The sequence below is a fragment of the Euprymna scolopes genome, chromosome 11 (assembly GCF_053919585.1).
Source record: "Euprymna scolopes isolate OS-2025 chromosome 11, ASM5391958v1, whole genome shotgun sequence".
Classification (NCBI taxonomy): domain Eukaryota; kingdom Metazoa; phylum Mollusca; class Cephalopoda; order Sepiida; family Sepiolidae; genus Euprymna; species Euprymna scolopes.
In genome coordinates, this window is record NC_136492.1 from 116,591,871 (window position 1) to 116,663,959 (window position 72,089).

Sequence of the window (72,089 nt, forward strand, 5' to 3'; positions counted from 1 at the left end):
TAGAGCACACACAAAGGAGCAGGTCAACCAGAGGTCAAATAGGCATTTGCCCGATAACTGCATATTCCTTGGCTAATAGGAAGGGCGCGGTGGATACTAGAAAGCTGATTGGCTAACTTATATCTCAATAGAAGGTGCGTATATAAAACCGACAGACAACCACAAAATTTGCGCATAAGCCTGAAGAGTCCTGGAGTGGATGAAAAGTGGAATATTCAGTGTAGCTTAACCGCCATATACATTTTATAACTTACTATATATATATATATATATATATATATATATATATATATATATATATATCCTAACAGTCCGCCCGACGTTGTCCGGTCGTGAAATACAACATAAATATATACAAACACTAAAGTATGTGCATGAGAATATATTTCATTTATTTTATTCAAAACGGAATAATCCAGCTTAGAACGAAACAAATTCCTAAAGATAGTAAGTAAAGAAAAATAATTATTACGCGAGCGTGACACGATTGTTTAAGAGTGTGTTCAACCCTTATCACTCCCGTACACAAAGAATAAATTATATAAAAAAACAGCATGCGCATTGGTGAAATAGATACAAATAACATTAAAATGTTAAACCCCACACGTATTAATTTTTCAAAATGGTGACCGCTAAACTAGCGTTATTTGTAGGAAAAAACGATTAAAACGGTTTCCATATGTGAAAATTACCTATATCTTTAATATCTTGTATGTTGGCTTAAATTTTGTTCAGTATATGGGTTGAGAATTGTCCTAACACACAAATACATTCTCATTTGTTTCCATATATAATATTTTTATTTTAACAATTAGTAATTATAATAAAATCTAAGCAACATCCTAAAAAGTGTAATCATTATAAGAGGAAGTATTTCCCAATTTCTCTCTAAATGTTAAGTCCCCCTACCACCCTCAGTCATCATAAGGAGATAGTATGTACTTTCGGCATATATGGGGTTTCACTTTTCGTAAGTGGATCATAACAAATCGACAATTCTTTCCCTTTTCCGATTAACATAAAGGCCCTCTAATAGGCTGAACTCTAACCATTCACGTATTCCAGATTAATGGTAAACAAACGCTAATATACCATTAACAATGGCACCTACTTTTGTCCTTCGAGTAAATTGTTGCTTTCATTTCCTTAAAGTTTACAGGGTATGTTTGCATTTCCTTTTTCTTACTCTCTCGCCGTTCCTGTCCTATATCTCTCAGTGTATAGTATTTTAAACTCTCTGTCGCTCTGGCTCTCTCCCGCTCGCTTTACACATTTTTATGCCTAAGAAAAAATTTCAAGGCAATTATTTGTTTTCTCTTCTCTCGCTCGCGCACATTGTGCATTTATTTCACTTATTATATCTTTTCAAACATATTTACGTCATTTTATTTGTACTTAATTTCAACCTGCGCAATATTTTACAAATGTCGTAAATAAAATAAAATGTTTCAGGAATTGCAACTACTTGTTCTCGACATTGCACACACGTACATTTTGTATATAAGGTGTTGTAAATTTGTACATTTCGTCAAACTCTACAATTTCCTTTGGAAAGCCCAATTCATATGTTTTCAACAATAAAATCTATGAAGTCTTCGACTAGGATTATGAATTCTGCGGAGACACGTACTTATAGAGATGTAAATACATGTATTGCGCACTGTACTTCAATGGCTGCCAAGTTTTTACACACGCGCGATAAACATATGGTCTATAATACTGAAACTAACAGCTTCAACTTTTTTAGCATTTCCGTATGGGTATATCGAGAACTTTTATCACGATTTAATTTTACTGAAATAATTTGCACACCATAAAAAGAAAACAAAACAAAGGTGTCTACTCAAAAAGTCATACTTTATATGGAGAGTTTTGGGTGTCTATCCAGAAGTTTAGGATTGAAAAGTTGGCGGTGTCTATTCCAAAAGCCGATTTAAACATGAAAATTTGAGAAGCATTTTGCAAAAGCCGTTCACAACATGACATCACTCAAAGAAGTGAAGTGAATTAAAACATATCAAGATTGAAGGCTGGAACAACAAAGGGAAACAGCTAATGTAAGGGTTGCGTAAGTCGGTGCCATTTTCGTTCCCATTGCTGTACCTGCGTAAGTCGGTGCCATTTTCGTTCCCATTGCTGTACCTTCGTAAGTCGGTGCCATTTTCGTTCCCATTGCTGTACCTGCGTAAGTCGGTGCCATTTTCGTTCCCATTGCTGTACCTGCGTAAGTCGGTGCCATTTTCGTTCCCATTGCTGTACCTGCGTAAGTCGGTGCCATTTTCGTTCCCATTGCTGTACCTGCGTAAGTCGGTGCCATTTTCGTTCCCATTGCTGTACCTGCGTAAGTCGGTGCCATTTTCGTTCCTATTGCTGTACCTGCGTAAGTCGGTGCCATTTTCGTTCCCATTGCTGTACCTGCGTAAGTCGGTGCAATTTTCGTTCCCATTGATGTACTGCGTAAGTCGGTGCCATTTTCGTTCCCATTGCTGTACCTGCGTAAGTCGGTGCCATTTTCGTTCCCATTGCTGTACCTGCGTAAGTCGGTGCCATTTTCGTTCCTATTGATGTACCTGCGTAAGTAAGTGCCATTTTCGTTCCCATTGCTGTACCTGCGTAAGTCGGTGCCATTTTCGTTCCTATTGCTGTACCTGCGTAAGTCGCTGCCATTTTCGTTCCCATTGCTGTACCTGCGTAAGTCGCTGCCATTTTCGTTCCTATTGCTGTACCTGCGTAAGTCGGTGCCATTTTCGTTCCCATTGCTGTACCTGCGTAAGTCGGTGCCATTTTCGTTCCCATTGCTGTACCTGCGTAAGTCGGTGCCATTTTCGTTCCTATTGCTGTACCTGCGTAAGTCGCTGCCATTTTCGTTCCTATTGCTGTACCTGCGTAAGTCGGTGCCATTTTCGTTCCCATTGCTGTACCTGCGTAAGTCGGTGCCATTTTCGTTCCCATTGCTGTACCTGCGTAAGTCGGTGCCATTTTCGTTCCTATTGATGTACCTGCGTAAGTCGGTGCCATTTTCGTTCCCATTGCTGTACCTGCGTAAGTCGCGGCCATTTACGATCCTATTGCTGTACCTGCGTAAGTCGCGGCCATTTTCGTTCCTATTGCTGTACCTGCGTAAGTCGGTGCCATTTTCGTTCCCATTGCTGTACCTGCGTAAGTCGGTGCCATTTTCGTTCCCATTGCTGTACCTGCGTAAGTCGGTGCCATTTTCGTTCCCATTGCTGTACCTGCGTAAGTCGGTGCCATTTTCGTTCCCATTGCTGTACCTGCGTAAGTCGGTGCCATTTTCGTTCCTATTGCTGTACCTGCGTAAGTCGGTGCCATTTTCGTTCCCATTGCTGTACCTGCGTAAGTCGGTGCCATTTTCGTTCCTATTGCTGTACTGCGTAAGTCGGTGCCATTTTCGTTCCCATTGCTGTACCTGCGTAAGTCGGTGCCATTTTCGTTCCCATTGCTGTACCTGCGTAAGTAAGTGCCATTTTCGTTCCCTTGCTGTACCTGCGTAAGTCGGTGCCATTTTCGTTCCCATTGCTGTACCTGCGTAAGTCGGTGCCATTTTCGTTCCTATTGCTGTACTGCGTAAGTCGGTGCCATTTTCGTTCCCATTGCTGTACCTGCGTAAGTCGGTGCCATTTTCGTTCCCATTGCTGTACCTGCGTAAGTAAGTGCCATTTTCGTTCCCCTTGCTGTACCTGCGTAAGTCGGTGCCATTTTCGTTCCCATTGCTGTACCTGCGTAAGTCGGTGCCATTTTCGTTCCTATTGCTGTACCTGCGTAAGTCGCTGCCATTTTCGTTCCCATTGCTGTACCTGCGTAAGTCGCTGCCATTTTCGTTCCTATTGCTGTACCTGCGTAAGTCGGTGCCATTTTCGTTCCCATTGCTGTACCTGCGTAAGTCGGTGCCATTTTCGTTCCCATTGCTGTACCTGCGTAAGTCGGTGCCATTTTCGTTCCCATTGCTGTACCTGCGTAAGTCGGTGCCATTTTCGTTCCTATTGCTGTACCTGCGTAAGTCGGTGCCATTGTCGTTCCCATTGATGTACCTGCGTAAGTCGGTGCCATTTTCGTTCCTATTGCTGTACCTGCGTAAGTCGGTGCCATTTTCGTTCCAATTGCTGTACCTGCGTAAGTCGGTGCCATTTTCGTTCCTATTGCTGTACCTGCGTAAGTCGGTGCCATTTTCGTTCCTATTGCTGTACCTGCGTAAGTCGGTGCCATGTTCGTTCCCAATGCTGTACCTGCGTAAGTCGGTGCCATTTTCGTTCCCATTGCTGTACCTGCGTAAGTCGGTGCCATTTTCGTTCCCATTGCTGTACCTGCGTAAGTCGGTGCCATTTTCGTTCCCATTGCTGTTTCTGCGTAAGTCGGTGCCATTTTCGTTCCTATTGCTGTACCTGCGAAAGTCGGTGCCATTTTCGTTCCTATTGCTGTACCTGCGTAAGTCGGTGCCATTTTCGTTCCTATTGCTGTACCTGCGTTAGTCGGTGCCATTTTCGTTCCCAGTGCTGTACCTGCGTAAGTCGGTGCCATTTTCGTTCCTATTGCTGTACCTGCGTAAGTCGGTGCCATTTTCGTTCCTATTGCTGTACCTGCGTAAGTCGGTGCCATTTTCTTTCCCATTGCTGTACCTGCGTAAGTCGGTTCCATTTTCGTTCCCATTGCTGTACCTGCGTAAGTCGGTGCCATTTTCGTTCCTATTGCTGTACCTGCGTTAGTCGGTGCCATTTCCGTTCCCATTGCTGTAGCTGCGTAAGTCGGTGCCATTTTCGTTCCTATTGCTGTACCTGCGTAAGTCGGTTCCATTTTCGTTCCCATTGCTGTACCTGCGTAAGTCGGTGCCATTTTCGTTCCCATTGCTGTACCTGCGTAAGTCGGTGCCATTTTCGTTCCTATTGCTGTGCCTGCGTAAGTCGGTGCCATTTTCGTTCCTATTGCTGTACCTGCGTAAGTCGGTGCCATTGTCGTTCCCATTGCTGTACCTGCGTAAGTCGGTGCCATTTTCGTTCCTATGGCTGTACCTGCGTAAGTCGCTGCCATTTTCGTTCCTGTTGCTGTACCTGCGTAAGTCGGTGCCATTTTCGTTCCCATTGCTGTACCTGCGTAAGTCGGTGCCATTTTCGTTCCCATTGCTGTAAGTCGGTGCCATTTTCGGTCCTATTGCTGTACCTGCGTAAGTCGGTGCCATTTTCGTTCCTATTGCTGTACCTGCGTAAGTCGGTGCCATTTTCGTTCCTATTGCTGTACCTGCGTAAGTCGGTGCCATTTTCGTTCCCATTGCTGTACCTTCGTAAGTCGGTGCCATTTTCGTTCCCATTGCTGTACCTGCGTAAGTCGGTGCCATTATCGTTCCTATTGCTGTACTGCGTAAGTCGGTGCCATTTTCGTTCCCATTGCTGTACCTGCGTAAGTCGGTGCCATTTTCGTTCCCATTGCTGTACCTGCGTAAGTAAGTGCCATTTTCGTTCCCCTTGCTGTACCTGCGTAAGTCGGTGCCATTTTCGTTCCCATTGCTGTACCTGCGTAAGTCGGTGCCATTTTCGTTCCTATTGCTGTACCTGCGTAAGTCGCTGCCATTTTCGTTCCCATTGCTGTACCTGCGTTAGTCGCTGCCATTTTCGTTCCTATTGCTGTACCTGCGTAAGTCGGTGCCATTTTCGTTCCCATTGCTGTACCTGCGTAAGTCGGTGCCATTTTCGTTCCCATTGATGTACCTGCGTAAGTCGGTGCCATTTTCGTTCCTATTGCTGTACCTGCGTAAGTCGGTGCCATTTTCGTTCCCATTGCTGTACCTGCGTAAGTCGGTGCCATTTTCGTTCCTATTGCTGTACCTGCGTAAGTCGGTGCCATTTTCGTTCCTATTGCTGTACCTGCGTAAGTCGGTGCCATGTTCGTTCCCAATGCTGTACCTGCGTGAGTCGGTGCCATTTTCGTTCCCATTGCTGTACTGCGTAAGTCGGTGCCATTTTCGTTCCTATTGCTGTACCTGCGTAAGTCGGTGCCATTTTCGTTCCCAGTGCTGTACCTGCGTAAGTCGCTGCCATTTTCGTTCCTATTGCTGTACCTGCGAAAGTCGCTGCCATTTTCGTTCCTATTGCTGTACCTGCGTAAGTCGGTGCCATTTTCGTTCCCATTGCTGTACCTGCGTAAGTCGGTGCCATTTTCGTTCCCATTGCTGTACCTGCGTAAGTCGGTGCCATTTTCGTTCCTATTGATGTACCTGCGTAAGTTGGTGCCATTTTCGTTCCCATTGCTGTACCTGCGTAAGTCGGTGCCATTTTCGTTCCTATTGCTGTACCTGCGTAAGTCGCGGTCATTTTCGTTCCTATTGCTGTACCTGCGTAAGTCGGTGCCATTTTCGTTCCCATTGCTGTACCTGCGTAAGTCGGTGCCATTTTCGTTCCCATTGCTGTACCTGCGTAAGTCGGTGCCATTTTCGTTCCCATTGCTGTACCTGCGTAAGTCGGTGCCATTGTCGTTCCTATTGCTGTACCTGCGTAAGTCGGTGCCATTGTCGTTCCTATTGCTGTACCTGCGTAAGTCGGTGCCATTTTCGTTCCTATTGCTGTACCTGCGTAAGTCGGTGCCATTTTCGTTCCCATTGCTGTACCTGCGTAAGTCGGTGCCATTTTCGTTCCTATTGCCGTACCTGCGTAAGTCGGTGCAATTTTCGTTCCTATTGCTGTACCTGCGTAAGTCGGTGCCATTTTCGTTCCCATTGCTGTACCTGCGTAAGTCGGTGCCATTTTGTTCCTATTGCTGTACCTGCGTAAGTCGGTGCCATTTTCGTTCCTATTGCTGTACCTGCGTAAGTCGGTGCCATTTACTTTCCCATTGCTGTACCTGCGTAAGTCGGTTCCATTTTCGTTCCCATTGCTGTACCTGCGTAAGTCGGTGCCATTTTCGTTCCTATTGCTGTACCTGCGTTAGTCGGTGCAATTTCCGTTCCCATTGCTGTAGCTGCGTAAGTCGGTGCCATTTTCGTTCCTATTGCTGTACCTGCGTAAGTCGGTGCAATTTTCGTTCCCATTGCTGTACCTGCGTAAGTCGGTGCCATTTTCGTTCCTATTTCTGTGCCTGCGTAAGTCGGTGCCATTTTCGTTCCTATTGCTGTACCTGCGTAAGTCGGTGCCATTGTCGTTCCCATTGCTGTACCTGCGTAAGTCGGTGCCATTTTCGTTCCTATGGCTGTACCTGCGTAAGTCGCTGCCATTTTCGTTCCTGTTGCTGTACCTGCGTAAGTCGGTGCCATTTTCGTTCCCATTGCTGTACCTGCGTAAGTCGGTGCCATTTTCGTTCCCATTGCTGTACCTGCGTAAGTCGGTGCCATTTTCGGTCCTATTGCTGTACCTGCGTAAGTCGGTGCCATTTTCGTTCCTATTGCTGTACCTGCGTAAGTCGGTGCCATTTTCGTTCCTATTGCTGTACCTGCGTAAGTCGGTGCCATTTTCGTTCCCATTGCTGTACCTGCGTAAGTCGGTGCCATTTTCGTTCCTATTGCTGTACCTGCGTAAGTCGGTGCCATTTTCGTTCCCATTGATGTACCTGCGTAAGTCGGTGCCATTTTCGTTCCTATTGCTGTGCCTGCGTAAGTCGGTTCCATTTTCGTTCCCATTGCTGTACCTGCGTAAGTCGGTGCAATTTTCGTTCCCATTGATGTACTGCGTAAGTCGGTGCCATTTTCGTTCCCATTGCTGTACCTGCGTAAGTCGGTGCCATTTTCGTTCCCATTGCTGTACCTTTCGTAAGTAAGTGCCATTTTCGTTCCCATTGCTGTACCTGCGTACGTCGGTGCCATTTTCGTTCCCATTGCTGTACCTGCGTAAGTCGGTGCCATTTTCGTTCCTATTGCTGTACCTGCGTAAGTCGCTGCCATTTTCGTTCCCATTGCTGTACCTGCGTAAGTCGCTGCCATTTTCGTTCCTATTGCTGTACCTGCGTAAGTCGGTGCCATTTTCGTTCCCATTGCTGTACCTGCGTAAGTCGGTGCCATTTTCGTTCCCATTGCTGTACCTGCGTAAGTCGGTGCCATTTTCGTTCCTATTGCTGTACCTGCGTAAGTCGCTGCCATTTTCGTTCCTATTGCTGTACCTGCGTAAGTCGGTGCCATTTTCGTTCCCATTGCTGTACCTGCGTAAGTCGGTGCAATTTTCGTTCCCATTGCTGTACCTGCGTAAGTCGGTGCCATTTTCGTTCCTATTGATGTACCTGCGTAAGTCGGTGCCATTTTCGTTCCCATTGCTGTACCCGCGTAAGTCGGTGCCATTTTCGTTCCTATTGCTGTACCTGCGTAAGTCGCGGCCATTTTCGTTCCTATTGCTGTACCTGCGTAAGTCGGTGCCATTTTCGTTCCCATTGCTGTACCTGCGTAAGTCGGTGCCATTTTCGTTCCCATTGCTGTACCTGCGTAAGTCGGTGCCATTTTCGTTCCCATTGCTGTACCTGCGTAAGTCGGTGCCATTTTCGTTCCCATTGCTGTACCTGCGTAAGTCGGTGCCATTTTCGTTCCTATTGCTGTACCTGCGTAAGTCGGTGCCATTTTCGTTCCTATTGCTGTACCTGCGTAAGTCGGTGCCATTTTCGTTCCCATTGCTGTACCTGCGTAAGTCGGTGCCATTTTCGTTCCTATTGCTGTACTGCGTAAGTCGGTGCCATTTTCGTTCCCATTGCTGTACCTGCGTAAGTCGGTGCCATTTTCGTTCCCATTGCTGTACCTGCGTAAGTAAGTGCCATTTTCGTTCCCATTGCTGTACCTGCGTAAGTCGGTGCCATTTTCGTTCCCATTGCTGTACCTGCGTAAGTCGGTGCCATTTTCGTTCCTATTGCTGTACCTGCGTAAGTCGCTGCCATTTTCGTTCCCATTGCTGTACCTGCGTAAGTCGCTGCCATTTTCGTTCCTATTGCTGTACCTGCGTAAGTCGGTGCCATTTTCGTTCCCATTGCTGTACCTGCGTTAGTCGGTGCCATTTTCGTTCCCATTGCTGTACCTGCGTAAGTCGGTGCCATTTTCCTTCCTATTGCTGTACCTGCGTAAGTCGGTGCCATTTTCGTTCCTATTGCTGTACCTGCGTAAGTCGGTGCCATTTTCGTTCCCATTGATGTACCTGCGTAAGTCGGTGCCATTTTCGTTCCTATTGCTGTACCTGCGTAAGTCGGTGCCATTTCCGTTCCAATTGCTGTACCTGCGTAAGTCGGTGCCATTTTCGTTCCTATTGCTGTACCTGCGTAAGTCGGTGCCATTTTCGTTCCTATTGCTGTACCTGCGTAAGTCGGTGCCATTTTCGTTCCCAATGCTGTACCTGCGTAAGTCGGTGCCATTTTCGTTCCCATTGCTGTACCTGCGTAAGTCGGTGCCATTTTCGTTCCCATTGCTGTACCTGCGTAAGTCGGTGCCATTTTCGTTCCTATTGCTGTACCTGCGTAAGTCGGTGCCATTTTCGTTCCTATTGCTGTACCTGCGTAAGTCGGTGCCATTTTCGTTCCTATTGCTGTACCTGCGTAAGTCGGTGCCATTTTCGTTCCTATTGCTGTACCTGCGTAAGTCGGTGCCATTTTCGTTCCTATTGCTGTACCTGCGTAAGTCGGTGCCATTTTCGTTCCTATTGCTGTACCTGCGTAAGTCGGTGCCATTTTCGTTCCCAGTGCTGTACCTGCGTAAGTCGCTGCCATTTTCGTTCCTATTGCTGTACCTGCGTAAGTCGCTGCCATTTTCGTTCCTATTGCTGTACCTGCGTAAGTCGGTGCCATTTTCGTTCCCATTGCTGTACCTGCGTAAGTCGGTGCCATTTTCGTTCCCATTGCTGTACCTGCGTAAGTCGCGGTCATTTTCGTTCCTATTGCTGTACCTGCGTAAGTCGGTGCCATTTTCGTTCCCATTGCTGTACCTGCGTAAGTCGGTGCTATTTTCGTTCCCATTGCTGTACCTGCGTAAGTCGGTGCCATTTTCGTTCCCATTGCTGTACCTGCGTAAGTCGGTGCCATTGTCGTTCCTATTGCTGTACCTGCGTAAGTCGGTGCCATTTTCGTTCCTATTGCTGTACCTGCGTAAGTCGGTGCCATTTTCGTTCCCATTGCTGTACCTGCGTAAGTCGGTGCCATTTTCGTTCCTATTGCCGTACCTGCGTAAGTCGGTGCCATTTTCGTTCCTATTGCTGTACCTGCGTAAGTCGGTGCCATTTTCGTCCCATTGCTGTACCTGCGTAAGTCGGTGCCATTTTGTTCCTATTGCTGTACCTGCGTAAGTCGGTGCCATTTTCGTTCCCATTGCTGTACCTGCGTAAGTAAGTGCCATTTTCGTTCCCATTGCTGTACCTGCGTAAGTCGGTGTCATTTTCGTTCCTATTGCTGTACCTGCGTTAGTCGGTGCCATTTCCGTTCCCATTGCTGTAGCTGCGTAAGTCGGTGCCATTTTCGTTCCTATTGCTGTACCTGCGTAAGTCGGTGCCATTTTCGTTCCCATTGCTGTACCTGCGTAAGTCGGTGCCATTTTCGTTCCCATTGCTGTACCTGCGTAAGTCTGTGCCATTTTCGTTCCTATTGCTGTGCCTGCGTAAGTCGGTGCCATTTTCGTTCCTATTGCTGTACCTGCGTAAGTCGGTGCCATTGTCGTTCCCATTGCTGTTCCTGCGTAAGTCGCTGCCATTTTCGTTCCTATTGCTGTACCTGCGTAAGTCGCTGCCATTTTCGTTCCTGTTGCTGTACCTGCGTAAGTCGGTGCCATTTTCGTTCCCATTGCTGTACCTGCGTAAGTCGGTGCCATTTTCGTTCCCATTGCTGTACCTGCGTAAGTCGGTGCCATTTTCGGTCCTATTGCTGTACCTGCGTAAGTCGGTGCCATTTTTGTTCCTATTGCTGTATCTGCGTAAGTCGGTGCCATTTTCGTCCCCCTATCTCTACCTGCGTAAGTCGGTGCCATTTTCGTTCCCATTGCTGTACCTGCGTCAGTCGGTGCCATTTTCGTTCCTATTGCTGTACCTGCGTAAGTCGGTGCCATTTTCGTGCCCATTGCTGTACCTGCGTAAGTCGGTGCCATTTTCGTTCCCATTGCTGTACCGGCGTAAGTCGGTGCCATTTTCGTTCCCATTGCTGTACCTGCGTAAGTCGGTGCCATTTTCGTTCCCATTGCTGTACCGGCGTAAGTCGGTGCCATTTTCGTTCCCATTGCTGTACCTGCGTAAGTCGGTGCCATTTTCGTTCCCATTGCTGTACCGGCGTAAGTCGGTGCCATTTTCGTTCCCATTGCTGTACCTGCGTCAGTCGGTGCCATTTTCGTTCCCATTGCTGTACCTGCGTCAGTCGGTTCCATTTTCGTTCCCATTGCTGTACCTGCGTCAGTCGGTGCCATTTTCGTTCCTATTGCTGTACCTGCGTAAGTCGGTGCCATTTTCGTTCCCATTGCTGTACCAGAAACGAAAATGGCACCGACTTACGCAACCCTTTCATTAGCCTTATATAAAAAGATAGAACAAAAATTTGGCCACAGCACTAAAAAACTGTTTGTAGAATCATGGAAAAGGTTCTTAGATGACTGCTTCATCCTATGGAAATCCACACGGAGGACATCACAGACTTACACACCATATTCCATAACCTACACCCCAAAATTAAATTCACCATAGAACAAAGCTCTACGGAATTACCTTTCCTAGATATACTGATAAAGATTAAAGACAATAACATTATCACAGACATGTACCGCACACCTACAGACACCCAACAATACATACACTTTAAAAGTCACCACCCTAAAAGCTGCATAAAAGCAATTCCCTACACCCTAGCACGTAGAATCTGCACCATAATCACGGACAATAGCCTTCGGAAAATCCGTCTCAAGGAACTACGAATAAATTTAAGAAAAAGAAAATACCCATCACAACTTATAGACAAAGGGATCTAACTTGCGACAAATATACCAGTAGAAGATTTGAGAACCCCTAAAGAACGAAACAAGGAACAAATCCTAGCATACGTCTCCACACACAACACAAACAACCCAGAGCTTTTCACAGAGATAACGAAAAACCTCGTCCTACTTAACCAAAACAGCAAACTAAACAACTTCCTTAAAACAACAAAAATAATAAAAAGCAAACGCCAACCCAAAAACCTAAAACGCATTCTTACCTCATCAAAACTCAATCAAGACGCAACAAAAGGAGTCACAAAATGCAACAAACAACGATGTGGAGTCTGCAACATAATATTAGAGGGAAACACATACACATTTACGAACCCCATACAAACATTCAAAATTAAAAAAAAACCTACATTGCACCTCAAAGAACGTGATCTATGTAATAAAATATCCAGCATGCGATAAATTCTACATAGGCGCTACAAAAAACCTTAGTAATAGAGTAGCCCTACACCGATCCAACATCAAAATCGCGGAAAATAGACACCTGCATGTATCACAACATATACACACATGCAGTGGAGGCAGATTCGAGATAATGCCCATCTTCCAAACTGACAACTACTTCTACTTGCTAACACAAGAAAAAAAAACTTCATAGCAAAGTTTAACCCCGCCTTAAACATCTCTCCATAAGTTTACACATAAATAGACAAAACACAAAATACACTTACACGCATGCACACTGGGGTAAATGTGAACCCTCAAACACGAAACAAAAAAAGCACAACAAAGCACACGCACACTTTCACGGGTGCGCGCGTCCATACCCAGTACAGTACCATTTCTCTTAACTAAACAAACAATTAGATATTATACGTATGTATGTGTATGTGCGCGTGTGTGCGTGTGTATATGTGTGTGTGTGGGTGTGCACATATGATTGTGTATGCGTGTGTGCATATATATATATCATCTGTTATCTATGCTACATCTTGTTTGTGTGTATACGTGCACCTATGTTTTGGTGACCGAATCCATGTATGCATATGTGCTTGGATTAGAAAGGAAACTTCAACCAATATATACATAAGGTGGAATGTATGAATATGTATGTGTATGTGTGATTGTGAGTTCATGTGCCCATATATATATATGGGTGGATGAATGTATACACATCCGTATGTATGTGTATATATATATATATATATATATATATATAGATATATACATATATATATACATATGTATGCACATGTATGAGTGGGTAAATGTGTTCGTGTGGATATTGATATACGCGTATGTGTGAGCCCCTGCATATGTCTGTGTGTGTGCATGTGTGTGTATGTCTATGTGCCTACATAGTATGTGGATGTTTGTGAGTGTATATGCACATACATATATGTGTGTGCATATATGGGTGTATGTGCGTGTATGTGTGTATATATATATATATCTTCTCCTACCTATTCTCCATCTTACTTGTGTGTGTGTGTGTGGGTGCGTGTACGTATGTCTGAATGATTAAGCGCATATATACATGCGTGTTTTGGTTGGGGAAAAAAGTATATATATATAAATTAAAAAAATAAAAATAATTGTTAGCGATGGATGTGTGCGAGTACGTGTGTGAGTGTGTAGGTGGGTATGTATATATGTATGCTCCTACATATATTTCTATGTATGTGCGTGTGGGTATGTGTGTGCCTGCGTGCGTGTGCGTGTGCATGTGTACATGTACATGAATGTATATGTATGCGTGTGTGATTGTGTGTAGTGTGTGCTATACATGGGGGAAGAAAGTCTTTAAAAAGAACCCTAAAACCCCATAAAAACCTTCACCAAATGGACCAAAAGCCACTCTTTGAAAATTACTTTGACCGGCCACTTTGAACACTTACAGTTGGAGTCAGAATGTCTGAGACCACACATTACTCTGAAAAACATATTTAATATCAGCGGAGGTAACTCTACAAACTCCCATTTTAAAGAATTTTTTTTTTACGAAAATATCTGAAGAGAGCACACCCTAAGCTCGAAACGTGTTATAAAAATATTTTTAAATAAAAATATGATGAAAACCTTAAAAAAAAACACAATTGTTGATGGCTACACTCTTTTAAATATATATATATATATATATATATATATATATATATATATATATATATATATGTATATATATATATATGGGGGGTTAGTGCATGGGTTTGTGGGTATGTATAATTAGTTAGGTATTTATTTAAAGTTTAATTTAGATTAGTGTATATTAAAAATACCCGTCATTGACCTGGAATGAATGACGGTCAAACCATTTTTCGCTCAATTATTATTTTATCCTCCTCTTAGAAGTGAAACCATCCATATTCAATCATATATTTGATTGCCTGCACTGTTAGGGACAATTATTTTTAAATATAACGGCTGGAAGTAAAGTTCAAATTGAAAAAGCCCAGTGCTTGTGCGACGATAGCATCTTGAATTTAAGTTTTAAATAAAATGGCATGTCATGTATCATGGTGAAATTTATCTTAAAAAAAAAACATTCATTTGGCACGTGCTTTTGCCATATCAAAAGACGTCCTGTTGATTTAATCTGCTGAGCCGGTCTGTTTGTGTGTTAATAACAATTCTTAAATCCAATTGTCATGTAGAACTGTTTAAGGTATAAAATTTTGTATGAATTCCCTGTTTCTTTCTTTCAGCTGCTATCTTATATTATTTATTATCGATACTTATCGAAGGGATCCATATTTGATCCCTATGTAGAACACAGCTCAATATGTGAAATACATTTCTGTATAATGTCATAAAAAATATGGGCCAGCTTTTTTGGAGTCTCTACAGAACAAACTCATTTTTATGCATACACAGACAAAGTTCCTCATATAATAGTAGATGGATAGATAGATAGATAGAAAGATAGAAAGATAGATATATTGATATCTGTGAATTTATATTTATCGGATTAATCTGTAAAATAAAGAATAGTTGATCAAGAAATTTAAGCGACTTGAAAGTTAGTATTTTTTGTAAATGGAATATATATATTCATTTTAATGTAGAGCGCGAAAAATGGAGGGGTGCTATTTGGTCAGAATTGTAGCCTCCGACTAAATAATTAACACGAAATTTAAAAGTTTACCGTCACGGATCTAATGATATTATAAAATATTTCTAAATTCAAGATCACAACGTCACTACATTAAATTAAAGTTTTCGACGACATAAATAATTTTATATAAATATTAACGCGTTTTACAAATAGAACACGCTTGATATTAGACTTAAATTTGAGATTAAATTGCAATTTTCGTGTAACGATAACTAAGATAACCGGAAAAGCATCGTATTATTTTAACTTTCAACGAGACAGATTTTGCCTTTATGTCATTATGTAAAGTTTTTAGGAATACCAATGCCTGCTTAGTTATCCAACCTTACCTAAATTATTCGGGTGTTTAAAAACCTAGAGACCTATACTGGAAGTGTCTACGTTTTAATTCTATCTCTCGACAAACAAACAGTCACAGTTTCAAATATATTCCCAATTTTCTGCTCTAAATTCTCCTTTGTTACATCGTATTTTACTGTCTGTTATACTAGAACAACTCCGAACAATACCCATTCAATTTAACTCGTAATGTATTAGTGTCCCATATATATATGCACACACACCTACACACACACACACACACATACGCATACACACACACGCACACACCCATATATATATGTGTGTGTGTGGAATCTTTAATTCTTTATGTTTGAAAGCGTTTCCTCTGTCTTCGAATTTCCGATTCAATGAATTGTAATTACGCAGTGGCAAAATGTATCTTCATTTTACGTTACACTTGAAATATCTCCACACACTAATTATTCAGACGCGGTGTTTGTCGATTATTCATGTCTATGAAAGTAAAAAAAAGCAGAACCGTGATATCGTCGTACATCTACATAGTTTATATATTTCGTCACCGCTTTCATAAATTTAAGTTAAAGAGTATTACGAATGTCTCGCCCGTAACTATCAGATTACCTGGTGTAGTTAAACGACAGAAATGCCTTATTTAAGGAAGATATCAGATTTGTTATTTTCTAAATCTCATAGCACTGACAAATATACTTCTTTTAAAACAGGAACAGGAGACTTGCAACATTACATGAATAGCGATAAAAGGAAATTAAAACCAATATTCTCTAAGCTCGGTATACTCAAGTATGTATATTTTTACTTAGCACATAAGACAAAAATAGCAGAATATATGTGTGCGGAAATCATGAGGATAAGAGCGAGATAAGCATTTGAAGTCACCACCGGGATTGGAAGTTTAAATTTGATCTACTCAGGTGAATCATTGTACATCTATTAGAATACATCAGCTTGCCCACTCTCTTGCTTAGCTTTGGCGCGAATGTTATGCCTACCGGAACTCAATCATGCAAATATAGAACCCCTTTTTGGTTTTGCTTGCTGGGTATCAATGATTTTCGTCATATCTTTAATACGTTTCATTCTCAAGTCATATCTTTAATACGATTCATTCTCAAGTCTTCTATACATATAATCCTCATATTTACTCTTTCGGGGATACTTTCAATCAGTGGCAAAAACTAGCCGTGTATAATTTGTGTCGTCAGAGATTTAAAATAGCCGCTGCGCTCACTTTCCCACTTTTCTCTATCGCTGTCTGCCTATATATATATATATATATATATATATATATATGTATATATACACATATATATATATTTACACACACACACACACACACATATATATATATATATATATATATATATATATATATATATATATATATATATATATATATATATAGGGACAGAGCGAGAAACAGAGAGAGAAAGACAGAGAGAGAGCGAGGCAGAGTGCAGGAGAGAGAAACAAAGTAAATTTGAAAGAAAAAGGGATTTTTGGAGTAAAGAGGCCAACATGTCTTAATATATGAAGCTCAACATGATTAAGTGACCAATTTATTTAAAAAATAAAACAAAGTTTCATTTTAACTATTTTAATTTACTTTGGTCAAGGCCTTTTTATTCTTATTTTGATCTGTATCTTTGGTTATTCTAATATTTTTCTTTTGTAATCCTATGTTTTTTTCGTAAATTTCGGTTACATTGACATTTATGTTTTAAACATGGAAGAAATTATATATATTACACTAATCTTAATATATTTACACGTGGTATCGGATAATCTAGTCGTTGTTTATTATGAAAATTACAATACACTTACAAAGAAAATCGCAAACTTAAATTTAAATCAAATCGTATACATAAAAATTGGACGAGCAAAACAAAATAACCTACTTTTTTTTATTTATAAATTAAAAAAAAAATCTTTCAGAAATTACTCGGTCTTATCTGGAACAAAAAATGTGTGGCAACTGTTATTGTCATAGGCAGCTAAATAAGTATTCCTATCCCGTCGCCGTCAACAACCTGGCAAACGCCAGAGAAATAGTTGGTTAAACGTCGTTAAAACTATGAAAGATGAGGATAATATCCGCAAATAAATGAAGTGAATATACAAATCTCTACTCTAAAAAGACTTCCAATAATACATATGTGTTGCTCAGTTCTTTGCTACATGGTAACATATATATGTGTGTATGTGTGCGTTGATTATTTAATGCGCACATAGCTTTATACGTGTACCTCTTTAAATTATCATATATTAATTCGTGTGCATATATATATATATATATATATATAATATCGGTCTAGTGCAATTATATTTTATTTCTTAAAATATACATGTTTTAAAAATGTCAACCTGTTTCGGATATGATATAGATCAATGTAGTTGATACGGACCCAAGTTTAACTGGTAACAAGTGGGTATTGGTTGTATATTTATCTATATACCTATAAAAGTGAAAGTATCTGTGTGTGTATCTGTGTGCCTGTTTGTCTGTGTGTGTACATTTCCATACTCAATAACTCAGTTTTAAGTCTGCAGACATCCAATTTGTATATACAGGGTACTGAAATTTGAGAAAATCTATGTGATCGGTTTTTGGCCAATGCTAGAGACAGAAAAGATAAACATCGTTTGAAATTTACCTTCTTGGAAGCCAAATTTTTTGGCAAAAAAATAAGATTTAAAAGCTTACCCTATGTCTGAATAAATTTAAATAATAATCTAAATGTTTAGACAAAAAGTGGCTGAGTAATTTTGTAGAGACCGCAGTAGTCATTTTTTTTAAATATGACATCTATTTTGACCTTTTAACATTTATTTTTTGGGTTCACATAAAAGGAAAAATTTGAATTCTTGTCCAAGTAACCCACATAAAAAATTTCAAGTGTGTATACCCAACATTTGCGGAGGAGTTTGGTAGAGTTTTCAAAGGTTAAATCGTTGATCTACGATTCCTTGACAGCCGAGATTCTGGCCAAACACCGATTTTTTTTCTTGAATCCCAATACCCGTCATGCAAAATCTCGAGTGTGTGGACTGGAATTTGAGAGAGTTGTTTGGTAGGGAAAGGTATACACACAGACACACACACAATGACAGATACTTTCACTTTTTTAGATATATAGATCATTAGCTATCTTATGTTTAGCTTACATGAATTGTTATGTTTGTTTTTTTAAAACCTAGTATGTACTATACCGTATTGTTTTTTTCTTGTTTTAGTTCATTTTATATAGTAGACGTATGGTTATTTTTATTAGTTTTATTATTGTCATGGTATGGTGTTACAAAAATGTTTTTCTGGAAGCTAATTTATTTTTTATTTGAATAGAACTTAGTAAGAATAGTAAAATTTAAGCACCATATATTAAATACAATTCTACGGAGTCTGTAATAAACGATTGTTTACTATCTATTGTTATTTTCTAATTAGCTGTTGAGAATCTTCTTAATCTTATTAAGTAAGTTCAAACGTGTCTGATACACATTCTTACTTCATATTTAACGTATATTTTACTTAGATTTTTATCGTAAGCAAACACCATATTGCCTCTGAATATATATATATATATATATATATAATTATAAAACTCAGATGACCTTGTAATGAGTGATGTGACCCACTTTCCGGCATTCGGTTTCGCATGCGCGCATAAACCCATAACAACGTAAACAAATAAACAGAAATCGCTTCTTTTGTTGAATTAGATCTGCGCACTGAAATATTAACGTTATTATTAAGAAATTATTATTTAACATGGGAAGGTTGGAAATGGTTTGGAACTATTCTGTATTACAAGTATACTGTCGCAATTCTCTTACAAATTAATCAACTTTGACCCGTAGATAACGTATTGTTTTACTGTGTACGTTTACAGCATCCCAATTTGTTTCACGTTTAACTCATCCAAATAAACAATTGTTAATACTTTCTGCATTTTTTACAGCGTTCATTTTTGTATTACGTTTAAGTTATTTTAATGCAGTTTTTTTACAAATAATCTACTTTACCACGTAGACAACCATAAAGAGCATTTTACAACGCATTGTTTTACTCTCCACTTATCCAACGTCCCAGTTGTCTTTTTTTTCGCGTTTAAATTAAACGATATATCAACATTTGAATTTAACTTTAAATAATACGGTATCTGTTCAGTGCACAATTACCTATAAGTATGTCAAATCACTTATAATTCAATGGGTGTAATTTTTCTTTTTCATAAATAAACAATTATAAACAGGACAGAGCAACTCATAAAAATCTAAGTATATTTTTTTTCTTTTGAATATACTTTCATAGAAATGTTTCTGTTATGTCAGGGTTTTATTCTAAAGCATATATTATGTCAACATTTTTATATTTAATAAATATTTCTTGAAATGTTTTTTTTTAATATGTATATTACTAAAGCTTCTTGATTCGAAAATTCACAAGGAAAAAAAACAAATCAAACAAATCCTAGAACAAAATATGTACTATTATATAAAAGGAACTGTATGTTTGTGTTTTAGTTCGTTCTCTGTGAATTCGAAATTTCCCGCGAAGGTAATACATATGTGAGGCAGTGTTCTTAGATAGGATTTGTATTGGAATATATTCGATACGTATCGAAAATCGGTAATACAAATACTTCGATGAAAGAGGGAACCGACAAGTGTTACTAAATGTTAAACATTACCGAGCCTTATATCACAACTGAAATTAAAATTTGTATTATTACAGAGGTAAAATGCCCGCCATCGAAAACCAACAGTAGGTTTTCTGATATTACAGGAGCGAAATGTTTCTGTCTGGACCAAAATTGAAGCGTTGCACCATATTTTTGCATTTTACACTTTAATCTAAGCCATTATATATATATATATATATATATATATATATATATATATATATATATATATATATATATATATGTATATATATATATATATATATAATTTTTATATTAAATCAACAGAAGGTCCACTAAATTGCAATGTAGACTTAAATGAATTATGGCTTGTGCCTTTGTGGGAATACATGTGAATCATCCTAACAGGAGAAGTCAGTAAACTAGTTTAATTAAAAAATGGGCGAGTTTACTGATTAAGATGACCATAGAAATATTGGAGTGTGATACATTCCTATATCATTGCAAGAAAATCTTATATAATTAAATCCTTCTTAGATAAGACAAAGCTGCCCTCGATCGTCGTGCGTTAAAATCACATTATATAAAAGGGCTTATCTTTGATCTTGTTTATAACTGTTATTCATAACTGACCTTTTTGTTTAAATTGTGCTGGTATATTTGCTAATGACTCCAAGCTCAATAAATTACGCGAAAGGAAATCATAGCATATATTTAATGCATTATCTGAAATTTTACAGAAAGAAATCCAGTTTGTAGCGGGTGGGGACACAAATGCATCGTAATATTCAATTTAACCATAGAACACGTAAATCAAATCTATTGCCAATATCACTGAGAAGGCGGTGAGGCCATTCTACTGTTACAATAGATATATCACTGCTGATACACTTCTCTACCTGTAAATTAAAAGAACGTTCACTTGTTCTACATCTAGGCAAAAACTGTTAGGATCAATAGAACCTCTTACCTAAAGAAGAGACGTTGCGAACTTGCCTCTGCTATATCGTTATTTTAGTTGAAAGTAATCGTCATAGCTCCAAAGTATACCCCCTTTTAAATTGTAACGAAGAACACTGATCTAGCTGAAACCACTGTTAATAATTTTCTCCACTACAATTATATGTGTCTAAACTTCAATGTACATTCCATGAACAAAGTTTCTTTGTAAAACCTGCCCGCCTGTTAAACTCTCTTCTGTTTCATTGCGTTCCAGATGAATAGAATATGGTTATCACTGAATTCAACGTGAAAAATTATTTTTTTAGAACTGCACACCGGTGGAACCTATTTTGCTTCCCTGCTTTCCAACTCACTAGAATATGTTCGTCTCAATGTTCAACGTAAACAAGTTCTTGATGAGCCGTCACTGTAAGTAATCCAATTTATTAAATTTCCACAACTTACGATTAATACGATATTGCCCCATTGACTACCGTACTCTCATTAATTATTATCTTCAAGTGGTTTCCGGACCTTCATAAGTGGTGACTCCTTTGTAAAATTGAATCACAAAAACTTCCTGCTGCACTGATTATCGAGACAAAAATACGTTCAGTTAAATGTACTCAGCCAAACTCTTCGGCTTTTCATTCACGGGCAGCATGAATTAAAACAAACACATTGAGTAAATTTCAAAGATAACTGCGATGATCACAAGCAATCGCAACAATTCTTTAAATTTACTTAAACTCGAGTATTTTTTTTATATTTTAATAGCAACTATTCGCTTTCCTACTCTGGTACATCTTCTGCTAGTCCCTCGCTCATTCGACAAAAAGAATAAAAGAGTCTCCAAACTAATAATTCCAGAACTAACAAAAATATTCCAAACGTTTTTTTTATCGTAAAAACGCAGCATTCGTGTGTGTTTTTCATAGTATCTTACAACGTGTCCATAGCACTTGTAGTTCCTTGATATGAATACCAAGACCAAACAGACAACAACCAAATTCCACTAATACACGGTAAATATCCCCTAATATTGGAAATCCTTCTGCTCTCATAATTTCTTAGCTCAGACTGTTTGACTTTGAATTTCTTTCCCTGTGGTCTGCTTCTCCGACAGTACTGATATGCAGAAGTTCAAGTGTAACGTGGAGAGATGCTGCTCAACTGCCTATATTTTGTTCCTGTTGATTATGTATAAAATAGTCGCCCCTTTCTGTCATGTGGCAATGCACTTTGTTTGGAGGGGATAACAGAAACTTGTAAAAACAAAAATAAGTATTGAGCATATTTCTTGACATCAGTCTTCTCTAACAAGCAGACCATGAGTCACCATCAAACTACGACTCACACACCCAAACAAACATACATATGTGTATATATATATATATATATATATATATATATATATATATATATATATATATATATATATCACCACGAAATAAGTAATTTCCTTCACTGTTCTAATTTCAACCGGACTTAGCAAGTCACCACCCAAACCACTGCCCCTGAACACCGTCCTACATTCACACCCACCGACCTGCTTACCTTCCATCCTATCCTGTTTACCTATCTACCTACCTAGATGAACATTGGCTTACCCCGACTGCCGAATATAAAATGCGTGGTTCGGGTGTTCTAGAGATGAGCTTGTAGGTAGGGTTGTTTAGGGTAGGAATCTAAAGTGTATTAAGATTGTGTGTGGAGTTGTTTTTTATTATTTTTTAGCCCGTGTCGGGTAGGTAAGCGAAATGTGGGATCTGAAGGGGGCAAGGGTAGATGACAGGGAGGGAAGTACAGGTAAGCGACGGCCTTGCAGCGTGGGAGAGAAGTAATCGTCCTGCCTATTTACGTCTCAGAATCAGTGAAGCGGTTCTTGGTCGATGGACGTGGTAGTGGAGGTAGAGTGCGCTTCTCGACCCACCCTCGACCGGATCTCTCTTTCCACCCTCTGGGTCAGCTCTTGCCCTAACCCTGCATCCACTCAAGTATTTTCATACGCAGTACACACCCCACCTGCTCGTCTTCTCTCCCAGCCACCTTCACTTGACAACCCAGGTTTTATAGACGTGGGTACGCTATCCAGCAGGGGATCACTTAAATCCGCTTGGTTAAGTAGAAGCCTTCGTTGAGCAAAGAAACGGAGAAAGAAGCAAATTACAACAAAGTATTATAAAAATGTAATGACAGAAGTTCATTTTGAAGAAAAATAAATTATTAGTATTTCCAATGTAGAAAATGTAAACAATTATAACCCCAGTTATTGTTGATCACTGTATCAACATTCCTTTGTATATAATTTTATGAACAGATTTGGTGACTATATTAAAAGCAGACTGCGATTCTATGCAAATATGCAAGTTGAAAAATCATTACATACCAAAATATATCCGGAAAATAATCGTTGAATATAACATAATATTCAATTATTAAAAATAGTAAATAAATTACATTATATTCTCTCATAAACTAGTGAGAAACATTTGAATGTTTGCGAAAATGTAGGATAATCTTTCACGTCGGAAAAAAATTAAAATACCTCCCAGTAGGGAAATGACAATTTAAAATTGCATAGATTTCTTCAAAAACCTCTCTATCATGATCTACAATATGTTCCTGTATTGCACATTATGAACATGAACTAGCGTGTAAAAAGTGTTTTATAAATTTGTGCTATAAACATTGCATGCTAACATTCAATATATATTATTACTCCAGGGTCATTATAAGGTTTTCTAATAGTATAAGCCACGTAAATACTTAAATATTTTTAAGAAACGAAACGCTAAATATATTAAGGAAAGAGGATGTGTAATTTAAACGAAGGATAATTTTAATACAAGCGAAGTGTTGCTTCTGTGTCGGAAATGTTTTATATTACATTTATTCCGAGTTTATTTTGCAGCATAGTAATTCTGTCAGCTCTTTATAGTATGTGATCTTATGCTTTGTAAGGCATTATTTCCATAGAAAATTTAATATATATATATATATATACATATATATATATATATATAATGGTACCATTTTGCGTAAGCCTGGTACCTACTTGATTAGTCCAATTTAACGATTGTTAGTATCAAAATGCGCTTACATTTTCCTAGTCGATATTTTTCTATATGTATATTATCGATATAATCTCATACCATTCGTAAAAGGATAAAAAAACGTACTTTAAAAATAGTTCAGAGAAAAAATCGTGAGGACTTAATCTACACTACTAATACACTTGCTTGCCATAGATTTTTTTACAATGGGGTATTTACTCACTAAAACTCGAAGACCACACGATAATAGGGATTAATTAATTCAAGATGGTAGTTTAGTAATGTTCATTAGTTCACTAATTGGGTAGAAGTTTATTATTAAAGCAGGTGACTCAACAAGAACTACTATACATGTGATTTGTATGCTACTATCTTGTAGTGGACCGGCAAGCACGCCAGTGAAACAGAGTTAAACAAGCGGTCCGTTGAAAGAAAGAAGCTTTATCCATAGAATTTCCATTTAGATTAAGGCACATATAAAGAGTGGGGGTAATGTAGCTAGTCGGGTGCTTATTCGTGAACTTTTGGCAAGAGGAAACCATAAATTGGTGCCTATACTAGCAATTGGTACGAAAATAAAAGCGCGGACATGCTCGTAGAGTCTATTCTGCGGGAAATATTTTGAAAAGTAGAAAAAAGCATTGCATTCTTCGTTTCTACCCCGGGTTGTAACAAAATCAACACGTGATAGGACGTGCCAAGCAACTAAGGCAAAGATGCGGCAGTAGTCCTCCATTTTCGGACGTACTTATCCAAATGATGGATGGCATCGGCAATAGGATACGTACTGGCACAGTTGAATGATACAGACATATTTCCAGCGATTTTGGCAGCAAGTTTGATGTATGTGTCGCATTTCAGATTAGAATTTATTATAAATTGATACCAATTATCTAAGAATTAGATTTGATAGATTACTGATGAAGTTTTGGAAGAGAGTCGGCCAAAAGATGAAACACTGGGAGATGCTACCGTTGACCGTGAGATTGTTATTTCTGGCCAATACCAAATACTTTTATAAGCCTAACAGAGAGAAAAGATAGAACTAGTATTAATGCTTTAAAGTAGAGTATCTACGAAAACTCAACATCTACTTCATCTTATATAATTTTTTTGTGTAGTCACTTTAAACTTTAAACGTTATGGCTTATTTTCATCTGTTCACTAATTTATTAATATCACGGTCATATATACCTATATAAGCTAATATAATAGAACATATTTAATTATAAATATCATCAATATTGTTTCAATATTTGCATCGGTCTGCTTCCATGAATAATATATTGTTTATATTTTGTTTTTGTTTTTGTTTTATTTGCAAGTTAGTGTAATTGCATTTATGCATTTTATGCCACTTGATTTTTTATGCGGTTAGAGATGTAGTAAGATTGTTTGTGTTTTCGTGAAGAAAATTCCAAGGTTGATTGATTTTATGAAAATTTTAATTTGAATTCAGATGTTGTGCTAACACTAACACGTTTGGACATGTTTGGTTTATGTAACCTAGTATTTAAATAATAATAAACCTAATTATGTTTGCCCTTCTTATTTTTTTTTTGGTTAAAAATTGTTTGATTAAATGCGATAAAATCACTTAATAACTTCATAAATCTCAATTAATTAATAACCAGAACTGGCATATTTCATTTAATTAATAAACGCCAAAGTCTGTTACCTGAACATAGGTCCTAGAACCTATCTTCATATTAAATTTATCAGGATACGTATTCCTTTTCCAAGAAATATTACCGAATTAAAAATGTACTTTGATGCTAAAATATTTAAGCTATTCTTTGTTGGAATGGTGGCAGTATTTTACTCATATTGAGATATCTATTTAATATGGTTTAATATTATAAATCAGCATTAAAATGTAATATCTCACGCTGGAAAGTTTAACTTTTCTAATCATAAGCATGATATAACATATCGGTTACATAATTGAGATGCCCAGGAACAGTTTATCCTACTAAAGGGATGGTAATTCTTACTGATATTGTTTAATAGAGCTGGCTTATTATAGAATATCTCTTGGAAGTCTCTAAGTGTAAATTCTAAGAAATATGTAGGTCGTAATGTAACATGTAGATCGATAAATTTGTCGCCCTTTAAAAATAACCCTACAGATTTATTTAAAAAGAAATCTTGAAATAATCACTCAGGTAACTTAATTATATATGAGAGCTAACATCTAAAAGTGTAGCCGAATTAATCCTCAATTACCCCTTAGACACTTGTCTGAGACTGAGAGCATGCCTTTTCCAGAAGCGCTGGCGGGAGCTCGGCGAATACTCGACACATCGCGGCGATGAGACTGGTTTTGGTATTTTGGAGATGATACTGCTGATTTTTTCGACGTATGATCCAACGAAGTAGTCCAGCGGATTCAGGTCAAAGAGGCCAGTGAGAGAAGGGTACAAATTCGAAGCATGGTCGGGGTCTCTTTGGACTTGTAGGCCGTCACCTTATCAAGCATCTGCCAGCGGCCACCTGATTGCACCTGGGGACCATCACATTCTTAAGCACGCGCAGGTAAAATTTGGTGTTGAATATCTAGCAGACTTAATAGATGTGAGGTGGCCTGATATGGCCGTCACTTGAAAACACACCAAATAACATAACCGTGTCCGGAGACTCCCTTGAGATGTGCCGTCAAGCGGTAATCAGGTCGATTTGCATATTGAGGGTGCTGGTTTTGCTTTGTTATCATATCTTAGATCGGAAGAAACCATGAGTTGTACAACGGCACCTCACTGATTTCATTCGCTGAACATTGTGTTATATTAAGACATGAGAGAGTGCTCCTATTACGTTTAGCTAAATGACCAACTTGTTGGGGGGTCTGCAAATAAAAAAAAAAACAAAACAAAGAACAAAACGTTTTCATCTAATGGAAATGGAAACTTGTGGTCTTTTGTAAAGTGAACATTTTATCATTCAACCCTGTAAATATATTTATCTATAATTAGTTTGGACGCATTATTGACTAATTTAAGATTTGCTTCCGTTTTGTTGGTAGCATTATACTATTTTCTATAACTCATTCGTCCCTGTAGGGTGAATAGATGATTAATTGTTTTTATGTTGGAAATATATACCTATTACTGCAATATATGAGTCATCGCTCTATTTTGTGGTATAACAATTTCAATATTTCTCGGAATTTTAATACTTTTTAAACATAATATGTATTTTATTTTAATATTACTTTCACTATAGACTGGCACAACATTTTATTCAATGGATCGCTCATAATTATTGAGTTTAAAGATTAATATGTTCTTACACGGCTGATCATGTATTGTTTTATCTTGATCTTTTTTATGTATGTAATCTCCGTAGGGAAAACAAACACATCTGATGTTTCTAATGAGTGTATTATGCATCCTATAATTTGAAGTCCATATATATTTTCAGCTAATATACAAGTGTTCTTTGTTGAAAACGAAGCACATTTATGCTCACAGAAATGGCATCTACTAGTCGTATCGGAGGACCTATACTTTAAAGGCGTAGCATTTTTATATCCGTCGAGTTAACCTGGGTCATATATATATATATATATATATATATATATATATATATATATAAATATATATATATATATATATACTTTGAAGTTGTTTAACCTTTAAAACTATATAATAAAACTTATTTATTTCATATATTATATACTATTCGTTGCAAAACTATTTAGTAAGTAATTTAATCCCCTGAAATCAATGCACCAACTTTCGAATTTCCTAATGATAATTTAAGGGATCATCCGTTGTTTACCATGACACACTGTTTATATATATATATATATATATATATATATATATATATATATATATATATATATATATATACAGACACGATAGAAAGTAATGACAAAAAATCTCTAAGGTAAAGAAAGGTGAAACAAGAAAATATTTCGTCTGTATTTACACCATTTCCTCGGGATAAATATGTTTAAAAAAATAATTAACATTAAGATATATAAAAATGCACGTCTGTTTATAATCTTAAATGAAATGCGCAGCTTGGGCTATTTAAAAGCTTAAAGTCCTTAGATTGCAAATTGTGTATTTAAGGCATTCATAGAGTTTAGATATTGAAAAGGATATGATGTAATTTATGTTATTACATTTTAATTCTAAAGACTAACTTCATCCAATAACGACGCAGACACACATATAAATGTATGTATGTAAGTATGTATGTATGTGTTTCATATCATTTTCTTTAGTATATAGGCGTATTATAAGAAACACATTACTAGTGGTATATATCTGTTTTACTTTTATATGAACCTAAAACATTAAATACATAACTACATCAAAATACGATGTAAATTTATTCTCCGTATTGTATGAAGCAACGAATTGAATGTTTGCATTAATTAAAAAACATTTTAATGGACCATATTATTTAAAAGGTTCGGAATAGTTTGGCTAAACACTTTTTGTTAATAAATATATAGTAAAAAAAACTTTAATAATTACATTTGAAATATAATAGAAATTGTTTTTATATTTTAAAACTACATATCATGTACAGAAATCAAACTAAAAGCCTAACAGAGGTATGTGTTTGTTTGATATGGTTGTTTTAAGTTAGGTAGTATGTAGCTCCGGTAAATCCTACCGGGGTAGGGCGTAATATGTGTGAAAGCAAAATTGAAGACTTTTTCAAAAACTGAAATTTAGTATAAACTAATTCGTGAATTTTCACGTTTCCGTTTATATAACTTACATGCTGGGGCTTAGGTATTCTAATGCCGACGACAGTCAAAGCGACGCATGGTTTTTGTTCTGAAGTGAAACCCCCTTCAAATCCCATGTGTGTATACTGTTGAAATTGAGATAGATGCAATTAAATAACGGACCAATAAAAATGACTCTTTGATGTTAATCTTATTGAAACTATTAGGTGGCTTGTCTTTCGCTGACAAGATACATGAAATCGAGTGAAAATTTGAGAATATTAAACTGTGAGTTTTCTAAATTATTTTTTCAAAAAATGATATATGTTTTCTTAGTAAAATTACATTTCTCACATGTTCTTTTATTAAACTTATCTTATTTTTGAAAAAAATGTATGCATATATATATATATATATATATATATATATATATGCACACACACACTCACACACGCATATATATATATATATATATATATATATATATATATATCGTTAGATAGATAGATAGATTGATAGATAGACATACCTTCCTATGTATGTCATAGTAAAATTTATTTTCTAGATTTCTAATAGTATTTTGAAAGTTGGTTATTTTTGTTTGCAGGTAGAAATCAAAAATGTAAGAATCAAATCGCCGCTATTTTTTTTATTTTCACGTAACGCCAGACATTACCTGCTTTTCGAGCTGAAACACTATTTAAACATGAAAAAGTTATTCAGCTAAATATAAGAGAAAATTCTGTTAGCATTCGATAACATATGCTGGTTATATCTTTGTTTTTAGCCCAGATTTTAGTACGTCGGTCTTTTATAAAACGAACCTAAAACAATCAATAAGCAACCTTAAGACAGTAAAATAGCTCGGAAATGAAGATACTTTTTACGTTTATTTATATACAAAACTTGTCTTCCCCTCTAAATTCACCTATAATTGTTTTTGGTTCCATGAGTAAAATAAGTGGGCCTGTAAATTCACCCTTGTCCGTTTGTCCGTTCGTCCGTCCGCACTTTTCTCAATAACTGCGCCTCGGATGTCGCACAAGCATTAAAAATTACATGCGTTATAAAGTAACAGAACGGATTTTCCGGGAAAATTCCGATTGCCCCCTTAGGGGTGCCTTTCGGATTAAAATGGCTAAAATTGAGATGTTTGTGTTATTTAAAAAAACAATGATGTCTTGAATTTTTATAAAACTGTTTCAAAGTTGTAACTAACTGATTTCTATATAATTTTGTTGATCTATACTTCGCGATTACTCTTGAGTGTGCCCATGGGTTTTTTTTCGGGCTAATAAAAAATATTCTATTTTTTGGAATTTTTTTTACCATATTTGTCCAAAATTTTCTGTGTATGTCTATGTAGAATATTACATGGTGCTGAACTCAAATTTAGATATGTTTAGGCCTTGGGGACTTTTGGGGCTAAATACGGATCGGGGGTGCAAATGATAGACTTAGTCATTTCTTTTTTGTCTGCATGGTGCAGAACTCATATATATATATATATATATATATATATATATATATATATATATATATGTATATATATATACATATATATATATATATATATATATATATATATATATATATGTTAAAGACTAAAACTGCACGGTTTTTTCATTTCACCAGAATTTTACGCCCCCTGGGGATTTTTAGGGCTAAATATCGATGGGGCAATTAATGAACTTCGTCATGTTTTGTCCTCGTTCACTGTGAACTCAGGGGAGACCATCCAAACTTCACTTGTTTTTTTTATTGCTTTTCGCTATGTTTCTTTTAAGGTATTAAAACTACTCAGGTAATAACATAAGAATCTTATTTTGTGGGTGTTTAAGCTGAGGGCGTTAATCTAGTATTTTAATTATTAGTAGATATGGTGTTACTATAATCATTACAATTAATATCTATAATTTTTGTTTTATTTATAGTAAAAGAAATCAATCTAATACATACATCGAATATATTCCATTTAACATAATACATCGAATCATTACACTAAGAGTAAAACTATGGACGACTGATGCGTTGTTTTACTGTTTAGAAGTGGTAAAATAGCAAATATAAATTTGTTTCTTAATTGAAATATTGGCTTTGTAAACTATTCTCTTCCAGCATATAAATCGTCAAATTTGTATTCAAAGGAACGACGAGTTTCAATGAATTAAAAAAATGAATACATGAAACACAATATTTAGAGAGATATACTCGGTAAGTTTGCGCTTCCATTATGTTTTTTTATGTTTTCGAATATACTCTGAAGGTTTTACTGTAAAAAAATCCATACATCTCAAATGAGAAATTCAAAACAGAGTTGGTATCGAAATCGGTGCTCATATCAGAAACGAACATTTAGAGAAGAATGTGATAATTATATCGAAATCGAAAACAATAGCTCCCGATCACTACTATATCAATAGTATATATATATATATTTATATATATATATATATATATATATATATATATATATATATATATATATATACACACATACGTACATAAGGAAGTGCTACATCACTTTTACGTCTCACTATTTAATTTATTGCAGTACACATCCCAACAGATACAGACACATATGTATATCTATGTAGATTCGCACACATATTTCTATAATCAATTAAACAACCTGTGCATAGTATATGTCTCTGTGTGTGCGTGCGTGTGTGTGCGTGTGTGTGTGAGAGTGGGTGTGTGTCGGCATGTATATGCCAATGTGTATGTATTATATGGATTTTATTCGTGTGTAAGTTTTGTGCTTATAAGCGATTTAGTAAGAAAAATGTTGCTTTGGTTTCCTAGATGTCGACATACGCAAATTACTGGCCAGGGACGGAGGTGTGAGAACCTGCCACATTTCTCCCATCGTCTAAGCGTCGCGTATGTGTTTTCATTATGGGAAGAAATCACTCTCCGGGCCAGAGTAGTTCTCTAATGATGGGAACGTTAAGCATTTGAGGACATCATTAAACGAACCGGGAACGTAGACGAATCAATAAGCAAAACAAAAATTAAATAAAAAAATAATAAGAACATATATATAAAAATTTGACATGAAGTTAGATTTGCTTAAAGTGAAAGGACGGTGGTGAGAGAACGAGAAGCACAGACGACGAAGTTGGATATTCGAGGGTAACACGCGAACTATAAATCAAAATCGAGACTCTTTCTTATATATGAACATTTTGATTATATATATATATATATATAGATAGATAGATATATAGATAGAGAAAGAGAGAGAGAGATGAAAGAAAAAGATAAATTAACTGATAACTATATAAAAGATAAAGTAACTGTTTAATTAAATTTATTTCAATTAAAATTAATTAGCATTTAAATCTCCTATCTCATATAAACTCTTCAAGAAAGCTCCTAACCCCAACACTTTAATTATCTTTTTAGCGAAAATGTTTAACCATTTTTTTTTTACTATTAGGTTGGTGCAAAAATAATGTCGATTTCTGACGTTCAACGTCAAAAGATCATTACAAATAATAAAGTTTTATTAATTGAAATAAAAATATTGGAATCGACTCATGTTTGGCAACAAGGATCAAGTTCATTTATCCTATAAACACAGAACCCGATGTTCTGGAAGCGATCAAATCATTGAAGACCGATTTTGTATTATCTCGGCTTTCGAAGAATTTTTCGCGCAGGAAAGTGTCGACATGTTTGAAAGAGTAATTTACGGTAGGGTGAGACGTCTGATGAATATGGTGGATGAGGCAATGTCTCGTTGCCTAATTCGTTCAGCTTCTGCAGGGTCAGTTGAGCAACATGATGGCGAGCGTTGCAATGCAGGAGAATTGGGCCCTTTATATAGATCTATCCCGGGCTCATACGTTGAGATTTTGGTACATTTCCTCAAGTTGTAAATAACATTTTTCTATCATAATCGTTTTGCCCAGATTCCAAAAGCTGTGGTGGATGTGACCGGCCGCAGACCACAAAACAGTCGCCATATTTTTTTTTGGGGGGGGAGGATGAAATTTCGGCTTCGGGAAGTGTTTTGAAGCGTATCCAGCATGTAACCCTTGCCCCGAACGTCGCTGGTTATCGTAGAGAATCCACTTCTAATCACACGTCACAATCAGCACGAGAAACGAGTCATTTTTTTTTGCGAAGAAGAGGCGTAGAAAACACCTTAAACCGACGATGTTCTGTATTTCGGTCATCTCCCTCTCAGTACAGACCAATAAGTCTCCTGTGTGTCATGAGTAAGTTGCTGGAATCCATATTAAATAGAGAAATAGTCAACTACCTCAGCAGAAACAACCTTCTTAGTGGCACCCAATATGGTTTCCGCTCTGCAAGATCAACCGAAGATGTGCTGACGGTTATATCTCACAGAATTAGTGACTGTCTTGACGAAGGCTTCCTTTCTAGAGCAATTACTCTTGACATATCAAAGGCCTTCGACAAGGTATGGCATTAGGTCATCTTCAAAAGATTTCCAGCTACGCTATAACTGGAAATGTTTTCTCAATCATTAAATCAATTCTCTCCGATAGCCTCATAAGAGTAGTGTTAGATGGACAAAAATCAGAGACCTGCAGTATTAATGCTGGAGTCCTCAGGGGTAAATCCTAGGCCCAACTCTCTTCCTGATCTACATAAATGACCTCCCTAAACACATACTTAAATCATTTGTTGACATCTATGCTGATGACACGATCATCTACAACAACACATCAAAGGTTGTAAATGACAAAGCACAGTTGTCTCTAGTTCTCGCTCCTCTGATCTCGAGCGCGTGGTTCAGTGGGAGAAGACGTGGCTGGTTACCTTAAATGCATCTAAAACCAAACTCCTATCCTTGCATCATCAACGCTCTGATCCCAATCTGGCATCAATTGAGATGGATGGCTCTCGTTTGAGAGAGGCCCCGTGTTTTGACAAGCTTCTGGGTTTGACCTTTACTCCTGATCTGAAATGGAACACGTACATCAAGTCTGTTGCCAAGGTCGCTGGAAAGATGGTGGGATCCTTCTACCGCTCCAGAAGATATGTCATTACTGATGCAATTCTTTATCTACATAAAAGCCAAGTACGCCAAGGATGGAATGCTGCTGCCATATCTGGGCAGGAGCTGCTAAAAACAGGCTACCCTGCCTTGACAGAGTAAAAATAGACTTCGTGGCTTAGTGGGTGATGCCCTTTTTTTACCCTGCAACTCCTCTCCCACAGAAGAGACATTGCAAGCCTATCCTTGTTTTATTGTTATTTCCATGGCAGATGCTCATCTGAACTCCAATTTCTGGTCCCCCCTCGCCAATCTTTCACGAAAACCACCCGTCTAGCCGAAGCCACTTCGAAAATTTCCCCCACTCTATATCTGTGCCTTAATCCAAAGGTGGATTCCATGAACAAAGCCTCTTTCTTAGACCTGCACGCCTGTGGAACTCTGTTCCGTCTGCCTGCTTTTCACCTGACTACAACTTGGATGTCTTCAAGTCCAACGTTAACAAATTCCTAATGAACCGCCCCCTTAAGTAAACACATCATAAAATCTCCACACTAACGTAATCTAAGTGGCTTCCCGGCCTTGATAAGTGGTGACCACTGTGTACAAGCAAAACTATTTTCTTTCCTCCACTCTACTTTTTATATCTTTATTTCATAATTAAAGCTGGAAATTTTCTTTTTGAACAACGTCGTGTACATGTTGCTGTCTTTAAAGTCTTTTACGAAAACCGGAATATGATATAATGTCAGAGAAATTATAACAGGAATTTAAGTGTCCTACATTTCGCAAAAACTTTTTGTCAAAAGTTAGTTTTGTTAATCATAAAGTCACACAATCAAAGACAGGGACAACAGTCTTATGAGGAGGTTCTACAGCATACCTGGCAACGCTAAATTGTCATATTTGTGGTTTAATCAGCAAACCTTAAAGTGACCTTACACTGCATTCGAGGGTTCACAATCTTATTATCCGATCACATTTACAAGAAGGAACGTTTAAATGTCACATTTTTGAAATTTCATGCGGGACTAAAGCTTGATTAAAAAGTAACCTACGTTCACACAGTCGCAATAGCATTTAACTGAAGAGACGGTGAACTTTTCACAAAAAGTAGCAATCATTATACACACACACACGTATATATATATATATATATATATATATATATATATATATATATATTTATATATATATATATATATATATACACATGTGTGTATGTACATCCATATATCGATGTCTGTATATACGAATTGTTGATTTTAACTTACATAGTGTAGGTACTTACAATTTATTTATTAAATAACTCATAATTTAGCTTAGAAGGCTCACTTTTTCAAAAACAAGATTAGAAAAATGTATAATTAATTATATTTCATTCTGTGACTTCGGATACGAAGACAATGAAAACATGAATTCAGTGATCAGGTGTGTTATTTTCCGAGGAATTAACTCGAGTACTCTTTAGAGGAATGTAAGATGTTTACTGTGAGACTCCTTATTATTCAAGCTAATTCAATTATTAGTAAAATTTAATTTGTATTTGTGTTTTTTTAATGACGGTTTTATATTTAGAATAAATGATAGTGTATTTTATTGACCAACAAATTGGTGAAATTCTTTGATTGCACATTATAATCATTAACCGGATGGGGTGTAATGCTCGTTATTTATATGTTTATGAACTATGATGTTTGTTTAAGAGAATTAAAATTAGCAAATACCTTAATAAGTAACATAATCTATACATCAATAAACCTACAAAATATAATATTGAGAGGTATTTAAAATATTGATTGTGAAGAATTATGTGTATGTATGAATAGGTTGTATTTAAGTCGTTAGGGGATTTCTGAAACTAGCAAATATGATATATATATCAGGGAAGGATAGAGTATATTATATTGTATATAATGGATTATAGATTATAAGTAATGCATGATTGGAAATATATATATATATATATGTATAAATATACACACACACACACACACACATATATATATATATATATATATATATATATATATATATTGTACAAAACTCTTTCAAATACCCACACATATATAGTTATATTTTCAATAAAAATTCACTCCGGATTTTTTATTCAACAATGCCTAATTTAGCACAAAGAATCTTAACATCTAATAACAAAAAAAATAATCAGTCCAAAAAAACCTTTGCTAATTACACCCAAAACTAACTGTAATTGTAATAACAAACAGCCATGCCTACTCAATAATGATTGCATCAATAAAGATGTGTTATATTCTTACACTATTACTGAGCTCCATTAACAGACACTAATATTTCATCTTCAATTTATTCTTCTTCCCATCCTCCATCTGATATAGTTACTAATCCAATACACCACTCGAACAGCCCTTCCATCTACAATCATACAACTAGTAATAATAATAATAATAATAATAATAATAATAATGAGAATAATAATATTTCTCCTAACAGCCATCCTAACACTAAAAACACTTATTATCCCCTCCAAAATAGTCCTCATACAGACATTGTCCCACCATTTGTTGAACACTATGAACAAAATTCAAACTATTTATCTAACACAAATCAGCCAATTAATATTAATACCAGACTTCGAGTTTTTATAAAGTACATACATATATCTGCGCTACTTTAACATTAATTTAGAAAAGAATATCAAGCAACATTTCTTCTTTTAACAACCATAATGCTAATAATAACCAAGGAACATCTCGAACCACTTTAATTAAAAAAAAAACAACTTTACTCTGACAATACTCCCTTCTCAATCAAATGGACTATAATGAAAAAAGTTAAGTCTCACTAATGTCGCCTCTGCACAACCGAAGCTATAACTATAATTACTTCCCCTCAACGTAACAATATAATAAATTCTAAAAATTAACTGATCTCTTTCCGTAAACATAAGCCCAAATTTAATTATGGCAATTTTGAAATTACATAGTTATTAGTTTTACCCTTTATATAGATATACAGAGTTTTCTTTACCTTTATCGTGTTTCGACATACTTCTAAATACTTTATAATTTAATAATCCTTTATTTTAACTTTTTATCTCTTGTTTGCATGGCCGGTTTTTTATCTGAATTTTCTGTTTTATTTTTTAACTTTCCTATCTATCTAATATATCAATCTACCCACACTTTCATATCTTGTATGTATGTTTAAATAATTTTACTATATGAATTTACTTACTTTTTTTCCTAAAATTGCAGATACCGGCCATCTACTCCCCTTTAATAATTTTTATTTTTATTCTTTTTTATTTTTTATTTTATATTTTATTTTTTATTATATTTTATTTATTTATTTATTTATTTATTCTTTATTTTCTATTTATTTATTATTTATTTATTTTTATTTTCTTTTTAGTGTCGTTTAACAACTCTTGCTGACATTTGTTTAAGTGATGACATGTACATTTTTGTTGCCCTATATTATTTGTCCCTATATATTTTTCGCGCCTTTAACATTTCCAGTAAGGGTCACGTTGACTTTTGTATCCCTTTACTTTATGTTTAACTTTATCATTGTTTTCTTCTCTCTCTTATTTCCCTTCCCAGATCTTTCTTATTTATATTTATGTATCGGAAGTAGAGTGAAAAGAACATCTTATTTTTTTTATTAATATATTGGAATCTTTTTTTTTTTCCTTGTACACATTTTTGTGAATTATTCCATGATTTCTTCCTTTGGATTATTCTGGACCATCTTCTTCCAATTACGGGATTTCCTTGGATTTTACTTGTACAAATATATATTTTTTAAACTTTCTTGAAGTTTTACATTTGGATTTTACCGTAACTGGATTTTTTTTATCTTTCACCAGACTATCAATTCATGTGTAATCACCTTTTTCTCCACCATATTGCCTCTGCTTAACTATTTTTGTTTTCAAGTAAGATCTTTGACTTACTTGTTGTATCATCAAATATTTCTACATGCAAAATCCAATCCCGCATCTTAGTAATTCCTACCCTCTGATGAGAAGGAAAGTATTTCTTCGAAACTCCGCGGATTAAGGACTATCGAGTCATCTAGTGTTTCCTTTTCAGATTAAATATGTTTTTTTACTTTTCAAAGTGTTTTAACATGTTTTATTAACTGTTTGCTCATATTATATATATATATATATATATATATATATATATATATATATATATATATATATATATATATACTTTTCTACTACACAAGGAGGTGTGCAGATTGTCATTGCTGTATGGATTTTAAATGTATGTTTATTTGGCTTGTAGTAGTTTTCATTTGTTAAACCATAGTTTTAATACTTCTATTTTGAAGCACATAGCGTATGTGTAGATCGTTAATTCTTATCGGTGAATAGTACGTAATGTTTGAAGGTAAATAATACAATATTTTTGTTCGCTGATGTTGCTTCATTTAATTCCATGAGAAGTAATTGGCTCTTTCAGCTTCCACATTCTGTGTATCTAAAACGCGTAGAATAATACATGATTAATTCAGCCCTATTAGTTATTTTGATTGATAACGGTTGGTTATTACTTCTTATCTCGTGCATGTTTTTTTTTGCACATAAACATGCAATTATGACAAAATCCGTGTATCTACTATCCTTAATTTCTAAAATAATAAATTGTTTTGGAGCAATCAGTTGTAGCCATTTTCTATAACTTAAACAAAACATAGGCCAACTTTTATATATATATTTGTTTTAAATGGCCTGACGAAAATAATTACAATTCTGTTAATGTCTATGGTCAGGGAAGATAATACATTGTTACTGTGCGGCCATCTAATTTAAAAACGTTGTTTTTCTCTGTTTTTGTTTCTGCATACAGTTATCATTCAGATCAATAAAAAAAACAAAGGAGAAAACGGAAAGAAATATTGTTTACGCCTGGCATTTCGAAGCGAATGCCTTTTTATGACAAACATATCAGCGTTATACAATTATTAAATGTTCATAAACGCTTCATATTCATATTAGAGATGAAGAAGACATTTATATATATATATATATATATATATATATATAAAAAATATTAATAAATATTAACTAGTATAAACATATGAAAATAGTAAACGAAATATATAAAGAAAAATGTAAGTGGATGTTGTAAGTGCAACTATTGTAGAAGGTGTTAAAAATGTTTAATTAATTTTTATTAATGACTGTAAATTAATTAAATATAAATGGAATGTACACTAACTGAAATAAACGAAATATAAATACTATTTCTTTATAGTACAATTACAACAACGCCACAACATCCCCTCAGCCGCCGCTGAATCCCACACCCCAATGTAAACACAATGTTTTTTTTTGGTGGGGGGGGGCAACGTGTGGGTCTTAATTTTAGGTTAAATTATGATAGAAAAGTGATCCCCCACTTTATTGACACTAACATTTATTCAAAAGGGTCCAGGAGTGCAGACTATGCAAACGGTAAATTTGCAAAGAGTTTGTATTATCAGATTTGGTGTCAGAAAAAATCGGTTTGTGGCAAAAACCGAAAATAACTGGGTTTTTTTATCATAAAAATAATTATTTGTCCAATTATAAGAAGTGTATGATATATTCAAATTGATGAAATTAAGTAAGTGAAAGGAGGGTGACGCCATTTTTTGGCTCGTTTGGCTCTTTTTGCTAAATGCACGGGCGGCCATCTTGCTTGGATACTAACTGTATGAGTACGCATATAAATCAAGTATTGTGCCACATGTTGGTGGAAACTGCAAGCCTCGTCTTTTACTGCCTTGATATATATATTAAAACCTGCTTCGAAACGATAGCCAATGCCCTTTCTTTTCCTTTTAGTCGCTTTACCACAGCACATGCTTTGTGAACCTGTCTTTATACGATCCTAATTTTCATAGCATGCGCTCATCTGAAAAATCTATATCTCCCATTGCTGCCATATGACGAAAACACTCGAATAGCTACAACCACTATCAACAGATTCTTCACCCTCGATGTGTGGCTTAATCAAAACACAGATTCCATTAAAAAAGTGGTTGATTGAATTGCCCGCCTGTGGCATACTGTTCTGCTCGCTTGCTAAAATATCATAGCTTTCAATTCTAATGTAAACAAGTTCGTGTTGAACTGTCCATTTTAATAAAGAAAATCCACACAACTTACACCATTGATAATTACAACACTACCACCTACAAATCATTAATCCTTATGCTTCGGTAATCTTACTACTTTTATAATTGGTGACTCCCTTGTCAAAACACTTCACGTGTTATAAACAGAGACAAACAACAATCAGCCGAGGTATATAAATGTTCATATGCTATATATACCAGCTTGATTTCGAATGAGTTTTGCATATCTGAAAAAAATACACTAATGAGGAAAATGCTTCCATTCATGATGCATAACGAATCTTACATATACTTACATACATTTTTACGGGAGTCTTGGAAATATACTTGTTCATTTAAATAGACATATAATACATTGTACATTATATTTTTCAATTGGACACGAGGGAAGAACCACATATATTCTTGGTACAATCTGATTTCTATTCTATTAGATTATAAATGATTACCAGCATATATTTCCTCTTTTTACACACTTAATCAGTGTCTTGGTGAAACTGAATATAAAAGTGTGTCATGTTTTCATTCTTTTCGCATTTTAGATTTAACCCCCCACAAAATGTCTTGCCGCCAATGACCTCTTTAATCTAAGAGTAAATCTATTTTCTTTGAAGTGGCCAAACAAGAATATATGATAGATTAAAAGTATAGAAAGAAATAAAACCTTCAAAGGCTTACGCGGTCGACATCGATGATTGATAAGAAGCGATCCATTTTGACGATTTTTTCAATTAACAAAAACATAAATGGATATCTAGACCTCCCTCAAACTGTAAATTAGTACGTTAACGCAAATACGCTCCAGCACCAAAAAATCACACACACAAATATATATATATATATATATATATATATATATATATATATATATATATATATATAATTACATACATACAGTTTCGGGGAATGCAGGGTGTCGGTGAGAATATATTAACACACACACACACACACACACACACACACACACATATATATATATATATATATATTATAACAGTGAATTTGTTTATGTGGTTGTCTGTGTGTGTACTTCTCCCTATCAAATCGCTTTGCAAGTTTCCAGTCTGCCGACGTGAGATTAAAAAAAAAGAGATATTAAAAGCTTGAGTTCTGATATTAATATTAATTTGCTGATTTGTATTAGTAAAATACTTTGATTTTTGTTCAATGTGTTCAACAAAGGGTGGGACATTAATAGCACGACGACTGTTTGGGGGATAAGTAGTGTTGTTTGTGTTAGGATTGCTGTTAGGAGAAATTTTATTATTTCCGTCATTATTGTTATTATTATTATTATTATTATTATTATTATTATTATTATTATTTTATTATCATTATTATAATTATTATTAGTATTATTATTTTCATTATTATTATTATTGCTAGGTGTTTGATTATTTAACTAATACAAATCAACAAATTAATATTAATATCAGACCTCGAGCTTTTTATAAAGTACACACATATATCAGCGCTTTTTCAACATTAATTAAGAAAAGAATATCAACCACATTTCTTCTTTTAACAACCATGATTCTAATAATAACCAAGGAACTTCTCTAAGCACTGTAATTAAAAAAAACTTAACTCTAATAGTACCACCTTCTCAATCAAATGGACTATCATGAAAAAGTTAAGTCCTATAGGCGAGGCTCTAAGTCATGAGGCATCTGCACCACCGAAGCTATAACTACAATTACTCTCCGAGGAAAAATATAATACATTCTAAAAATGAACTGATCGCTTTCTGTAAACATAAGTCCAGATTTAATTATGGTAATTTTGAAATTGCATAGCTATTATTTTAACCTTTTAAATATAGATCATTTTTCTTTAACATTACCGTTTTTTCTCTACATACTTTCTTAATACTTTATAACTTAATTATCCTTTTTTTTATTTTTATTCCTTTTTTACTTGGCCGGTTTTTTATCTGCAATTTATGTATTTGTCTTTAACTATTCCTTTCCATAAATATATCAATTTACCGACACATCTATATTCTGTATGTATATTTGCTTATATTTAACTATATGCATATACTTACTTGCTTTATCCGGAATTTGCAGATACCAGCCATCCTCTCCCTATAATTTTATTTTTATTTTTATTTCATATTTTATTTATTTATTTATTTAGTTATTTATTTTTTTCCATTTAATGTATTATTAATAACTCTTGTTGATATTGTCTTAAGTAATAACCTGTACATTTCAGTTGACCTAATTTTTCGCCCCATAGTTTTCGCGCTTTTTAACAGCATCTTGTCTGGGTCATTTTGACATTTACTTTTCTGTTTTATATTGAATTCTGTCACCATTTAATATTTTTCTCTTCTTCTTCTTCGTTGATTTTTCTCAATTACACTTTGTTCCGGCAGCCGTGTTAAACGCATATATTATTTTTCTTTTATTAATATTGTTGGAATGTTTCCTCCTTTTTCTTGTATATGTTTGTGATTTATTCCACGGACTCCGACCTTTGAAATATTTAGGACTATCTGCTAATTACGCGATTTCCTTGGATTATCATTGTGCTAATGGAAATTTAATTAACTTTCTTGGATTTATTTTTTTTTGATTTTACCGTCATTGGATACTTTACCTTCCGTCAGATTATGCATTCACGTGAAATCATATTTTTCCTCACCATATTCCATCTGCTTCACTTGTAGTTATCAAGTAAGATCTTTGACATATATGTAGTTTCATCAAATCAATTTTTATGCAAAATGCGACCCCGAATTTCTGATGAGAAGGAAAGTATTTCTTCGAAACTCCGCGGATTAAGGACTGTCCACTTTTCAAATTAAATATGTTTTAACTCTTTTTCAAAGTATTCTTAACATGTTTTATTAACTATTTGCTCTTAAAATAAGCCCTATCTCCTATTCGTTTTTCTCGAGCTTTTACGTCTGGTTGATATTACTTTATAAACATTACTTCTTTAATATTTGTAATATACATTAGTTTTATCATCTTGGATCATTTTTGTAAATTAATTGTAATTTTTATACATACACACACACATATATATATATATATATATATATATGTGTGTGCGTGTGTGTGTGTGTGTTTGTTTGAGTGGGTATGGGTTTGTATATATAAAGATATATATATATATATATATATATATATAAATGTAAATATATACATATTATAGGAAAAATTTGAATCGTAAAAACATGAAGAGAGTGCTCAATGTTATTGCTGATCATATATATATATATACATATATATATATATATATATATATATATATATATATATATATATTTATATGTACGTTAAGTTTTGAGACATTTATATCAAGCAAAAATGGCGGCTTCGTTTAGATCAGTAACCAGAATTGCAACCAAGAATCAAATGCGGTCCGTCGCGTAGTTAACCTCTTAAGTTCTGAGATATTATGTTGAGCAAGGATGGCGGCGTAGTTCAGATCAGTAACCAAGATGGCGGCGAAGAATTAAATGCGGTCCGTGACGTAGCAAATGGCGAACTGAATGAATCCAAAATTCGACGATATTTATAATAATTTTGCGACGTTTTCATTGGCTGTTTAGCACAGCCGTTGGTCATAAAAATGGTTGGCGAATCCATTCGTCTCATACCCCCCGTTAAAATTGCAGGACTTTAGGGGAGCCTGCGGAGTTCCCACTTTCCGGCCTTGTGCCACAAAATGATGATGTGGGTAACATTTAAATACATACCCCCATTAGAAGTCAAAAACTTTTCGACCCCCCTCTTTTTTGATATAATGGAAAAATCTTTTCGGATTCAATTTTGATTTCACTTGAGAAAAGGAAAGAAAAATAAATAAACAAAAAAATTTTAAAAAATTGAACCAAGAAAAATAAGCCAATAACATAATTGCTTTTTTTTCTTTTTCTTCTGGTTTTTATGGGAATTTGTCTTTATTCTCATCGGTCAAAAAGAATTAATATATTTGTATAATGTGTGCAAAAAGAAGCCATTTTTTATACATATGAAAATAAACAATTTTTAAATATATATAAACATACAAATAGAATACTTTTCAAATACATATAAACATATGCACAAAAATTCACAAATATACATTTTGTTTTGTTTTAACAAATGTTTGCCAAAAAAAAAAAAAGATACAAAAAGAGCTATTTGACAAAATAAGAAGTTTACAAAAGTGTTTTAACAAGTTGTTTTTTTTTGTAACAAAAAAAAAAACTGGAAACATTGTTACGTATTAATTGGCTAATTTGGTTAGTAAGGTATAAATGGTCGCAGTTTAACGTCGTGCATGGGATAATTTACATTTTTTTTGTTGGTGTGATTTTAAATGTTCATGCTTCTCCTTTTGGGTTTCTGAAAAGAGATTTATTCATAATAAGATTCCAAAAAGTTCGGTTATAAAAAGTTTTAATTTTGTTATTTTTATAGATTTAGGTAAAATGTCGGCTATATTATTCTCAGGTGTCACATAAGTAAGAGTAATAGATTTTTTTCTTATTTCATCCCTTATAAAATGATATCTGATATCAATATGGTTCGACCTTTGATGACTCATAGAATTATTTGTTAATAAGATACTGCTCTGATTATCACAATGAATTACTATAGGTTTTTTACTTAGATCTTGTTTTAAAATAGATTTTAGAAGGGTCTGCAGAAAAATTGCCTCCAGCGCGGAATGAGTAAGAGCCACATATCCTGCTTCAAAGGTAGAAAGTGCAACAATCTGTTGCTTTTTAGTTTACCAAGAGATCATAGGTCCAGTTTTTGACAGTCTAAAACAATACCCCGCTATACTTTTTCTATCCTCAGAGTTAGCCCAATCCAAATCCGAGAAGCCTTCTAAATTTAGGGGATATGTGGATTTTTTTTAAATCTTAAAGATTGTTCCTTGGTTCCTTTTAGGTAACGAAAGATTTGTTTTGCACGATTAAGGTCTTTAATTGTCGGTTTTGATCAGTTTTGAGATAGCTTTGTTAAAGTGTAACATATGTCAGGCCTTGTTGCGCTCATCAAGTAGATGAGGCTTCCGATCATTTCCCTGTATATTCGGTTATCTATGGATTTTGTTTTGGCCTCTATATTTTTATTTATGTGCATTTCAACGGGAGTTGAGCGCGGCTTACAATCTTGCATTCCGAACTTGGGCAGAATTTTTTCAATGTATCGTGATTGGTTCATAGTTATAGTTTCAGTTTCACAGGTAAATTGTATAGCGAGGAACCATGACACTCGTCCAAGATCGGCCATTTTAATTTTTTTTTATTTAATTCATGTTTAATATTTCTTAAAGTGCTGTCACAGTTTGAGGCGAGCAATATATTGTCAACCCCCCCAAAAAAAACAAAAAACAAAATCAACAATTTATTACCTACATCTTTGGTATACATGCACGCGTCTACGGGTCATTGTTTGAATTCTTGTTCTATTAAATAATTATGGAGTGTTAAATTCCAATTGTGTGCACTTTGTTTTAGTCCATATAACGATTTATTTAATTTCCACACCCAATTTTTATTTTTCATTTTAAATCCCTCTGGAGGGTAAATGTAGATTTCACAGTCAATCGGAGCATTTAAATAAGCATTTTTTACATCCATTTGATGTATTTTTAAATCGTATTGCGGGGCCAGTTGGAATAAAATTCTAATCGCCGTTAAATTTGTCGGTGGTGACAATGTTGCACAATATTCCACTCCAGGAATTTGTGAGAACCTGTCACTACAAATCTTACTTTAAAAGTTTCACTGCCAGGAACTGTGACTTTTTTGGAAAAAACCCAGCGTGAAGAAATTATATTTTTATCTGTTGGTTTTGCCATTATTTCGTATGTGTTATTTTCAGATAAAGCTTTCAATACGGATACGATAGCTCGTTCCCATTATTGGTGGTTTTGTGAATTAATCGCCTCATTTTAACTGTCCGGTGCGCTGTTCAACGAATAACAGTAATCCACGGCGTAATCTTGTATCTTTTCGATTTGTAAGAAGTCTGGCACTTTTCGCTCCCTTATTGTGTATCGACGTGTCTGGTTACTGTTTTCGTCAGAAGTACTGTAATTGTCGTCGTTATTAATATTTTCATTGTGATCGATTAAGATGCTAGGCAATATTTCACGTATTTCATTCACTTGATCGCCATTTTAAAAATTTCATGTGTCATTGAATTTTACACATCTATCCCTTTTTATGGCATTTTAGCTGAAATGTAGATTAAATATGCCGGACTATATCAATCGTAACCTACGAAAGTACCTTTTTCGCTTTTAGTATTTAATTTACTAGTGTTTTCTGTGAATACAAAACAATCAGAACCAAACAGATGCATTCTGTTCATTTTAAGTTTTACACCGCAAAACGCTTCATACGGCGTTTTTCCTAGTCTCTTATTGAACGATCTATGTCTGATGTATGCTGCTGCCATTAAAGCGTATGTCCATAAACTATGCGCTAATTTCGATTCGATAAGTAGGCATCTTGTCATCTCAAAAAGGGTTCGCCATGCCCTTTCAGCTGTCTCATTTTTGAAGGGTGAGTACGGCGCCGATTTCTCGTGTTTGATACGGTGGTTAATTAATAGAAGTTCAAAATCTTTACTAGTAAATTCAGTCCCATTGTCTGAGCGAATACACTTTACTGAACCGTCCGGTGCAACATCAGCTAAATATTTCTTAGTGGCGAGGATAGCGTCGGATTTCAGAACTGCCAGCAACCACTGTAAAAGAGTAATAAAAAATGCAAGAGAGCTATATGACCAGTCTGTTAAATCCAAGGTAGCTGATCAGCGGCTTGGTTCTCACCAGTTTGGGCAAATAACAAATAGGATCCTGAACAGAAGTGTGCGTTCTATCCCAACCATTATCAATGGACCAGAGGTCATCTCGTCAGCGTAAGACAAGGCCAAACTATTTGCAAAGAACTTTGCAGCTAATTCTACCCTATGCGACGAAGGCCATCAACTCCCCATATTTCCTCCTATAACACAGACCAAGCTAGGTAACATACAAATATCCGTGCATGAGGTCGCCAAGCTAATAAAAATCCTAGATTCCAGTAAAGCAACTGGCCCTGATGGCATCCCAATTATAATGTTAAAAAAGCTTCAACCAGAACTTGCTCCCATACTTAGGAAACTATTTAAGCGCTGCCTTAAGGAGAAGTGCTTTCCGACCCCCTGGAAGACCTCATCAGTTTGCCCTGTATTTAAGAATTCAGGTGATAAGTCATCTCCCTCTCAGTACAGACCAATACGTCTCCTCTGTGTTATGAGTAAGTTGCTGGAATCAATATTAAATAGAGAAATAGTCAACCACCTCAGCAGGAATAACCTTCTTAGTGACACACAATATGGGTTCCGCTCTGCAAGATCTACCGCAGATGTGCTGACGGTTATATCCCACAGGATTATTGAATCTCTTGACAAAGGCTTCCTTTCTAGGGCAATTGCTCTTGACATATCAAAGGTCTTTGACAAGGTATGGCATAAGGGTCTACTTCACAAGATTTCCAGCTACGGTATAACTGGAAATGTTTTCTCAATCATTAAATCATTTCTCTCCGATAGGCTTATAAGAGTAGTGGTAGATGGACAAAAATCGGAGGCCTGCAATATAAATGCTGGGGTCCCTCAGGGGTCAATCCTGGGCCCAACTCTCTTCCTGATCTACATCAATGACCTCCCTAAACACATACTTAAACCATTCGTTGACATCTATGCTGATGACACGACCATCTACAGCAACACATCAAAGGCTGTAAATAACAAAGTTCTCTCTGATTCTCTCTCCTCTGATCTCGAGCGCGTGGTTCAGTGGGGGAAGATGTGGCTAGTTACCTTAATGCATCCAAAACCAAACTCCTATCCTTACATCATCAACGCTCTGATCCCCAGCTGGCATCAATTGTGATGGATGGCTCTCGTCTGGGTGAGGCCCCGTGTTTTGACAAGCTTCTGGGCTTGACCTTTACTCCTGATCTGAAATGGAACACGTACATCAAGTCTGTTGCCAAGGTCGCTGGAAAGATGGTGGGATCCTTCTACCGCTCCAGAAGATATCTCACTACTGATGCAATTCTCTATCTATATACAAGCCAAGTACGTCTAAGGATGGAATACTGTTGCCATATCTGGGCAGGAGCTGCCAAAAACAGCCTATCATGCCTTGACAGAGTACAAAATAGACTTCGGGCTTAGTGGGAGATGCCCTTTTCTCTACCCTGCAACCCCTCTCTCACAGAAGAGACGTTGCGAGCCTATCCTTTTTTTATCGTTATTTTCATGGCAGGTGCTCGTCTGAACTCCAATCCCTGGTCCCCCCTCGCCAATCTTTCACGAAAAACACCCGTCTAGCTGAATCCACTGTGAAAAATTTCCCCCACTCTATATCTGTGCCGAAATCAAAACGCGGATTCCATGAACAAAGCTTCTTTCTTAGAACTGCACGCCTGTGGAACTCTGTTCCGTCTGCCTGCTTCCCTCCGGAATACAACTTGGATGTCTTCAAGTCTAATGTTAACAAATTCCTAATGAACCGCCCCCTTAAGTAAACACTTCATCAAATCTCCACACTAACGTAATGTACTTGCAATAACCCTTATCCCTGAGTGGCTTCCGGGCCTTGATAAGTGGTGATCACTGTGTAAAAAAAAAGAAAAATTGTTTTTACAAAGTAAACCATAATTAAACCGGAAAAATCATCAATAAAGTTCAAAACGTACCTTAGATTGTTTTTCCCCATCGCGGTGTTCGGACCGGCTAAGTCACAATGCAAAAGTGAGAGAATTTTCGTAGCTTTTTTGTCTGGTTTTCCGCTTATATCTGTTGTCATTTTCCCCTGTGCACACACATCACAGTTTGGGATATCGTCTGAAGGTATTATTTTCATGCCTTCGACTACATTTGGTAATCTTTTAATATCAGCTGTATTGCAGTGTCCTAGAATTTTATGCCAGGTTTCCAAGTCGTGACCGGCAGTTTTTGAGGCAACCATATTTTTAAATAATATAGTCGGCCATTTTCTTTAATGTCAAATACAGTTCCATTGGGGTATGTCAATTTTGATGTATTGTGGCCAAATTGTATATTCGCGCCTTATTTAATTGCAGCCTGAACGGAAAATATGTCTTGCTTAAATGTACGTATGAACAGAACATTCTTTAGAATAAAGTTACAGATTTCGCCTTTATTTTTTAGGGATATTTTAGCATCGCCTCTTTTCAAGACTATATCATTTATTTGACTACCGTCGGCAAGTTCGAATGACTTTGAGGATTAAAGTTTGAATAAAAATTAATAAAATCAGATTCCTTGGTGATAACGTGCGCTGTAGCACCACAGTCTACAAGGAGGTGTTTACCGTTTGAGGTATTGTCAAAGTTACATGTGTATAGAAATGTATGTGCTTCCTCAAAGTTCTCAACGTTTTTACGGAGTCCATTTTAGAGCGTTTATATCGACATTGGAAACTTTTGTTGTTGGGTCGTCCACAATTATAGCAGATAATTTTATTTATTTTCTTGGGAAAATTGCTTTTGGAGAATACGTTGTGGTGAGTTGCCTAATTTGGTGGTGTCTGCTTTCGAGAAGCATTTTTGAACTTCATAATATTGCTGGAGTTATTATTGTCCACGAGCATAAGTCTATTCGTAACTGCGCAATGCCACTTTAAATTCGCTGAAATTTATGGGTTTGTCTTTCTGAGTTATAACAGTTGTAAATGGTTTAACATCGGCTGGAAGTCCCTTGAGGGTCATTGATATCAACAAGCTATCGCTTATTATTTCACCTGAGAGTTTTAAGACATTGGTGGTTGTTTCTTCACTTATGACGCAGTCGGTAATGGTTTCATCCTAGTTACGTTTCAAATAGGTTAATTCTGTATATAGGGATATTATTTTCGGTTTCCCTTTTGATAAATAATGTTCTCGTAATATGTTCAATGCTTTCCTCCCATCGTCAAATGCGTCTCTTATAATCAGAGACAGACTTCTATCGTCTAAACATTGAATCAGTTCTGCAAAAACAGTCGCTTTTTTTGTCGAGAAATTCGGGGTCGTTTGGATTCTCTGTTGTAGATTGTATGACTTTGTGCAGTTTTCGAATCCTTAGATATCCCAGAAATTTTACCTGCCACAATTCGAATTTAGATTCCGATCCCTCAAAGAAAAGACGGTGGCTGGGCGCATAACCTGTTAAGTTTTGAGACGTTTGTGTTGAACAAAGATGGCGGCTTATAAACATAGTAGGACACTACCTGTCGTTGACTGGGTTCAAGAACAGCCTAGAGATAATTGACTCTGATGTATAAAAGTATGATAGGTTATGAAAAGGAAGGGTTGTAAAGAGATAGCTTTCAATATGGGGGTATCAAAACCAAAGCAAAATATGATGACATTAAAAATAAAATAGATAAACCCCATAATTTATTATACCATACCTGTCCACACTAAAACACTTATTCTGTGGATCTATATGAAATAAACCTTGTTAAAATTTGTGACATATTTCCATTCTATGGAGGTCAGGCGCGAACGAACACCCCATAATTTTATTATACCATATTTCTTCAAACTGAAACATAATTAGCAAAGTATACTTACGCAGATACAGATGAAAATCTTTATCAAAGTTTGTGCCTATTTCCATTCTATTGAGGCCAGCCGCGAACGCAGACCCCACTATTTTATTATATTTAAGTTAAAAAATACCTATCAATATATTATTGTGTACATCTATATCCAAAAACTTGTAAACGTTTCTTTTTTATTTTTAACATTTTGATTTCCATCCGTTGTGGACCACATGCGAAAGCAGACCACACAATTCTAATGAACCATCATTATGCCAGATAAAACATACCCATTCCTGTGTCTCGATACATCTTCTAACATTATATGTGATAAGTTTTCTATAATATTCAACCAGATAGGAGCCTATTTGTGACCAGACCCACACAGATGTTCAGCTTTATATATATATATATATATATATATATATATATATATATATATATATATATATATATATATATTACCGTTTTATGTGCTTAATTACACGTTTCGATTACATATTCGTATCAAATTCTTCAGATTGTCGGATCGTGTATACTATTCGATAATCGACGCAATTATAACTAAGAAGATAAAACGGAATACACACATACACACACACACATATATATATATATATATATATATATATATATATATATATATATATATATATATATATATATATAAAGGTACCACTGGAATGCATATAAAATATATATTGTATAATTTCACAAGCTATAATTTTCATTTTTTCCTGTATGCATAATTATTCATTATAGGATTTTCGGTAATTTCACCTACAATTTTTATGGAAGCTCATTAACTTAAAAAATAGAGTTGTTGGAAGTAAGCCGACACATATAACTGAGTAACCCAGGAATCACAATAGACAAAATTTCATTTGGAACCCTAATTTTGACCTCTAAATCTAAATATTTCATATGGATGATTTTTTCATTATATCTTGTATTTTGATGGGGTTCGAGTCAGAAGTTTTGTAACTTTTTTAAATATGTGACACACTAATGTGTATGACTATTTTAGATTTTGGTTACCATCAAAACATATTCAAATTCTTTTTTGGGGGCAGAAAATGACTGAATTTATCACTCGGAAACATTATGCATAAAACAAACGTTGTATCTGGCTTGTTAGTTCATCATCTGAATGATTAACTAGGAATAAAGTACTTAGTAAGCGCCAAGTAGTCACAAGATTTTTTGAATTTTCTTACAAGTTAGAAATTCTCAATACATCACAGTTCTTATGCTACAACATCTGAATTGCTGAAGTACTATGTTAAGGCTCAACATTAACACGACATGACAACACCATCATTCTCAAAATGAAACACTTGAATAATAAATGTTAATTATTAAAAAAGAAGTTAATGGAATGCAGATACTCAGAAAGCAGAAGAAGCTGAATATGCATGAATCACTTGCTTAATTACTCGATATTGCAAATGTTGAAACTAATATTAAGATTGATGAAGACAAACAATTCTAGAAACACAGTGTAAGTAAGGCATGCGAGATTGTATATTCCTATTGATTCAAATTACATGAGGTTGAATATAGACGTCTGCAGAGACTGCATCTTGACGAAATAAGAATGCAGTTAGAGGAGCAAAGAAATATTAATTTCGCTACACTCAGCATGTCAGTGTAGAGTGATGCAAGTCATTCGAGTTAGATGATAAGGAAAGATCAGATCAGCCTGTACAATATTCTAGTTGCTCCTTAAACAGCAAAAACATCATAGGCCAATGAATATCAGGACACAAAAACCTTTACATTCTCTCAGTAGAGCAAACGTAAGTGACTGAAATGCAACATACATTTGGTCGCAATCCTAGAGAGTTATTTGTAAATAAAGAATATGAAATTCATGCTCTACAAAGTCACTGTGAAATCGCAGCCAAAGCAATAAAGAGAGGCTTTTTTATCTAATCTTCCCCTACACTCCATCGGGAACTTCTTTTAGCGCTTTCTGGAAATAAGAGAGATGGAAGATTAGCAGTTATTTTATCAGAAGACAGGACTATGGAAATACTTGCTGTTGTGTAATTGCAAGTGAGGCCAAGCAGATGCTTTTTTCTATGTTCTTAATGAATGGAATATTTCAGACCGAGTCACAACGATACCATTTGTCACAACCGCTAGCTACAAAGATAAAGTTTTGATGCATAAGCATTGTTGGAACAGAAACTAGGACGTCAATTTCTCGGATTACGTTGTCATCATCAGATTTTCATGAACTAAATGTTGCAAAGTCATTTGAAGATATCACGGAAATATCAACTAGCGTATCACAAATAAACATTTTGTAGAGACTCTCACAATCTGGAACACCATTAATTCTGCTGAATACGAATACCGTGAAGAACACGTTAGAGACTCTGGAAAAATTACTTATGTCATTTGTACACATCAAGCTGGAGATGTACCAGCGACATAGTGATTACAAAGAATTTCTGCAGTTGGCTCAATTATTTTGTCAAGCTGGAATATACAAAAATCTAGTGCCTATCATCGAGTTCGGTGGATAGCGAAATTCATCTCCTGTCGAAAAATATACCTATGACGATTTTTATTCAGGCTGCAGTTCAATTTGTTTTACTTCTATACAGAAGCTTCAGAACTACCAAGTAATTAAAATCTTAATTTAAAAAAAAAACGTGTTGGCTTAACATTTTAACGGTCAATTTGAGATTAAACAAATCAGTTGTAGGTTAATAAACTGAGTTACAAAACTCAGTCTAATTCAGGAAGGAAAGTGATGACTAAATCGAACTTGAAATTGAAAAGAAAAATAAAGATAAAAAAATGTCACATGAATGGATAGTCCGGTGAAGAGTAAAAATCCAAAAAATGGTAAAATCCAAAACGGTAGAATTTAAAATTTCAATCCGATAGGTAAATTCCAAATGGTCCAAAATAATCCAAAAGGCAGAGTTCTGGAGAGAATATTTAAAAACACGTCTGTCAAGGCTGGATGAATCAAAAAAGTCTTTTTATTTTTATTTTGCCTCCTGTTCCCCTTACCTCACCCTTTTTTTTAACCAAGTAAGATCTGTGACTTACTTGTAGTTTCATTAAATACTTTTATATGCAAAATCCGATCCTGCATTTTGCTAATTCCTGCCCTCTGATGAGAAGGAGAGTATTTCTTCGAAACTCGCGGATTAAGGACTATCCACTTATCTTGTGTTTCCTTTTTTAAAATTTAATATGTTTTTAACTCTTTTTCAAGATGTCTTTTAACATGTTTTATTAATCATTTGTTCATATTATAAGCTGTATATTCTTTTTCGGTTTTATTGAGCTTTTAGATCTGGTTTAGTTTATTTTACTTGTAAATATTAACTCTTTAATATTTACAATATATTTTAAGTTTACCATTTTGATTACCTTGGTAAACTTATTGTAATTTATATATATATATATATATATATATATATATATATATATATATATATATATATATGATTATGTTCTTACTATAATAATTAAATACCTACAGACACTAGTGTTTCTTACTTTCGGGAATCTTCAGTGCAGGGTGTGCAACAATTATCACTAGTCAAACGAGACAAACTCAACAACACGAGACATATCTGGCTCGATTAGCAAAGACCGTATCCATTCGGCTACCATTAACCGCGTGAAATAATGTCGAATTTAAACATTATAATTTTAAATGTTCTTTACGTCAGTCAGACAGTGATCTAATCGTTATACGATGATCTATGCATAACAGCTAAATTGACCGATTTAATATATATATATATATATATAATCAAAGTATGTAAGAGATTATATTTCCGCAATAAAACCACGTCGCAGATCACAATAGTCATGACGGCCAACAAACCGGAAATCCAGGAGTCGAGTTTCACCATCATTTCCTCATCCGTTAGACATATCTGATCCCGGGATTCGAAACCGGAGCTTCTTTCATGGCAGGCAAATATTCTGCCCCATGACCGTACACGACACGCACAAGAATGTCTAGTAATTTATACAGATAAAAAAAATCGCTTTGAAACCTACGTCGTCTTGAACAAAGGAGTGTGGTCATACAAACCAGCTAAAACCCAAGCCGATATCTCACAAAAATTATAAAATCCTTACTGGTGAAATATCGGTTGGGCTTATAGCTGCTTGAATGACAAAGTACGTTGATTCCATAGTAAGATTTCGCATGGGGTTTGTTTGATCTGTGCTAGTTTTACGACTTTCTTGTGTGTTGCGGGTTTACTCATGTGGCAGAGTACTCGCTTCGAAGGCAAGACGCTCGGGTTTCGAATCTATAGTGAGGATACGTCCTAATGATTAGCACAAATGAGATCGAAACTGAAGGTAGGGACTTCCAATTCGTTGACTTTCATGGCTATATATATATATATATATATATATATATATATATATATATATATGAATTTATTTTAATAAATTATACATATGACTCCTCATTCCTCTCTTACTTTTTCTTTAAAAATATATATGTATGTATATATATATATATATATATATATATATATATATATATATATATATATATATATATATATAAGGATCTATTATTATATGATTAGTGTTTTTTATACTGAAACATCGTATATCGTTCTTCTTTTCTTTTCTTTATCCTTACGATTATTATGTCCGTGCAAATGCAAATGCTTGAATATGAAGCATATGATGTTCCATAGTATTAAATTTAATAAATGACTAAACGGTATGAATGGTGTAACAGTTGAATCCTAATCATATCTTGAGTACTTACTTCTTATTAACTGCATTTAACAAAGTAATACGGCTGTAAATCTAGTATATCACCAAACAAAAAACTGTCCTTACAACAGCCACCCCCAGTACCCCACAGTACACAACCGACCCTAAAAATACCTCCCACACAAACACAACAAATCCAAATACCCCAGGTACCATCATAACCCATACACCCCTACAAAACGACACAACCAACCTCCCAACCGGATCAACGAAACTAAATACCCTCACAATCATTTTTTAGGAATCCCTCACAAAATGACAACACCAGACTAGACAAGAAAAAACCCATAGTCATTAACCTATCTACAGAGACTCTTACAAAGGACGAAATTGAAGTACTAAAACTAGGCCTCAAATTCTGCCCAACTCCCAAAAGTAAAATAGCAGAGTTAAAGAAACACCTTAAAGAATTTGAACGCAAATGCCATCAGCGTACAAAGTCGGAGTACATAAGCAACTCAAACCCCAACGACCTCACATTATTACCCACAGTATCAGAACCATCATGCCCAACAAGCAGACTTTGCAACCTAATAGATATAATATTACAGCCCTTCACAATCTAGTCAGAAGTTTTGTAAGAAATGACACACACTTCCTTAGCTCCCTATCACAAACAGTAGGCGATGGGGCAATACTAGCCACATTCGATGTTAGCAGCCTATATAGCAATACCCCACACAACCTAGGAAAAGAAGCTATCTCATATTGGATTGACAAACATACACAGACTTTACACCCCAGATTCAATAAACAATTCGTGATTGATAGCATTGACATAATCCTCAATAACAACTCGTTCCAATTCAATAATGACAACTACATCCATGGGTATAAAAATGGCACAGACATATGCCACCTTTACACTCGCATTCCAAGAAGAGACCCTTTATGAAAGGATAGGCAAAGTAAGGGCACAATATAAAAACACTCTTCATAAAATATTGGAAAATATACCTAGACAACTGCTTTATCCTCTGGAGAACCACATGGGGGGATATCAGATAACTCCACATTTTGCTACAAAATCTACACCCCAAAATAAACTGCACACTAGAAGAAATCTCCACAGAACTACCTTTTCTAGACATCCTATTAACAATCAAAAACAACAATATAATCACAGACATCTACCACAAACCCACAGACACTCAACAATACTTCCACTTTCCAATCCACTACCCTAAAAACTGTCTAAAATCAATACCCTACGCCCTAGCATGTAGAGTCTGCACTATAGTAAGAGACTCACACCTCCGTTCGACTAGAATGAATGACGTACAAATAACACTGCGGAAAAGAGGATATCCACTACCACTAATACAGAAAAGTATTGAACTGGCTGAAAAAATTCAAATAGACCAACTAAGAGTCCCAAAAGAACACAACAAAGAACACATTTTAGCATACGTCTCTAAACACAATACAAACAACCCAGAACTATGTACACAGATAACACAAAACCTTATCCTCCTCAATCAGAACGACAAACTAAACAACATACTCAAAACAACAAAAATAATAAAAAGCAAACGCCAACCTAAAAACTCAAAACACATCCTAACTTCCTCAAAACTCGTTCCGCACACGACGAAAGGGGTTACAAAATGCAACAAACCGCGATGTGGAGTATGTGCCATAATAATAGAGGGAAACACGTACACATTCAAAAACCCAACCAAACATTCAAAATAAAAAAGGATCTAAATTGCACATCCATAAATGTAGTATATGCACTAAGATACACAGCATGCAACAAATCCTACATAGGCGCCACAAAAATTTGCAGCAATAGAGTTGCCTTACATAAGAACAACATCAAAATTGCAGATAACAGACACCTCTATGTTTCAAAACACGTACGCACATGCAGTGGACACAGCTTCAAAATAATGTAAATCTTCCAAACAGATAATTATTTTTATTTACATACACAGGAAAAAAAAACTTCATCACAAGATTCACTCCTGAACTAAATAGAGCCTAATATCAACACACAGAAACATGAAATGGAGGGCGCACTCGCATGCACATCCATATACATATACACACCCACACATAAATCGGAACCGACACATTAAAACACACACACGCGCGCATACAACAACACACAGGCATGACACCCCTATCTCTAATACAACACACTGAAAAATACCAACGCTACATAACCTCGAAACTAACAGCATTAGGAAACACCTAGAACCATAGTATAATATCTGTTCCAACACCTCCCTCCCCCTCGGTCAGTGGAGGAGAAATCTCTCATGGCTTCTTTCATCCCCCTCCTATACCTATACCCCTCCAATTGGCTCCTCCCCTCTGGGGAACGAGATCTTCCCCACACTAGGAACCGACCCTGGGTCTGACCATACTCACATGAGGAGACAAATAAATAGAAACATTAAAAAATCCCCAAACATATTTTAAATACACCCCTCTATCTAAACACCATAATATAAAGAACAGTCTAAGACTGAAACAAAAAAAAACAATACTAAAATCTAAGAATCGAAAAAAATAAATATCAAAATAGAATGAAAGCAGCCCTACCCTTATTTCAGAAGAGCTGGTTCTCCCCCTCCTTACACATACACATTAGTAACGACCTTGGATCACAGTCACTTTCCTAGGGAAGCAAATAACCCCATAATACTATAAAACAGTACACACACTTGCAAACCAATAAAAGAAAACACACACACATCCTACCCTAAAGGAAAAGAAAAAACACAATCAGAATGAGATAGTGAGAGAGAGAGAAACACAACACAGGAGTGACCACAACCCAATAAAACAGTAATAAAAAGTGTAACACTCCAATGAATAGTAGCCACTTACACGTTTCCACGTCTAACAACCACTTCAAATGAACTACGAAAAGGCTATTTTTACATCTCCAACACATTTTGAAAATGATTTCTGAAGAGGACGCTTCACAGAACGTCTGAAACGCGTTATAAACGATTTTAATTATTTAAAAACATTATTACAACGATTTAAACATAATTCTCAATGAAAAAACAAGACACGGAATAATAAAATAATGTTTAAAAAGACACACTGTTGGTGACTACCCCCTCATTTAAATATACGGCTTTCTTACGTTGGCATTTCTTAACCCATTTTATATATATATATATGTGTATATATATATATATATATATATATATATATATGGATATATTTACATATGTTTGCATGTAAATATATATATATATATATATATATATATATATTTATTTATTTATAAATCTAAATGTATATGCAAGCATATATTTTACATCACCATAGAAAAGTATTTTTTATGAGGAAATTTTTATTGTAGCACACCGTCATATATATATAGACGGTGTAATATTGCAGTATTAACTTGTAGGTAAATGATCCACATGACATGAAGTTGCTGACATTTGACCTTTGGTTCGAGTTTTATTATATGATTGATTGTTCTTGTTTTGACCCCGAGACCACCACATCAGATTTTCTGAAATGAATACGCGGATTTTGGGTGCACGGAAAGTTTAGTTTGATGAACGAGAGGCGTAATATGAACTAAAAAAATATCAACCCCGTCTCTGTATGTGTTGAGTGGCGCTACAGGGAAGAAATTAAGAACATTATATTTGAGCAGATATGGCGAGGTTAAAATATATATGATAGGAAAGAAAACGGTAAAATGTTACATGAATATATATTGGAATATTTTTTTACGGATTCATAACTTCCTTTGTGTTCTTGTTATTATTATTATTATTATTATTATTATTATTATTATTATTATTATTATTATCAGTATTATTATTATCGTCATCATCATCATCATCATCATCATTATTATTATTATTATTATTATTATTATTATTATTATTATTATTATTATTTGTATTAGTAGTAGTAGTATTGGCTCACCACGAGCTTCCACACAGCTTTTTTTTTTTAAATCTCATTGCAAGCAACCTTGGTGTTCCTTGAAACCTGAGTGGCAATTAGTCTCCCCAAAATCTCAGTCCTCTCAACCTCTTTCGATAACATTTGCACATAAATTGGCATTATCGTTGAAAGTAAATATTAAAAGGCTCAGACGGAAATTATGTGTTTAATATAATCATTTATTTCTTACTGAATTAATTTTAAGAATTGACACGCGTAGTATAATCTTACATTTTTCTAGGTTGTTTCATTCTGGCTTCCACGGCGTCATGTCCAAAACGCCCGTCGGCTACGGCGTTGTGTATCGACTCACAATTCACAATTTAATTTTGAATTACACCATCACTATATGTAGCCTAAAAATCTTTATGTTTTTTTTTGTTTTGTTTCTTTTTTTGCTATGTATCCTTGCTTATATTTGTGTTCGCATGCTTTTTATCCATCAACTTAACATAATATTAACATTCCTGAGAACCATAAAATGTTAATACTCCAACTTAACATAGCTTTTCATATAGATAAATTTGTTCTATTTAATAAATATACGTTTTCCAATCATAATATCCACTATCGTAATAATCCACCATTTTAATACTTTCCGGTGTTTTTGGAAGACTACAAACATAACATAACCCTCGTCACGATTTTCGTATTAAGTGTCGTGGCAATAGCTGAATGAATATTGTTGTTTAATTACACGTTTATTAGTCATTTTGTAATATTACATGCCTTAGTGTTGTAGACTCTTGCTAGGGGTTGCAACTGAAAGAATCCACAAGTAGAGTAAAATGTTTAAATATAATATGCATTTATCATAATGAATACTGGAGCCAATAAATTAGTATGAGAGGAACGTGTTCGTAGCAAGCGATTAAACATGGGATGAATTCCTCCATTTAGTCTCTGAAACCAGTGGCATTCATAGAAATTGTTGATTCCACTTAGTTCTCAAATAGGGGTGATTAGTACCCCTCAACACTTACTAACGGATGTCGATGCAAAATATTCTGAAAATGTTTTAGTAAATTCATTTACTTACCTTTTTTTCTTATTATATTTATTTTACTACTACTATTCTATTCTATTATGTATTGTATTTTTAAAAATTATTTCTTTTCTTTTTTTTTAATTCCGATTCATATGCGAGCTCAAATTTATATATATATTTTTATTTGTTTTCAATTGTGTCTGTCAGACATCTTTTATTACTTTAATGATGAGATTTTTCCCTCCAAATTGATTCTATCAAAATTTATCTCTCAGTTATTTCGCAGGTTGTTTCATTTTTCACTGAGGTTTAGTCCAGATTGTTTTTATTCGGTTCACCATAATAAATGTTATTCGGTTTTTCGCATTCTCTTGATCAATTTTACATAATATTTCTTCTAATTGAAAAACTCCCACTTAGTTAACGCAAATAATTTATTTGCAATTCTTGTTTTCATTTTGATTCCCCTGTGTCGTCACATCTACAGAGTTGCGAGGGAAATAACTGTGCAGAATTTAAAGTAGAGAATTCAGCATGGTACGCTATGTAAAGAGCCTTTAAGAACGCTATAATACGTTTTTAATTAACAAGCAGATATTTTTCTGATGATAAGTTTATTATATATTTATACTTAAAATATAACCAGAAAAATCTTTAACAAAGTGGACATAAATAGTCATGAATTGTATTTGGAACACCGTTTCATTGTGTGTTGGCAATATATAGGTATAGTGTACGTAAATAAGCATATTTTTCATTTTATATTGTTATAATTATACCAAAAAAGTATTTTAAAATACTTTAGTTGAGATATATTCACTCTCATCGATCTTACATAGCATAGTACCGGTCCTTTCATGTGTGTATCAAGTGATTTAAACTATACAACTGGAAATCGGAAACATCCTATAATATGATAACTTTTGCATTTCAGGTGTCTAATAGGCAGTCTTTCATTATGTTTAAAATATCTGTTTTAAATTTTTACTCTATTTCTAGTCTATTGATTACATTGTTTTTAAAAGAACTTGATTATTGTTTTCTAGACACTCTGCTGGCTATTCTTTCGGCCATTTTCATTTTATATATTGCATTGAGTCCTAAGGTGATGTATTTTATATCGCAGCATTGCAAGTGCTAAAAGTAATATTTTGTGTCAGAATGCCTTACTGACATTGCAAAATCCTCTATAATCTGTAATCCTGCTCAAATTGGTTAGGAAAGTGTTGGCAGAAACACGTTTATAGAGAGAGATATGTTCTGTATATTACTGGTTTTTAATCAGTGAATCTGGTATATATGCCATTTTTTACCTACTTTTAACGTCTAGATACTCTAATATTATACTTCTACGTATGCAGCTGTTGATCATCGGGGCATAGCAAACTCTTGATTGCTGATCCGTGTGTCTCCATTAATCTCTATGAATCTGATTAAGCTGAATAAATATGAAGTAGAAGATTGTAAATGAATAGTTGAATCTGGTGTGAGACGGTTCGTTCATCGACTGTATATCTTGGTTTACATCATGGAGCCAAACATAGGTGGGATCCAGGGGTAAATGGTTTTGATTACTTAAATGGATATATATATATATATATATATATATATATATATATATATATACATATATATATATATATATATATATATATATATATATATATATGTGAAAGCTATAAAAATGTTAAATGACATAATTACATATTTTAGCATTAAAGCTGATAAAATTAGAATTGCATCATAAATAAAATTTAATGGACCTAGGAAAAAACGAAATTGAATAGAAAATTAACATATTTATTATGTTGCTTATATTCAAGTTACAATCTGTCATGCACACATGCACGCACACAGTCAGGCAAACATAAATGTATATTAGTTTGTATGGACTTATATATGCATATATGTATACATATAGAGAGTATTACATGAGTTTTATGTATATGTATTTATATATATATATATAAATACACACACACATATATATATATATATATATACATTATATACATTATATACATGTGTCAATAATGATATTTGTTTTTACTAACACTCTATAATTATCAGCGTCTTTAGGAATCAGATTATACCCTCGTATATCTCACCGAAGCAATTAAATATTGATTAGAAAACAATAAGACTAGAAATCTACACGCAATTATTTTCCATGCATTATTATTTGGAATTATTTGGATGTTGTAATGTATCATTCTTCTGTGATTTTCAAGGTATAATGTACTTTTGTTGTTGTACATGTTAAGTTTTAACCTCTCGTTTGGTTATTGGAAACAGCTTTGCCTTTTAATTTTCTGAGTTCTTACATTTTGTTTTCGTAATATATATATATATATGTATATATATATATATATATATATATATAATTGTTGTGCGGGAAACAACCCTCTAAATGAACTAGGCAATCGTTCATAGATATCAGAACACTTACACTCGCTTGCTAAGTAGAATGTGCAACACATTTTCATTCTGTAACTGTTTGTTTATTTTTTTTATTTATACACGTTATTACTTACACCGTTGTTCTTTTTTTCTGGTTAAATCAAAGCCATAACACAGGCGAGAGAAGGATTAGAGAAACCAGTGGGCCTATAACACTGTCTAAAAAGAATTCGAAAACTCACCAAAGCTAAGGAAATGAAATACACCACTGTTTTCAGAAATACGAGGATTCAGGCAATTTTTTCTTATAGTAAAAAAGAAAACAAACTCAAACGTCTTAAAATTGTGACGTGGAAGGAACATTTTATTTTGACACATTTATCCAACAGTTTTACACAATGTGGAAGTAATCATTTTATGCCGCCAAGTATTTGCAAAATGAGGAAAGAAATGGGGCGAACTTCAAACTCCTCTTTCCTAACGGACGAGATAAAAAATGAATTAATCTGTAGGTTTTTCTCTTTGAACTAACCTACCAGACAAGATCAAGGAGCTATGGTAAGCTTCGACTTAGTAAACAAATCAGCAATTTGAACAAAACAAGAGGAAAAATACTGATTGAGAAGAAAAAAAAAGGAAATAATGGCACTCCATCAACAAAACTAGAAGAAGAACATGTCGAATTACAGGATCAATTAATAGACCATAAACCAATCGTCCGAGCCCGAACAACGGTCAAAACATCTACTCATACAAATTAAGAAGTGTTTCACAAAATACGATATGGTCCACAATAGATAATTGCAAGTCCGAAGACGATAAAAATTGAGTTCAGTTCTACTTCGTTTGTTCAACTGCCTGATTTTTTGACCGTAAACGATTCAGCTTTCAACTTCTCAATGGTCAATCGTTAAAAAAATAAATTCAACAGTCATCACCGTTGTTCAGAGCCTTTGTGAACTGCTTGATTAAGCTAAGCTTTATGTACAGCGTTAGCCAGATATTCGTTTAAGACGTTTCATTTGTTGCAAGGCAGGATTTTCTCCTGAAGATTACAGTGTTTCTTTGTCTATGCTAGGCACAATTTCGGAAAATTTTGAGGTTTGTTTAAATTTAAATTGATTCTTTAAAGAATAATTCTTTGAACAATTAAACCTGAATATTCTCACATAAAGTAATAATTTCGAATAAATAAAAATTATTCCACTTGATATTTTACCTAGACTAACTCGTTTTAAATTGGCCCACACTTGCTGAAATGTAAACAAAAAAGGTAATAGAAAACATCTAAGCGTAGCGTTAAAATTGAATTCGTTGAGCAAAAGTATTTATCCTTAATTCAGTGCATCAGCTCAGTCCCACATCAGCTGAAAAAACGTTGACAACCTGTTTGTATTTGACCAATGTATGTAATAGATATGTTCCTCTTTACTATTGAATAGTAAACCCACATGTATTAAAATATAATATTTATGCGTATTTTACAACCTGTCCACGCTAGATGATCTGATTGTATGTATACATACTATGCTAAGTTTCTAACAATTATTACAGTTTTAAAAAATCAGGGAAACTTTATACGTGAGTCTAATATTAAAATATAGAAAAATACTTAAGACGATGTCCTGCCATATTTCTTTTGTATGATGCCTCTGAAAATTGCTGAAACCTGGAGGAATTGTTAGAAATAAATCATAAGCATATTTAAACAAACATACGATCATCATACATGCACTAATAAAATATATTAAATATAAAAGCAGATAAAAACTAAAAAACACATGTATAAAAAGCATAGCCATAGAACTATCTATAAGGTTGAGAAGGAATTTTTTGCAGTTTTAACTTTTAAATTCAGAAGATTATATTTCGGCTCAAAAACAATTTATTGATCGCAATAAATGCTATGAGAATCTACACACTTTTGCAAACGCAAAACACGTGTATTTATGCCAGTTATTTTAAATCTGGCGTTCTGGTGGCAAAAAAGGTGATGTAGGCGTTTTCCATTTAGCTTAAGATTTTGAAGCATTAAAGTTATTGAAACGCTTGAAAAAGAAGTAACCGGTAGGTGAGAGGTCTTAAAAGTATTGCGGATGAGGAGAGTTTCCTAGCCTAATTCGTCACAGTTCAGCAGGGCCATTTTAGTAACGGGCGGTCGAGCATAGTCATGGATTAGAATTTGGCCTTTTTGTTGACTTATACTGGGTGTTGCTATCGAAGTTCCTAGTGTAGTTTATCCAATTGTTGACTTTACTTTTCCGCCGTAATTGTTTCGCCTGCATTCAAAAAGATGTGATAGATTTGACTGGTTGCAAACCACCATACTGTCAGCATGTTCCTCTGTTGGTGCAACGTTGGCTTTCGGTAGTGTCTTTGAGCTTAGCCGGGGTATAACTACGGAGCTAAGCGACAATTGTCTCGTATAGAACCCACTTTCCATCGCAAGTCACAACCCGGTCGATGAATGGTACGTTATTGGTGTGTAAAATAAGGGAAGATAAAACTTCATAACGACGGGTTTTTTTGTTTTTGTTTTTGTTTTTCTCTTCATTTTTTTTTTGGTAGTCGTTCAGATCGGGAGGCACCCATTTATAAAGTATTTTCATTTTTCCAATCTCTCTTGAACTGTTGGAAGTCGTCATATTCGTTACGTCTAATTGAGAAGCAAGTTTCCGAACAGTTTCGCATTTATTGGCTTCGACTAAGTGCCTTAATATAACGTTGTTAACATCCGATTATCGACCACTACCCTCATCAACTTAAAGATGCTCGTCGCCGTACGAAAATTTATTAAACCACTATTTTGTTGAGCCAAACGCTGTGTTGTTATTCTGAGCTGAAATAGCATCTTATCTGCCTAGCTGGAATTGAAATTGAAACAGCGGGCAAATTTGCTTTTGAACATTTTGTATGCAACGTTCTGAAAAGGAGACAGAATTGTTTGGAAACAATTGTAATTTAAACGGCAAGATAGGGAGAATAACGCTCCTAAACTAATGTATAAAATGAAGGTATTATAACAGAAACTTGTTTGAAAATACATGACTGTAAACTAAAAGCAAAACATTTTTCCAAACCTAATAATCAGAACATATAAAATATTATTAAGAAATAGTCTAATGGAATACTGCAAGTTATCATGGATATGTGCGTAGAATATGTCGGATTATTAAACGGAAATAATTTTGCGTTAATTAATATACAGGGTGTCAAAACAGTCACCGAAATGTTGAAAACGTTTGTCATTTTTACCAATATTGAGTATTGTTTTCACTATTTCAGATATTTTACAGAGTATGTTTTGGAAATTAATTATAGATTAGTACAGTTTTGAACAACGTATGGACGTTGTGAAATTGATAAAAATCAGGGGGCATTTGTTTTGTCTCAAAGGGCAAATCGACGTAATTTTCATGTACCTTAAATCACAACATAATTTGAAATATTTTTGCGCCGATTTGAATACCAAGTAGGTGCACTTGATTTTCCGCGAGCTGGCAGACCTCAACACATAATTACAAATCAAAATCGGGTAAGAATGAGGGAGAACGACGAGCAGATTCTTGACGCATTGATTAGACGATGTTCCACACAACCTGGGATATTTTGAAGCTAACTACACAATATTCTGCACAGTTTAAAACACTTTCCTGTCGATTATGGCAGATAAAGCCAATTTTCTTGTGAATGAATTCGTTTACAAACAAAGTTACAGATTTGTAGGATCTGAAAATCCAAGAGCAATTCATCAAAATCTGTGGGCTCTAATAAAATGCATCGTATGATGTATAGTAACAGAAGACAAAATTATCGGACCATATCTTCACTAAGATCAAAACGAAAATACTGTCACTGTTACTGTAGAGACATACTGCGCTCAAATATTCAGGATAAGCCCGAATTATTGTTCATACAAGATGAGGCAACGGCAAATACAGCGAAAAACAGCATGGAGTTTCTCAAGCAAAGGCTTAGCGACAACATTATCTCTCGCTATGTCAATGTCAAATGCCCATCACGTTCCGCAGATTTGACAAGACCCGACCTTTTCTTCTGGGGATCTATAAAAGAAAAAGACTATATCGAAAAATACAACACCATGCAAACATTTAAATAAAACATCAAAAACGAAATAAGAACGTAAACTCGAAATACACAGATTCTGCAATCTGCCATTAATAATCATTTGGAAACTGGGTGCTTTACAATCTGAAAATGGGCAACATTTAAAATACATTATTAAATATATTTTAATTTTGCATTTTTTTTCAGATTAGCCAATGTCTTTTTTTACATGGGGGTCACCACTTATCAAGGCCCGAAGGCCACTCAGGGATAAGGGTTATTGCGTGTACAGTAATCAATGAGATAGTATTTTAGTAATCATTAGAATTGGGGGTTTTTATAGAGTGTCTTACTTAAGGGGGCAGTTTGTCAGAAGTGTGTTTATGTTGGACTTGAAGACGTCCAAGTTGTAGTAACGTGGGAAACAGGCAAGCAGCAGAGAATGCCACTGGCGTGCAGTTCTAAGAAAGAAGCTTTACTCATGGTATCTACGTTTGGATTTAGGCACAGATAAAGAGTGGGGAAAATTATTGACAGTAGTTTCAGCCAGAAGAGTGTTTCTCGTAAAAGATGGGCGAGGGGGAGGAGGGATTGGAGCTCAGACGAACACCTGTCATGGAAATAACGATAAAACAAAGACAGCCTCGCAACGTCTCTCCTGTGCGAAACAGGTTGCAGGGTAAAGAAGAGTGCATCCCCCACTAAATCACGAAGTCTATTTTGTACTCTGTCAAGGCAGGATAGGCTGTTTTTAGCAGCTCCTGCCTAGATGTGGCAGCAGTATTCCATCCTTGTCTTTTATACAGATGGAGAATTGCATTAGTAGTGAGATATCTGCTGGAGCGGTAGAAGGATCCTACCATTTTCCCAGCGTCCTTGGCAACAGATTTGATGTATGTGTTCCATTTCAGATCAGGAGTAAAGGTCAAACCCAGAAGCTGATCAAAACATGGAGCCTCCCCAAGACGAGAGCTATCCATTTCAAATGATGTCAGATGGGGATCAGAGCGTTGATGATGTTAAGATAGAAGCTTGGTTTTGTGATGCATTAAAAGTGACCACCCACCACTTCCCCCATTGTACCACGCGCTCAAGATCAGAGGAGAGAGTATTAGAGAGCCCTTTGTCATTTACGGCCTTGGATATGTTGCCATAGATGATCGTGTCATCAGCAAATATGTCAACGAATGATTTAAGTAAGTGTTTTGGGAGATCATTGATGTAGATGTAGAGTTGGGCCCAGGCTTGACCCCTGGGGGACTCCAGCATTAATACTGTGGGCCTCTGATTTCTGCCCATTAACCACTACTCTTATGAACTTATCAGAGAGAAATGATTTAATGATTGAAAAAAGATTTCCAGTATAACCGTAGCTGGAAATCTTGTGAAGTAGGCACTTATGTCATACCTTTTCGAAGGCCTCTGATATGTCAAGAGCAATTGCCCTGGAAAGGAAACCTTTGTCAAGACAGTCACTAATCCTACGTGATATAACCGTTGGCACATCTGCTGTAGATCTGGCAGAGCGGAAACCATATTGTGTGTCACTAAGAAGGTTGTTTTTGTTGAGGTGGTTGACTACTTCTTTATTTAATATGGATTCCACCAACTTAATCATGACACACAAGAGACATTGGTCTGTACTGCTTAAACAGTTTTGTAAGTATGGGGGCAAGTTCTGGTTGAAGCTTTTTCAGCACTATAACTAGAATACCATCAGGGATAGTTGCTTTACTGGAATCAAGGTACTTGATTAGCTTGGCGACCTCACGCACAGATATTTACATGTTGCACAGTGTGTTGTCTGTTATAGGAGGTAATACAGGGTGTGGATGGGCACTGTCGCATGGGGTAGAATTAGCTGCAAAGTTCTTTGCAAATAGTCAGGCTTTCTCTGATGCTGACGAGATGACTTCAGGTCCATTGATGATAGTTGGGATAGAACGCACACTTTTGTTCAATAACCTGTTTGCTATTTGCCAGAACTGGTGGGAACCAAGCCGCTACTCAGCTACTTTTGATTTAACAGACTGCGCATATAGCTCTCTGTAATGTTATATTACTCTTTTACAGTGGTTGCTGGCAGTCCTGAAAGAAACTTTCGTGTCAGCAAATCTATTACGTTGGTAGCTATGGAAAAACTGATTTCTGTGCGCGATAGCAGCAGAACATTCAGGGGAGAACCATGGCTGGCTGTTAGTTTTTGCTGGATATTTTGGGTGGTATGAATCGGTCTATGTCTACAATAAACCATTCGGTCAGGTCTGATACTATAGAGGGTACATCCTTTTTAAACATGGAATGCAGAGGTAGGTCAGATATAAATGTTCGGAAGCTATCCCAGTCAGCCATAGAGTATCGATATACAGTACGGCGGAAAGGTACGTCTGAAGACCTATTATATTTCATTTTTATCGGAATTGCTACAACAGTGTGGTCAGAGGATCCCAGAGGAGATAGAAAGGAACATGAACACAGTTCAGGGGAAGTTGTGAGGAAAAGGTCTAGAAGGCTTGCATAGTGACCGCGTGTATCGTGCACACGGGTGGGTTCGTGAACAATCTGAGAGAGGTCAAAGGTGTATCGGGCTCACAGGTTGGTGCCTCTGAGCGTGATCATAAGCAGTGGTATTATCATGACAGAACCTCCCCTCGTCATCGGTTTTATTTGAGTGGGTCAGCCATTCCACATTATGGACATTGAATTCACCGCAAATGTGAATGTTAGTAGAAGGATGAGCAGACATGATGTGGTCAATTTTCTCCTATATGATCTTAAAGATAGACACCTCATTGTTTTTCTTTGGGGGGGCGATAGAGGGCAAATATAAATGCAGTGGTGTAAGCTAGTGCTACCCGGAAGCACATATAAGGTAAATTAGGTTCTTTTCTGGAGATATCCTTACCACATGGGAAACCATCTTTGATGTAGGCACATATTCTATGCCCATGACAATCTTGGGGGTCAGATTAAGATTTTAAGTTAGAGTATCCTTTAATTATGAATTCCTCTAGAGAAGTGGTTGGCCCTATGCCAGTTTCACTTAGAAAGAATATGTCCGATTTTATCTCCTGTAGTTGTGGTTTAACCTCTGGAAGGTTGGAACGTAGCCCCCTGATGTTGAAGAAGGAGACCGTGTAGTAGGGGTCTACGTTGGTGATAGGGTTCTAGGTTTATTCGTGTTTCTTTTTGGGATATTTTTCATGATTGAGGTTTTGGGGTTTGTGAAGCAGTTCGGTAGACTTGGTTGGAGCAGGACAGAGAGAAAAAGACAATAATTTTTTGTGGCACATGATAAGGTACAGCCGTAACAATTACTCACTAATATTGAATCGAGAGGTCCTACCAGAAACTACTGGATGGTTCAGAATCCATTCACCAAATGGCAATACAGCAGACCGGTACTTTGCACCTGCTGATAGGACAGCCTCCTTAATGGTTAATCACAGGTTCGGGTCCTTGACTATCAGGCGGGTAACGTCAGCCCAGATGAAACGTTTACCTTCAGCACCTTTACTAGTGACATGACCACAAGGATAGACATAGAAACAGAAAGTTTTCGACATCTAAGGCTACTCTTTACAAAGTACTACCGATCTAGAAATCAGCATTTTCTTCACTCTTTGTCAGATAAATCACTCATTGGAAATGAGGACGTAAGGACACAAAAGGAGAAGCGAGAGTTACTGGAGCTGCCGATAACACATCCACATGCGTTATCTACTCTCTATTGGAAAAAATGAATAAATAAAATAAAATAAAATAAAAGGTGAGAAGAAATAAAGGTGATAAAAAATAAATAATCTAAAAATGTGAGAAGGACATATTAGTATCTACTTAGTATAAGCCTTTGTCAGATAGTGTTAAAATTACAAAAAAGATATGACCAAATATATAATATCTGTTAATGTCCAAAAATTTAAATTACCTTATTATAAAAAAAAGTTTGTTTTTTTTTATTTTCATGGGCGTCGAATATGTCTGTGTTAGCTGGATTTCACTAATTCTTTTATAAATAGATTACGAGATATTTTTGTTATGTTTTTTTCGTTTAGGGTTAATTTATATTTATATTTAATTACGTTATTTTACATGTTCTTTTGTTGTGTTATTTTAATTATTAATTAATAATTATTAATTATTTTTATTTTTATTTCTATCCTAGTCAATTTTTACTAAGTATTTAACATAATTTATGCCCCTATGCTTCTGCTATTTACATTTTATTTTCTAAAACTTTTTGTATTTATTATTTTGTCATTGCGAATACAACTGTAAGGAATGCTCGGCTCCCTATATATCGTGCTAGAAACCTGCTCACCCATGAGAGCATATTGTACCTCTATAAGGCCACCATTTGCTTATGTATGAAGTATTGCTGCCCCATCTCGGCTAGTGACTCTCCCACTAATATCTTCCTCTTGGATAGGGTCCGAAAAAACAGTCTCTCATCTAATAAGTTCCATTTTGTCAATTAGGTTCCAACCCCTGTCTCATCCTCGCAATATTGCATCTCTTTTACAAGTATTGCACTTATGCCCTCTCGACGTTCTTATCCTGAATACTCCGCTCAGCAACAAAATCACACCCGTTTATTTTTGAGATCCTTTAATGTAAGAAACATCTTTAGTCCGATAGCGTCTCTCCTAAAACAGCTAGACTTTGGTATTCTCCATCTAGTGTCTGATTCCAAAAATATACTCATAGACAGAAGGTAAAATGCAACGTAAACCAATAGTTTAATATTTCTAAGGCATGGCCCCAATTTCTAGCCCCTTACGAACAAGTGGCAATACGCCTTGTTTGGGGTGAAATTCAGTAAAAAAAAAAAAATCCTGGCATTTTTTATCTATATATTTGCCTATTTTATATTTTCCGAATCACTAAGGTTGTTTTACTTAATTTTATTGAAATTATATATATATATATATATATATATATTCGAGCAAACAGTTAATAAAACATGTTAAACACACTTTGAAATGAGTATAAAACATATTTAATCTGCAAAGAAAACACTAGATAAGTGGATAGTCCTTAATTCGCGGAGTTTCGAAGAAATACTTTTCTTCTCATCAGAGGGTAGGAATTAGCAAAATGCGGGATCGGATTTTGCATGCCACAAGTATTTGATGAAACAACCAGTAAGTCAAAAGCCTTACTTTAAAACAAAAAAGTGAACCAGGGGAAATATGGTGAAGAAAAAGGTGATTACACATGGATAGATAGTCTGGTGGAAGATAAATAATCCAGTGACGGTAAAATCCAAGAAAGTTAATTGAATTTCCATTTGCATATAAAATCCAAAAATCCCGTGATTGGGAGAAGATGGTCCATAACAATCCAAAGGCAGGAATCCATGGTAAAATTCACAAAAATGGGTATAAGGAAAAAAGGAAAAAAATTCCAATATTATTAATAAAAGAAAAGTAAGATAGTTTTCTCATTCTACTGCAACGATATAAATATAAATAAGAAAGATCAAGGAAGAAAAAGAGGAGAGAAAAAATGGTGATGGAATTAAATATAAATAGAGAAACAAGTGTCAAAATGACCCAGACAGAAAATGTTAAAGGCACGAAAAAATATATAGCGCAAAATAATATAGGTCAACTTAAATGTACAGGTCATCACTTATAAACAGGTTAGCAAGA